This window comes from Canis lupus, chromosome 31, assembly GCF_003254725.2.
Source record: "Canis lupus dingo isolate Sandy chromosome 31, ASM325472v2, whole genome shotgun sequence".
NCBI lineage: Eukaryota > Metazoa > Chordata > Mammalia > Carnivora > Canidae > Canis > Canis lupus.
Genome location: NC_064273.1, coordinates 14,042,972 through 14,115,060, shown reverse-complemented (window position 1 = coordinate 14,115,060; position 72,089 = coordinate 14,042,972). Strand labels below are relative to the sequence as shown.

Below are 72,089 nucleotides of genomic sequence, written 5' to 3'. Positions count from 1 at the left end.
ATGACTATATATTGGAGTTATATTAAAGAAAAGAATATGGGCAGCCCAGGTGGCTCAGTGGTTTAGAGCCACCTTCAGATCAGGGCCTGATCCTGGAGACCTGGGATCAAGTCCCACATCCCTGCATGGAGCCTGCTTCTCCTTCTGCCTGTATCTCTGCCTTTCTCTCTCTCTCTCTCTCTCTCTGTGTCTCTCATGAATAAATAAATAAAATCTTAAAAAAAAAAGAATAGAAAATAGTTATATTGTAAATTCAGGGAATGGAGTTAATGTCTGTCTTATGGCATGTGTTTACTAAAAACTGGAAGTTTTAGCAGCATTTTCTGTTCTAATTTCTATTAGATTAGATAAGATCTTTGGTCATTGATGCCTCAATTCAGGCGATATTGTAAAGTTCTCTTAAGGCAAAGGTTCATGAGAGAATCCAAGGAATTTTTATGGGTCAAGTAACATTAAGGTGGACCCAGAGTGGAATAGCAGCAGGAGGTCTCTTTTGTCCTCTAAGAGATATGAGCTATGATTTGCTACTTCTCACCATCTAAGGAATTTAAAGTTATATACAATATGACCTCATCCATTACTATAATGTCTGGCAAGTAATGCTGTTAAATCACAGCTGACCAATAACATAATTTCTACTAAATAAATATATTGCAGCTGCAAAAAGTTTAGTGACTTTTTGCCCATGATCAGTTACTGAGTCAGCATAGGGCCAGGAATAGAAATAGAAAATTCAATAACTTATATATCTTCAATATTTTTGCAGCACACAGAAAAATAGTCTCTAAGATGAATGACATACAACATGCTGAGTCTTTGTTCCTCCCGCTAGATTGCATTAGCTTACCTTCATTGGTTTTTGCCCCAAGTTAATTTTACTTATTAGGTCTGTGAAAAACATGGCCATGTCCTTGGGGCCTCTGGACATGCACACCGAAACAAATCAATTATTTGAAATGCCACAGAATAAATGCTATCAGAATAAGCTCCTTGGGAGAAGAAAGGTGTCATATAATTCAAAGCAATTTATAAATATCTACTTTCAGACACAGTGTGAGACCTGATCCAAACTTCTTTGAAGGAGATTTAAACAGAACTTCTGATATTATGATTACATTTTCTCTTGTTTCATGCCTAGGGTAATGTTAAGGCAGCAGAGTTCGAGTATTTTCTCTAATATTGGTAGAGAAGTATAAAAATAATGTATTTACTTATGAAGGGACATATATAGAAAATTACTTTGATTCAGATAGCTTCAACTGGTAGAGATTTATTCCCACTGGGATAGTGGAATCTCTGTTGAGGTTTTAGTGTATTCTTTGAGTATTGAAAATATTTGTAAAATAAAATTCTAAAGTAAATGCCTTTTAGATATTATGTCGATAAGATCAAAGTTCTAATATGTTGCTACAAATTTGATGAGGATTGTCAAAAAGTGAATTATGAGTCCATATAATAACAGTTACAAAGAAGACTTCTATGAATGTGAATATTAGGTAAGTGGAATAAAAATATTAAAAGTAGGTTTACATAAGTATTAAGGAAACTGTAATTATGTAGTTTCAGAATTAAAGCACCCATCTACACACACCTAAGAAAGAAAGAATTTAAACTCTAATTATCCTGAAAAGTATCAAGATTATTATACACTAGGCATTATGATTAGAAACTGACATTCATAAAGTATCTGACTTAAAAAATTTTAAATTTATTTTAAACTTATTTTTAAGTTTTTATTTAAATTCCATTTAGTTTACAGCATTATATTAGTTTCAGGTGTACAATACAGTGATTCCACATTTCCAGACAACACCTGGTACTCATCACAGCAAATGCCTTCCTTAATCCCCATCATGTATTTAACCCATCCCTCCATCCACCTCCCTTCTGGTAACCATCAGTTTGTTCTATATAGCTAAGAGTCTGTTTCTTGATTTGCCCCTTTCTCTTTTTCCCCCCTCTTTGCTCATTTTTTTCTTAAATTACATATTTGAGTGAATTATGTAGTATGTGTCTTTCTCTGACTGACATATTTCACTTAGCATAACACTCTCTGGCCCCATCACTGATCATCAGGGAAACATAAATCAAAACTACGATGAAATATCACCTCACACCTGTCAGAATGGCTAAAATCAACAACACAAGAAACAACAGGTGTTGGCAAGGATGTGGAGAAAGGGGAACCCTCTTGCACTGTTGGTGGGAGTGCAAACTGGTGCAGCCACACTGGAAAACAGTATGGAGGTTCCTCAAAAAGTAGAACTATCCTACAATTCAGCAATTACACTACGAGGTATTGACCCAAAGAGTACAAAAATACTAATTTAAAGGGTTACATGCACTCCTATGTTTATAGCAGCATTAACTACAATAGCCAAATTGTGGAAACAGCCCTAGTGTCCACTGACTCATGAATGGAAACAGAAAATAAGACTGATCTGTGGAGAGCCCATACTAAGACAGGTGGTTCTGGGAGTGGCCTATAGGAGCATATACTCTGGATTGGATTTTGGAGTGGGATCATTTACTGTTAAAAAGGTAATTATCATCCTGTTCTTGGTCTTAAGAGGTTGGAGATATCTTCTTTTCTAAAAGTATAAAAGCATAAAAATAAAGTCTCATCTGAGTCAGTCAGGATTCTCCAGAGAAACAATAGGATGTATGTATGCATATAGAAAGAGATTTATTTTGAGGAATTGGCTCATATAATTATGGGAGCTGGCAAGGCTGCTTCTTGGAAGGTAGCTCTACTGGTGAAAAATTACCTCAGTTTTTGGTTATCTGGGAAGAGCTTTATCTCTCCTTTATTTTGGAAGGACAGTTTTGCTGTGTATGGTATTCTCGGTTGGTATTTTTTTCAGTTCTTTAAACAAATCATCCCATTCTTTTCTTGTCTGCAAAATTTCTCCTGAGAAATCTGCCAGTAGTCTCATGGGGATTCTCTTGAATGTAATGAGTCACTTTTCTCTTGTTGTTTGCAGAATTTTCTCTTTATTTTCGATTTTTGATTATTTGGTTATACGTTTTGGTGTAGACCTTTTCAAGTTCAACCTATTTGAAAATTTTTGGGCTTTGTGAATCTAGTTGTCCATTTCCCTCTGCAGATTTGGGGAGTTTTTAGCCATTATTTTTTGGAAAGTCTTTCTGTCCTCTTCTACTTCTTTCTTTTAAGACTCCCATAATGTATATATTGTCTTTTGATGGTATCCTATAAATTTTATAGGCTGTTGTCATTCTTTATCATTCTTTCTTTTTGCTCCTCTGACAAGATAATTTCAAATGACTTATTTTTGAGTTTACTAACTCTTTCTTCTACTTCAGTGAGTTTGATGTTGAATCCCTGTAATGAATTTCTTGGTTCAATCACTGTATTCTTTAGTTCTAGGATTTCTCTTTGTTTTTATGGTTTCTACTAATTTGTTGAACTTCTCATTTTGTTTACGTATTGTTTTCCTGATTTCATCTAGTTATCTGTGTTCTCTTGTAGTATATGGAGCTTCTTTTTGATGTCAAGTACTTTATATATATCTCCATATATTTGGGGTTAATTACTGAAGTTTTATGAGTTTCCTTTGGTGGTGTCATGTTTCCCTGATTCTTCATGATTCTTGTATCTTTGGATTGGTATCTATACATTTAAAGATGTGGACACTTTTTCTGATCTTTACAGACTGGCTTTAGCAGAGAAAGGCATTCACCAGTCACTCAGCTGTGGATTCTAGATGAGCCAGTTGTGCTGTCTGTAGTCACCTGGAATCTCTTACTTGGGGGCCATAGGCAGATAAATGGGGCCTGCTGCTGGATTCCAGAGTTGTGCAGGATCTGTTGCCAGTGTTGATGATCAAATGAGATCAACCATCAGTGTTCCATGGTCAGGCAGACCTGTTGCTGGGGCCCCTGCAGTCAGGAGGGGCTGGATAGAGAGGTTTTGCAGTTAGGCAAGGCCACTGGCAGGGATTCACAGTGTAGTGAGGCTATTGATGGGGTTTTGTCAATTGGGTAGGACCAGTAACAGGGCTCAACAGTCATACTGGTGGGGTTCCAACATGGGGCAATGCTACTGAATGAGGCTCCTTGATAGGGCTGATACGTAGGGCTCCTGGGTCAAGTGAAGCTTTTGTAGTGGGGCCAGGCTCTTTATGGGAATGCATGGCTGGCAGAGCCAGTAAGAAGGGCTTTGTGGTCCTGAGGTCCCTAACAGGGCTCTGATTAGGAAGAGCTAGTTGAGGGTGTTTCTTAGTTGCAAGGCTGTTGACAGGGCTCCCCAGTGGGAGAGAGACTTCTGACAGCCTCCATTATTGGGCAGGGTGGCTGGTGGAGCTCTTGATCTTGTGGCATCTGCAGGGGCAGGGGAGGCTCCGTGGTTAGGAAAAGCTGGCAAAGAACTGGTAGGGCAGCAATTACACAGGGCTTATAAAGCCACTGGTGGAGGTAAGGGGCTAGTGCCAAGATATGCACTTGCTGGCATCTAAAAGTCTTGTTCCTATTATTTGTTCCTAGATGTTCCCATGTGTTTGAGCCATAATTCACTTATTGTTCTGCATGAGCCAAGACAGAAGTGGGCCCACTAAGACAGTGTCAAAGGCTGAAGAAATTAGATGTTGATCTTGGTCTCTTTTCCCTTATAGGAAACAATGTAGGCCTGTGGGATCCTTCTTGTCACTGTGCCAACATATAATTATAAGTGTAGCAGACCAATAAAGAGTAGCCTTAACAGTTCCCTATGTCAGAGACAAGATCTTCATAAGAGGGGACTATAAGCCTGAGACTTAAGACTGACAAACATGGCCAAATTTCCCTAAATTCTCTAAGCTTGCAAAGAATCTCATGCCAGAGAAAAAAGACTATTGTTGTTTGGAGAAAAGGTGAAAACCTTAGCCAACACTAGCAACTTAAAACACAATGCTCTGTAGTCCACAACTTCTGCTCTTGTCATTCCCTGTGTTCTCTACTTAATATTATGATAAGAGCTCAACACAGCCTGAACTAGAAAATAAAATTCTTGGGGCATCTGGGTGGTTCAATTGGTTAAGTATCCAACTCTTGATTTTGGCTCGGGTCATGATGCCAGAGTTGTGAGATTGGGCCCTGCATCAAGCTCCATGCTCAGTGCAGAGTCTGCTTGAGACTCTCTCATGCCTTCTCTTTCTCTTTGTTCCTCCCCCCACTCACACATACTCTCACTCTCTCGCTGAGAAAAATAAATAAAATCTTAAAAAAAAGAAAATAAAATTCTTGCTATGGGAGGGAATAGTTCACAAACAAAAGAAATCACAAGATTTGGCTAACATATGCTGTCAGGAACCAGAGGAAAGTGTATAGGATCTTCAGGATGTTAGAATTCAAGGAATAAATTATAAGCCTGGGTAGGGAAAAACCAATTAAAAAAATTTTTTTATTGGACTTCAATTTGCCAACATTTAGCATAACACCCAGTGCTCATCCTGCCAAATGCCCCCCTCAGTGCCCATCACCCAGTCACTCCAACCCCCCACCCACCTCCCCTTCCACTACCCCTTGTTCATTTCCCAGAGTTAGGTGTCTCTCATATTTTGTCACCCTCACTGATATTTTCACTCATTTTCTCTCCTTTCCCTTATTCCCTTTCACTAATTTTTATATTCCCCAAATGAATGAGACCATATAATGTTTGTCCTTTTCCAATTGACTTATTTCACTCAGCATAACACCCTCCAGTTCCATCCACATTGAAGCAAATGGTGGGTATTTGTCGTTTCTAATGGCTGAGGAATATTCCATTGTATACATATACAGCATCTTCTTTATTCATTTATCTTTTGATGGACACCGAGGCTCCTTCCACAGTTTGGCTATTGTGGACATTGCTGCTATAAACATCGGGGTGCAGGTGTCCTAGGGTTTCACTGCATCTGTATCGGGAAAAACCTATTGACATAGGGGCAAAGTTTTAATGTTTTGGTAAGTCTAACCTGTTTAGATATGCCTCTGGGATGGCTCCTCATAACAACAATAACAACAACCGAAATACAATTATCTGATGAACAAAAGCCTGAAGTTAGACTCTGCATTGGAAAAATTAGAGTGTCACTGAGTTTTCCGATATAAGTTCACACACCAATACTCATTGCTTGAAAAGAGGCCAGATTCCACTAAGAAAGATCTTCGCAATATCAACATATAAATTTATGAGAGAAATACAGATTTTCCCCCAGGTAGCTGTAGTTACTTACCAAGGTAACTGTTCTGGAGGAAAAGAAACTCCTAGACTATGAGCATTGTTTGGATAAAGATCTGAGGTTACACAGTTACCCAGTGACCCAAAATGCCACTATGGTCTTCTGGATAAAGTAGGGGTTTATGGGGTTCAGGATGTATATGGAACTCTGGCCTAAGTCCATTTCTTGATGAACCTCATGGTACATGTATCTACTCGGAAGCCACTTCCCTAATCACTGAATGCATATTTTGTGACTGGTGGAACTCTAAAATTCACTTCCCGACCTGTGAAATAAGAAGCCATCATTGTAGGAAGGCTCATGGGATATCCCTGAATCTATTTCCTCATTTTCAGCAAAAATCAGAAGCAACAGTACAACCCCAGAGGAACTGCCCAGCCTAGTGCCACTATGAAATATTTAAAGGACTATGGAGAGAGGAGTTAGTAACATCATATCCCTGTTTAATTTCTTTCTGTGGTCCCTGTAAACACAAATTGATCATGACAGATTATGATGCAATAAATAAAGTTAAATAAATGATACTCTATTCTCAGTTCTTTTGCTGAATATGGTATATTTATTTAAAAATATAAACACAATCAAATAGTGTATGCAGAAGAGAAGGAAAAATCTGCTAGGGGAAACTCTAATGAGGTATTTTGCCTATTACATTTTTGATTGATATAATTCATGAAGAAAGACTAGCTGTTTTAGTGCTTAGTCTGAGAAGGAACTCAAGAAACCAATTCTTAGGAGGAAAACTGATTTCATAATCTCAAGTGGAAGTCACAAACAGGCTTTCCTGATAAAATCTTCAAAGCTTGAAGAGATAAGACAAAAAGCATGTATTCTGTTAAATATTTCTTAATAAATATGCAAAAAATGACAGTTATGAACATAGTGTTTGTATATTTAAAAATGCATCTATTTTCTTGCTCTGAGTATTTTGTCCTGACAAGAGTTTTGCCGATATTTTGTTCTAGAAGGTTCAAAAGTAAAACTTACCAATATGTCAGGAATATATTGGTGTTATATATCAGGAGTTCTCTGCATGATGAACATTCTAGACTGTCCTAATGGTGTCAAACAATGAGAAGCCAAACATGATCACATCTATGTGGCAAAGATAGCACAGTGAAGGAATAGTGGGAGAATGAATCACTATTGTCTTTGTTTTATGCTCCATGCTTTTGACTGGTTTAGCAGATGATAATAAAAACAGCAGTGACTTGTTTGTTTCCAAATAGCCAGACCCTTCATACTGGCTCACCACCAATTATGCAAGTGCTAAGTATTCAAAGAAAGACTGCAGGTAACCTTTACTTCTCTTTGGTCCCTTTACCAAACCTGTACTTCACTTATTACTTGTTAATATTTTGAATTTCAGAAATATACAGGTAAACACAGTTTGCTAATTTTTACTTAACCAAATACATTTTAAAATAGGTAAAACAGGGGCACCTGGGTGGGGCTCAGTGGTTGAGCATCTGCCTTCGGCTCAGGTTGTGATCCCTGGGTCCTGGGATTGAGTCCCAGAGCCTGCTTCTCCCTCTGCCTGTGTCTCTGCCTCTTTCTGTGTCTCTCATGAATAAATAAATAAATCTTAGAAAAATAAAATAAAATAGATAAAACAGTTAAATTCTCACAACACAAACCTAGTTTTCATATTCATTAAAGCATTTTAGAATTACTCAAACATGAAAATTGAAAATGTGTGTCCTTATTTGGAAGAGTCAAAAGCTGAGTCATTTCACTTTTTTCTGTTGCTTCTAGTTGCTAGAATAGTGGCAACTCACATAAATATATTTAACATATCCATGTAGATTCCCAGCATTGAATTGATGGGACTGTATTTTTGAACTCTATATATTAGTACTATTTCCAAACACCGGATTACTTTCTGCATATTATATAGAAGGAAACACTGAAAAGAACTAATCCACCATAAATTGCCACAGAGTAGAATGGCACCATACACAGTGGTAGGTGGAAAAAACATAGATCCTAGTGAGGATACAAAAATGAGACCCAGCCCCACTCCCAGGCATGCTGTCATGTTTGGAAATTTCCCACTGAGTGTGCACATGACCACAGTGGAAGGGCTTTGATGTCTACTGTGTACTATGCAGCTCTGATGAGAAGAGCCTCCCCACTGCCCCATATCATGAAAGGAGCCACTATGGCACCCTTCACACTAGAATATAGTAACTAAGCAAGTGGCTTTGGGTCCTGGGCTCTCGTCAAATAATATTGATTGTACCAGTATTCCAGCTCCAATTATGGCTGCAAAGGTTGCACTGATTGTCACCCAAGAGCCTTTCATCATGAATTCATGGGCAGAGTTCTGTTCACTTCCAGGGTGGACAAAACTGTAAAACCAATACTTCTGGAGAAGTACATATATGTAGAATGATTTCTATCCTTAACATACTGAGGCCAAATTACAGCCTTTTCAATAGTTCCAATTTAATTGTATATTCCTAAGCCATAGTAGCACAATGCTCCAAGACCAAACAGACTATTCAGCAATAAGCCATCTTCTCAACTGATCAAGTGTAAATATTTTTCTACCAATGGTTCCAATACTGCCTCCTTGAGTTCTTGGCCAGCTTTTCCATACCAGATACCAGTTCCCTGCTAGGTGTTAAGCATATTATCTGCTGGATGTTAAGAGCCATTGATTCTTTGTGGTGGAATTCTTCACAGCAGAGGAGACCTTGGTGAAAGCTGGATGGAACTCTCTGGAAGGTAGTGTCCAGAAATACACAAGTCTTAGAGTCAGCATAGTGAGGTTTACCAAGCAGATTAAAATGGTCAGCCCCTAGTCACCTCAACCGTGCAGTTACCCTTGTGGACTGGTGAAATGCCAGTGTTCATACATTCCTATTCCTTTGCCCACTCTTTACTTCAAATTTTCTTAAGCTGCTGAAATTCAGAGTCCATTTGCTATTTCAGCCCAGCTTACTCTGAATAATATAATATTCCTATTTGGTGCATTTCTCTTTTACTATTGGCAACATGTCTTATATAAGTAGTTACAAGTTATGAGTACTATCATAAGGGATGGATAAAAACAATTTGTAATATACAAAATTAATTACTCTGGTTTTCAATGTATTTTCAAAAGAAAGGACACTCATAAATATTTTCACAATATTATTTTTGCTAGTAGTTTGATCTGCATTGATAGTTTTCTTAGTATTATTAAATTTCTTATTGAACAATGACTTGTAAAGGGGAAAAATAGGTTGTAATAAACTTGGCTTTGTCAAATATCACAATTAAAAAAATTTTTCAAAAATATTGAATTGATTTTGAAGAAGGCTGTGTGAATACTACAAACAGACTTCTGTGGACTGAATTGTCTTCTAAAATTCATATCCTGAAGCCCTCATGATGGCATTAGTGCCCTTATAAAGGAGGAAGTGACACCAGAGCTATCGCTGTAATATGGGGACACAGCAAGAACAATCTAGGAAAAGGGCCATCTCCATGAATTGAATCTGCTGGCAGCTTAATCTGAGATTCTCAGACTAAATATGTGAGAAGTAAATGTCTGTTTTTAAGCCTCCTGGTCTATGGTATTTTGTTATAGCAGTTTAAGTAGACTAAGACACCGGTCTAACATTTTCTTTTTCTGATGTTTTATTTATCGAAAATCTTGGCCAGGATATTGTAAATATTTATTATTACAATTTACCCTGAGGTAAAGTGTTAAAAAACAAAGCTAGAGAAGGAGCACATCATGTAATTGTGTGACGTATTATAGATCTTAAATAGAGCAAAATCTTTTCAGGTTTTAGTAAAATATAGGATTCATGTAATTTGTGTGTATGTGCTTGTTCAGAGTCAGGACATTACAACAGCTGTGTTGTAATGGTAAGAAAGGAACAAAGGAGCCCTATTTAGAAATTATGCTTTGAAATCATTAGTAACATATCTTGTATTCTATTATTGTTGGGTATAAACCAAAGTTTTAAAATATCCTTACTATTCATAGAGGTATATACCCTGGTAAAGCAGTGATTTTCCAGTGTATCATCAGTCATACAAAAAACTTATTTTTATAGGGAAAAAAAAGTCTACTCTTCCTGGGAGTGATAGTTATGACCTTATGGTTCTCTTGTCAATTAATATCCTAGCACTAATGGAGAGGCAGTGTAGAGATTCTGCAGAGACCTGTGGAATTGTACCACACTGAGATAGAAAGTTTTTGAAATAAGAAGGTGTAGAAAGGTCTGAAGGCACCAGTCCATGTTAACAAGCTATTCTGTGCAATTATTTGCTGAATAATGTCCATAATTGTAAAGAATATATAGAAGTGTGTGATAAAGTAGCTAACTTTGGGGTATATATACCAGAAATGTTTAGTCTGTCTGCTGTCCTGTCATTTATGTTTTCTCAAAGAGGGGATAGAGAATGGGAAGACCTATCTCATTGAACATAATATCTTCTCAAAATAGTTTTTAAATGGATGTGTTGTGAATCCAGTTTTCAGCATGAGTGTTTGCAGTTCATGACACATCTAGATGGAGTATTTAGCTCTCTGATTTTCAACTGGTCATTTGAAATTTGAATAATTAGTTTGGAAACTAAATGAAGGAAATTCCAGCCATGTAACATCCATTATTTGTTGATTAAATTTTACTTTAGCATGGTGGAGCATAACTTTTGCATATGTATTTTTGTTTATCCTAAGCTTCTACTTCAAATTGCAGGGCTAATTGCTAATTGAATCTGAGAATGTGAGTTTTATTGGCCCTATGATATAAATACCTGTCTGCAATACCCCCCGCTCATCAGAAAAATTCTAATTTGTTTTTCCTCAAAGTTGGACATGAGACAGTTTTTTCTTTGTATAGCTTTCATCTTATTTCTCAGAATTCCTTTAAGTTACCTGATATATGTAGACTCCTCGCTGACCTTGGGATCAGGACCTGAGCTGAAGGCAGAAGCTTACCGAATGAGCCACCTAGGTGCCCCTAGCTGTATGTTTCTAAAGTGGTAGAAAGTTCATGTAGCTATTGCAGTTCAGGGTGAGGATCTCAGCTCTGTCGTCTGAGAAATATGCGAGTCAATGCATGTTGAAGTTAGAGGGCTCTGGGGCTTTCCTGGCTGAAGTCATAATAAATGCATATGTAAAATTTAATGCTAATTTAAAAATTTATAATAAAATTTGGAACAGAGATCAGAGTTCATTAGTCAGTATACTCTCTTGGAAGACAAATCACATGCAAACCAAAAGATAATTAGAAAGTTGGTGGTAATTTGCTTCAATGTGGATGGAACTGGAGGGTATTATGCTGAGTGAAGTAAGTCAGTCAGAGAAGGACAAACATTATATGGTCTCATTCATTTGGGGAATATAAAGAGTAGTGAAAGGGAATAAAGGGGAAAGGAGAGAAAATGAGTGGGAAATATCAGTGAGGGTGACAGAACATGAGAGACTCCTAACTCTGGAAACAAACAAGGGATGGTGGAAAGGGAACTGGGCGGGGGTTGGAGTGACCGGGTGATGGGCACTGAGGGGGGCACTTGACGGGATGAGCATGCTATATGTTGGCATATAGAACTCCAATAAAAAATATATACAAAAAAAGAAAGTTGGTGGTAGGAATAGAATCAGAGGAAGATGAGTTGGTCAGGTGATTTTGATGGCTAGTGTTAAGAAGGTATGGAGTGGCACTAGTATCAAACAAACCCTTTTATGGTCCAGGACATTCTTTTCCTTGAAGAGTGCTGTAGATAGATTGATAATTCTTTTTTTTGTTGGCATTCCACTTTCTATAATTATAATAATAGCCACCTCCCTTCTGATTAATAATAATTATTTCTTTAGCTATGGCAAAACCTATTATTCAATTCCTGTGAAGTCTTAGTCTAAGGATCATCTGGTTCTTTAGTATGGTTTGGCATATCTCTTCTCTGATCTTTATAGACATAAGTAATCTTATATTTCTCTTTTTAAATTCTTAAAAAAGTACCCCAGTATTGCATATATTATACAATACATAGCTTCTGTTTGATCTCTTATATGAGTTATTCTGCATTCTCTCATCAGTATGTTCTTTCCAAAACATGAATTTAAAATTTTGTGTCCTTTCAAGTTTTAGATTATCTTATTCTCTATTGATATAATTCCCATTTTCACTAATAGTGACTTCCCATTGTTGGTAGTGAGAATAATATCACATACCATCTCACATTGCTCTCTCTCTCTCTCTCTCTAAAGATTTTATTTATTTATTTGACACAGAGAGCACAAGCAGAAGGAATGGCAGAGGGAGAGGGAGAAGCAGGCATCCTACTGAGCTGGAAGCCCATTGCGGGGCTGGGAACCTGGGATCATGTCCTGAGCTGAAGGCAGATGCTCAACCAACTGAGCCATCCAGGTGCTCCTCATATTGCTCTTTAATCAAACCTCCCTTTCTTATGAAATCTGAATTTGGTCTTGGAGAATCCTTGTTAGTATAGTTGATCAGAATTGGCATTAGAGCTGAAATCAATTTACCATCTCTCTGGTCTATTGAATAAAGTCTTCGTTTTTAACCTGACATCAATACAATTTCCATTCTGCTCCTAATTTGACTCTACCATGAAGTATGATGTTAGCTGTAGTTTTTTTTTTATATACTATAACTTTTATTTATTTTTTTATGGAACAATTAACATGCAGTATTACATTCATTTCAAGTGTACAACATAGTAGTTTGACAACTCTATACATTATGCTATACTCATTGCAAGTGTAGCTACCACCTGTCAACTTATAATATTTTTACAATACCATTGACAGTGCTGTGCCTTTTATTCCCATGAATTATACATTCCATTACTGGAAGCCTGCATCTCCCAATCTCCTTCACTCTTTTGCCTATCCCTCACCCTTGCTGTGGTTTTTCATAGATGCCTTTTATCAATTTGAGGAAGTTCCCTTCCATTACTAGTATGAATAGTTTTTGTCAAAATAGATGTTGAAATTTATCAAATGCTTTTTCCGCATCAATAAAAATGATCATATGGTTTTTTTTAAGATTGTTAATGTGGTAAATTATATGGGGTTGATTTTTAAAAAAATATAAAACCAACCTTGCATTGCAGGGGTAAACACAACTTGATCATGATGTATTATCATCTTCATGTACGATTGGATTTGATTTGCTAAAATTTTGTTTAGGATATTTGTATCCATGTTTATGGAGGTTATATTCTTTTGCATTTAAAAAATCTTACAATGTCTTTGTTTAGTTTTGGTATCTGAGTAATCTTGATTTTACAGAATAAGCTTAGGTGTATTATATCTTCAGTTTTCTAGAAGAGTTTATGAGAATTGGTGTTGATTCCTTTTTAACTGTAGGATAGAATTTACCAGTGAAGACATCTAGAAGTAGATTTTTCTTTGGGAGAAGAGTGTTTACTAAGAATTCACCTTATTTAATATATAGAACTATTTAGGTTTATCTGTTTCTTCTTGGGAGAGTTTTGGCAGTTTGTGTCTTTTAAGGAACTTGTCCATTTCATCTAAGTTGTTGAGTTTATGGCATTAAGTTTTTAAAATAATATTCACTCATTTTTTAAAAAATGTGTAGAATATGCTATAATGTCACCTCTCATTCCTTATTTTGCCATATTAAATAGAATTTTTAAATGAATAAAATATTTGTAAGAATCAGTTTTTCCTCCACTGGAAGAGATGCTAAGATTGAAAGAAGCTTCAGAATTGTGGGGAGAAAGGAAGAGTCAGATCTTGGGGAATGTCTTTAAGCAAGTCTCAAGCTCAGACCTGCATTTCCTCTACATTTTTGTTAAGTTTTGTTAGAACAAAATTATAAAGGGCTTGTGGCTTGCTTCCTTGGTATGCCTGATGTGAATTCAGGTCTTCAGAGAAATTTCTTGAATAGCAGAATGTTAGTAGATGAGCAAACAGTCACAGATTTTTGCTTATCCAGTGTGGTATGTGATGCCACAGTTTCCAAGTGCCCAACTGAGAAGGGTTAAATAGGGATTGTGAGGACCTAAAAGACTTAACCTGACATACATAATTGGTGTGATGAAGATAGAGTATGCCTGCCATCACCCTCATACCTGAAGGGTAGAAAACATACCAGAAAGTGAATGTCAACCACCAAAATTTGTGAAGAATATGTATCTTGGTGGAGGTCAGTGGAGGAGACTTGTGGACCAGGTAGTCTTTCTCCTCAGTTTTAGAATGATAAGTAATCTGTCGGGAGCTTAAATCGCCCTTAGGTCAGGAGAATCTGAGGATTCTAATATGGATTGAATATTTACTCAAAAGAGTCTGTGGGAGACACAATGGAAATGTGACTGATTATATCTTGAATTTGAGAAGGGTAGTTCAAGAGTTGGTAAAATTCAGTTTTAGGGGGAAAGAGGTTAGGTTTTTACACATCTGCAATTTAGTGATGTAACACATTCAATAGACCCAGAATACCAGACAACCAATGGTCATATTTTTTTTTCCAATGGTCATATTTTTGTTCTCATTTTATCCCACTTCACAATAGCATTTGATATAGCTCACAAGTTCCTTTCTTAAAATCATTCTTTATTTATGGGATCATCAGCGTTTTCTATAAAGGGCCAGATAATATAGCCTAAAATACAGTCTCTGTTACAGCTGTTCAACATTGTTATTGTACCATGAAAACCATTTTTACCTTAGGGGTTTAGGGGTTGTGCAAAAACAAGCCGGGTGAGAGTTTGGAGGCAGGAAGTGGAAGAAGGTCAGGTTTGACTCATAGACTATACTTTTGTTTACCCCTGTTCTTTAGTTTACATCATACATCCACAATTTTCCTTCTACTTTTTCTGTTCATTTCTTTTTAGTACCTTTGCTGGCTATTCCTTCTCTACTCCATTTCTCATTGTGATCAACCGTTTTCCCTCCAGTTAAAAATCTCTAAGTGGTCATATTCATTCCTATAGCCTTTTATTTTATTTTGTTTTATTTTATTTTATTTCATTGCACTTTTTTTGGGGGAAATTTTTGTAGAGAAAGTAAATGAGTCACTAAGTTTGTAACCATTATTTTGTGTGAGGAACTGCTTTTTATTATTCATTTCTTTCTTTTCATTGTGTTTCTGTGCTTTGCCTCCCCTTTTATTGTGGTAAAAACCAGAACATAGAATTTACCATCATGACCACTTTATAAAAGATTTATCTATTTATTTTAGAGAAAGCACACATGCCTGAGTGATTGGAGGGGCAGAGGGAGAGGAAGAGAGAGAAGCCCTCCCTCCCAGCAGACAGATTCCTCACTGGGCACCGAGCCCAAAGACACAGGGCTCCATCCCAGGACCCTGAAATCATGACCTGAGTCCAAACCAAGAGTCAACTGCTTAAACAACTGGGCCACCCAGGTGTTCTGCCCCCATTGCAACCATTTTTTTTTTAAGTGTCTAGCTCAGTAGTGTTAAGTATATCCATATAGTTGTCTAACAGATCTCCAGGACTTTTATCTTGCCATTTGAAACTTGATGTCCATTAAATTATAACTTCCCTATCCCTCTCTCCCTAGCTCCTGGTAATGACCATTTTACTTTTCTTTTTTCTTTTTTCTATGAGTTTGACTATTTTAAGTACCTTATATAAGTGGAATCATATAGTTTTTGTGTTTTGTGACTGGCTTATTTCACTTAGCATAATATCTTCAAGGCTTACCTATGTTGTAGCATGTGACAGGATTTTATTCCTTTTAAAGACTGAATAATATCCTAGGACATGTATATACTACATTTTGTTTGCCTATTCATCCACTGGTGGATATTTTGATTGCTTTTTCCTCTTGGTTATTTTGAATAGTGCTGCTGTGAACATCATTATGCAAATACTCCTTTGATACCTTGATATAGTTTTTTTTTGAATATATATCCAGAAGTGGGATTGCTGGTCATATGGTAATTTTGTTTTGACTTTTTGCCAAATCTCCATACTATTTTCTTTTTCTTTTTTTCTCTTAAAGTCTTACTTATTTATTCATGAGAGACACAGACTGAGAGAGAGAGGCAAAGACATAGGTAGAGGGAGAAGCAGGCTCCTCGCAGGGAGCCTGATGCGGGACTCAGTCTGGGATCCCGGGATCATGACCTGAGCCAAAGGCAGGCGCCCAACCACTGAGCCACCCAGGCGTCCCTCTATACTCTTTTCTATAGCAATTACACTATTTTACAATCCCATCAATAGCGCAAAGGGATCCAACTTCTCTATGTCTTCACCAACACTTTTTATTATCTATCTATCTATCTATCTATCTATCTATCTATCTATCTATCTATCATCCTAATAGTGGGAGGTATTATCTCATTGTGGTTTTGATTTGCATTTCTCTAATTATTAGTGAAATTGAACATCTTTTCTTGTGCTTGTTGGCCATTTGTATATCATCTTTGGAGAAACGTCCTTTTCCCATTTTTAAACTGGGTTACTTTATTTTTTTGTTGTTGAGTTATAGGACTTCTTTATATATTCTGGATATTAACTCCTTATCAGATATATGATTTCCAAATAATTTCTCCCATTCCATTGATTGCTTTTTCACTCTGTTTGTAGCGTCCTTTGGTGTATAAATTTTTAAGTTGCATATAGCATCGCTTGTCTATTTTTGCTTTTTCTGCCTGTATTTTTGGTGTCATATTCAAGAAACCAGTGCCATATCCAAAGTTATGACATTTTCCTTTTTTTTTAATTTTAGGAGTTTTATAGTTTTAGGTCTTACATTTAGGTCATTAGGTCTTTAATCCATTTTGAGTTAATTTCTGTATGTGTGTAAAGTAAAGGTTCAGCTTCTGATGTGGTTATTCAGTTTTCCCAATACCATTTGTTGACTGTCTTTTCCCTAATAAAGTGTTTATTTCTGGGCTTTCTATTTGATTCCAATGGTTTATTTGTCTTTATGCCAGTACCATACTATTTGATTACAGTGTTTTAAAGGCATTCATTTTCACAAGTTTTATATATTCTGACAATGCATTTATTCTTTAAAAAGTCTTTGTTTATAAATTTTCACTATAATCTCTTTCAGTTTTTACTATATTCATTCAAGTCTATAATTTTAAGATCTCTTTGTATTGCTGAATGTGTTGCTTCTACCTGCTGCATGTTGTTCTCAAGTATACATGTACCATAATTTAATTAGTGATAAATAAAACAAGTAGTTTAGATTAACAACTAGTTAGATAAACTAAACAACTACTTTACCTCTAATTTCCTATTGATGCAAACAATTTCTAGGTGAAAATCTTTGTATATGTCCTCTTACAGACTTGCCCAATGATTTTTATTGTATATTTAGCTAAGAATAGGATCATTGTATCATAGCTCAAAAACATAATTTAAAAAAATCCAGATTGCTTTGACAAGAGTTGTCATTTTATATTCCCACCCATTGTATATAAAAATTCTTATCTCCTCATATCCTTGAGGATACTTGGTATTACCAAGGTATTAATGAGTTTTCTAATTATTGCCATTTTGATAGATATGAAGTGGCATGTTAATGTTCTTTTAATTTTCATTTTTATGATTATTAGTGATTTTGAGCATCTTGTAATATGCTTGGACATCTCCTCTTATGAATTTCCTATTTATACCTCTTGTCTCTAATTTCTATTGGGTTTTCTATCATTTTGTTTGTTTTTCAGGAGCTCTTGGTATATTTAATAGCTGAAATTTGTCAGTTACAGATATTGCAAATATTTTCCCCAGTCTATGTGTATTTAACTTCATATATAATGGCCTTTTTTGAATAGAAAATTTAAATTTCAATATGGTCAATCATGCTTTCTTTATCATTTGTGCTTCTTGAAATCTTTCTTTAGCAATAGGTCACAAAGGTATTCTACATTTTCACCTATTGGATCTATAAATTTACCATTTACATGTAGGTTAATAATGCTGATTTTTTCTTTGTTCATAGTATAAGGCATGAATTCAGTTTTATTTTCTCCTTAGAGTATGACAGCTCTCCCAAAATTATCTACATAAAATGTATTCTGTTCTTGCTTTGTAGTTTACTTTTACCATGCATCAATTTCCTGTACATACATGGTTTTATCTCTGGCTTCCATATTCTATTTCAGTGGTCTGTTTATCTGTTATACAATATCATATTATTTAATTGCTTTGGATTTCAGTTTTATCAATATATTTTAAAATCTGTCTTTACTCATTGTTTTAGTTTTTCAAAGATGATTAAACACTTTGCCAAACCTTATTTTTTTATTTCAATATAATTTTCCCAAATTCCTCGAAAATTCTTCTGAGATTCCATATGGAATTTTATTGAATTTAATTTGTGGAGTATTGAATTCCTTAAAATTTTTATTAATATTATTTATAAACATATTATTTATTGATGTCATATTTCCATTTTTTATTTAAAATTCTTCTGTAATGATCTTATGTGTTCTATTATAGGTTACTTCTTAGATTGTTTACAAATTTGTTGTAAGAATAGATTGCTTTTTTTCCCTCTATATTTTCTATGTCTACTGGAGACATAAGGGAATGTTCTATATAGATGATCTTATCCTGCGAAAAGAATGACAATTTTACAGATTCCTTGCCAACTTTAGAGCATCTATACATTTTTCTTTCTTATAGGATTATCTGAGTATTGGCTCTGCCATTTACCAGTATTATCAGTTTGGGTATAACCAGGAGTCAGAAACCACAAAATAATTTGACAATTATAATAAAGAATTATTAATAGGGGATTGAAATAACAGGAGATTGACTACTGAGGAGTAAAATACTGAGGAGTAAAAAGGGAAGAGGAATGGCAGGTACAGGAAGTAGCTACCATCCATAAGGATAAGAAAGAATACCCAAGGAAGGAAAAAAATCTAAAGACCCCTCCTACCCCAGGACTGAGATCCAAACTTCATTGGAGAGAGTGCAGCCATAGTTTACTGAATGACAGGAATGTTTGCTGAGGCTGCAGAGCCATCCAGGAGTGTTCTGGAAGGATTCCAGGAGAAGCCATCACAGGGAATTACCATGTTGGCAGTGCTGGCTGGGAAGTCATTCTGTAGGGTTCTGGGGGAAGCTGCCCTGGGGATATGCTACACCTGAGAACTCTCTATGAAGCTGCTCCTTGGGTGTGCTTAGCAAAACCTTTTATGGGGAAATTGTTGGTTCACAACCCTCTTAGTGACTTCCCTGGTATAACCTGAAACTGGCCCGCCTACAGCAGGGCAGGAAGAAACAGAAGAAAGAGGCAGGTAACTCCAGGTTGGTAGGTGGCAGTTTTAATAAAAAAAGGGAACTTACATATGAGACTTTTCTTGAGTGGCAGTAAGATGAATGGCTCCCCAAGCCTGCCTGCCAAATCTTAAAAGCTTATAAAGAGGCCTTTACTGGGTTCAGTCATGTATATCATGCAGATGTTCTCAATACTACATAATTATGTGTCCTTGGAGCAGCCTCTCAGAGTAGGAAAGGCAAGTAGAACTCATATTCCAACAACAAGGGAGGGGGATGAGGAGCCTCCGATTACCCAGGTCCAACTCAAGGGTCAACTGGAGGTCACTTCTTTCCATTGACCTTCTCTGACAGAAGCCCTGGGTTAGCAGCATTTGGCTGTGCAGCCACCCAAGAGGATGCTGGAGAAGCTGTTTGTAGCAGCTGTCATACGAGTCACTCTTCACTATAAAGCCCCCAAAGAAGAAGCTGTCAATAGGGAACTGCATGTGTTGTTGCCTGGTGGGTGCTGTTGGAACCACATGTTGTAGAAGCCACACGTGCTGCGGGAGTCTGGTACCACAGAGGCTGTGCTGCATATGCTATAGGAGCCTGTTTAGAGGTATACATCTAAACCAGGAGAAACCTCTCCCCCTCCAGTGTGCCATTAGCACCTTTTACGGAAGAAGCTTAATACAATGCAGCCTGCAAAGAAGAAATATGTACAGGGTACTATGGGTGGAATTGTGCTTTCCTAAATTCATCTGTTGAAGTTCTAAGCCCTAGTACCTTAGAAGTGATTGTATTTGAAGATAGGGTCTTTAAATAAGTATTTAATGTTAAATGAGGTCATTAGGGTGGGCCCAAATCCAGCATTTCTGGTGTTCTTATAAGAAGAGGAGATTAAAAAAAAAAAAAAAAAAGAAGAGATTAGGATACAGACATGTACAAAAGGAAGATGTGAAGGCAAAACGAGAAGATGACCATCTACAAGCCAAGGAGAGAAGCCTCAGAAGGAAGCCAACTCTGCTGACACTTTATCTCAGACTTCTGTCCTCCAGAATTATGAGAAAATGAGTTTCTATTGTTTAAGCAACCCAGTTTGTGGTATTTGTTATGGCAGCCCTAGCAAACTAATACACAGGTTCTATTTCTATTACTGAACAACAGTCAGTGAAAAGTGGATTTGAAGCTGAGACATTACGAATTGTTAACTGACACATTAAGTTTATAAGCCGAGAAAGTTAAAAACATTCTCTGAACCTCTTATCTTATAAAAATGAAATCCTTGCCAAAATCGAAAACTTTTTCAAAAGCTTAAGGGGAAAGGGAGTTTCATTTTCTTTCTCTTAATCATCTAGAGGACTTTCTTATTCATAGGATTTCAGGTGGACCCAAAACAGTTGGAATCAGAAAAACTTGTTCATTTTTGGCACTAATAGGCTCTGTGACCTCAGCTATGTGCTTAACTCTGTGAACCTCACTTTCTTTATATGGAAAATGAGGGTTATAATACCACATAGTGATGTTGTAAGGATGAAATGAGAGAATAGATACAAAACACTTAGCTCTGTGCCCTGCACACAATTAGTGCTGCTTAAATTGCATAATGTTGTTATCTTTGTCACTCCAGTATCTAACAGAATGACTCTCAATAATCTGTGAAACACGTATTTGTTGCTGAACAAACTGAGCTGAACTGAATAGATTTTCAATGGGAGAACTTCAGACATAACAACGGGCACTATAGATGCATGTGGGGTGTGTGAGTATTTTTAGATAGATAAGTATCTACCCAGTACCTTTAAAATCATAAAAATGTCTGTGATTACTTGAAGTGAATTAGAGCATGTTACCATTCTAGTGTTACAGAGGTAATAGATCTCACTGCATACCCAGGAAAGAAAACAATAACAAAAAACCCCAAAGAAAAAACCTCCTGAAATAAACAAATGGTTTAAATATATAATGCCTGAAAGTGAAAAGTTAGAGAAAATAGTTATTTTAAATCTCTGATAAAGGAAATAGGCAAAAAAAAAAAAAAAAAAAAAAAAAGGAAATCCATCAAATCTCAACTTGTTTTCAAAAAGTCCCTAATTAAATTAATGATGGTGAAATAAATCCAACAGGTACAAAACAAATCTGATTTTAAGCTATCAACCTCTTAGCTTTTGTTTTGAGACATTTTGAATAAGGGCTCCCCCACTGTTTGATATTTTAGAATCTTTCTCTTAAGATAACATGGCAGGAATCAATAAGTTTATATTAAATCTTACATCGAAAGCAAGGTCATGCAAGGTCTTATGTCTTCAATAAACTGATTGTTTCAAGCTAAATTTGTGTATTAGTGCTGAGGTGTGAACAAACATAGGACTTTTCAACACCAGTGCAGGAAAAGAAACACACAATTACATGTTGAGATTTCTAATGCTAAGTGAACAGAACTGATATTTTTAAAATTAAAAATGTGGCTGCTAATTTTTGCTCTCAAGGTACAGACAGTCACACACATAATTACAAGATTTACTGCTTAATATCCTCTTAACCGCTGAAAGTGATTCTGTTTATGTTGGGAAAAAGAAGCCAAGTAGAAAGGTCATTATGTTGTGTCTGCAGTTCTCACTCCTAATATGTGAGTCTCATTTATAAGCAGAGGGAAAAAATCAATAACCCTTTTAAGTTGCCTTGGATTCCAAGTGGAAAATGCTTTAACCCACTGTGCTGTGGTGACTTAGAGCCACTGTGAGATATTATGCAATGTTGTTTCACCAAGGCTTCCAGCTCACTTCAATAGCTCTTAATTGCATTGTTGAGTCTGTCTTGGCTGGTGAAGTAAATGAATGCTGTCACTACTTCCTGAAAGTTTAACTCTTTTATCCATCAGTTGTTCTTCATCATCTTCTTGAAAGTTACTTTTGCTCTTATAGAAATTACCTGGAAGATTAAAGTCATTTCAGAAACAGAGTTCCCGCAGCCCAGGTATGAAAACCTTTAAGCTCTTAATTTACTTATGTCCAACAAATATTGGCTAAGCACCAGCTGTGTGTAAGGTATTATATATGAAGTGGAAGAGCTGACAAGAAATGAGTAAGACAATAAAAGAGTTCCTGTTTTTAACAAGCTTTAATTAACCATGGAGAGTGAGTTAAGAATATAGATGTCTACAATTTAAAGTTCTATGTAAATGCCAAACGAGAAGAGGAAAAGGCATTGTCCATAGTTCAAAGGTTCAGAGAAGCTATGTCCTACACACTTCAAGTTACAGGGAAAGAAAGGCTTTAGGATCCTGGAAGAGTAGATGAAAATTTGAAATGAATAAAAGAGAGATTACCACGTATGGGCAAGGCAATTGATAAGTAAAAGTGAAGGCAGAATAAAGACCAGACCTTTCCAAAGTTGTAGCCCCAGTAATAGAAGCAGATGAATTTGGAAAGTAGATGGAGTCCAGGTTGTGAGGGGCTTTAAATATGGTGCTTTCTTGAGACAATTAATAACATGATCCAGGCAAAAGGTCAGAAGGAAGATTTCTCTGGTACTAGAGGAAGATTCCTCTGGTCAATAAGTATTGAGAGAACAAGGCAACTAAAGATACAAAATATGTTAGATTAGACATCAGATGCTTTTGAAGTATCTCATATGTTGATTAATTAAAGATATAACTAGTCTTCTGAGACAGGTTCTGAATTTATGCCCCCAAAATGTGGGTTCTAATGTCCTTTCCATGAAATGTGTGAGTTTAGTAAGAGTGAGAAAATACTTGCATACATATGTCCCAACTACATGCGAGACACTGTGCTGGATATTCTCCATGTTTCATCTCTAATATCTACAGCAATTCTTTAGATAGAAATCAATAACTTCATTGTACCGATTAGGAACTAATGCATAGAGAGTGCAGGTAACTTGCCAAATGTCAGAGAATGGTTAAATAGCAGGGTTGAGATTTGAACCAAACATTTCTGAACAAAGCCTGCTCGTTCAACTCTAGGCTTGAATCAGTTCCTTCTGCCTTGCCTTAATTTTATGTCTTTTTGCATATTCCTCAATATCTTAGTTTCCTTATTAACACATTGGGGTAATAACTTCAAATTTGCTGCTTTTAAATTAAAATGACTGTATCATAGTTAGTGTTCCATAAACTTACTTTTTGAAGGAGGATGAAATTGAGACTGTAGTGAAGAGTCTATAAAACTTGTTTAAATGAAGATAATTTCCTTATCTTCAAATATTACTATTCATCAGTGATTTAAAAAACCCAAAATATTACTGTTTTTAGTTCCTAGAGCCACTCCATAACCCCCCTTTAGTTCATATAATTTTATTATCCCAGATTCTTTTTAATTTTTCTACCTCATCCCATATATTGCATATCAAGCAATATCTCCCACAAAATTCCTAAATACGAGCATGTGAATGTTCTGAGCACATGTAGTATAAATATAAGCACACTTTAAGTACTTCATTAATCTAACATATTATATATACGATACTTTAATCTCTGTTGATGAAAGATTAGGTGATTCTGATATGACTTGCCTTCCCATTTTGTTTTCCATATGCTTTGATAAATAGGAAAAGGAGATAAGGGTGGGTATTTCCAGGTGATTCTGGCAGAAAATTTGATGCACAGTATGGAACAATGTGTTAAATGTATACACACCAATAAATATGTGTTTTTTAAAAAAAGATTATTTATTTGTTTATTTGAGAGAGAGAGAGAGCGCGCGCACAAACAGGGAGAACAGCACAGGGAGAGGGAGAAGCAGGCTCCCTGCAGAAATTTCTGATGACAAAGAGATAAGAAACAGCAGCATGGAGGTTAAGAATGTAAAGCTATTTTGGCGTGGAGTCTTTTGGGTTTTTCACAGAAAGTATCATGTCATCTGCAAAGAGTGAGAGTTTGATTTTTTTTCTTTGCCAATTTGAATGCCTTTTAATTCGTTTTGTTGTCTAATTGCTGAGGCTAGGACTTCTAGTACTATGTTGAACAACAGTGGTGAGAATGGGCATCTCTGTCATGTTCCTGACCTTAGGGAAAAAGCTCTCAGTTTTTCCTCATTGAGAATGACATTTACTATGGGCTTTTCATAGATGATTTTTATGATATTGAGGTATGTTCCTTCTATCCCTACATGGTGGAAAGTTGTTTTTATTTTTAAGATTTTATTTTTTATTTGAGACAAGAGAGCACAAGCAAGGGCAGAGGTGGAGGGAGAGGAAGAAGCAGGCTCCTAGCTAAGCAGGGAGCCCGACATGGGGCTTCATCCCAGGACCCTGGGATCTTGACCTGAGCCAAAGGCAGATGGCCAACCAAATGAGCCACCCCAGTGCCCCTATTGTGGTGAGTTTTAATCAAGAAAGGATGCTGTTATTTTGTCAAATGCTTTTTCTGCATCAATTAAGAGGATCATATGGTTCTTGTCCTTTCTTTTATTAATGTGATGTATCATTGATTGATTTGCAAATGTTGAACCACACTTGCAGCCCAGGATTAAATCCCCCTTGGTCATGGTGAATAATCCTCTTAATGTACTGTTGGATCCTATTGACTAGTATCTTCGTAAGGATTTTGGCATGTTCATCCCATGTTCATCAGGGATATTGGTCTGTAATTCTCCTGTTGATGGGGTCTTTGTCTGGTTTGGGGATCAAGGTAATTCTGGCTTCATAGAATGAGTTTGGAAGTTTTCCTTTCATTTCTATTTTTTGAAATAGCTTCAGACAAATAAGTATTAGTTCCTTTTTAAATGTTTGGTAGAATTCTCCTGGGAAGCCATCTGGCCCTGGACTCTTGTTTGTCAGGAGATTTATGATTACTGGTTCAATTTCCTTGCTGGTTATGGTTTTTTTCAGGTTTTCTATTTCTTCCTGTTTCAATTTTGGTAGTTTATAAGTTTCCAGGAATGCATCCATTTCTTCCAGATTGCCTAATTTGTTGGCATATAGTTGCTCATAATATGTTCTCAAAATTGTTTGTATTTCCTTGGCATTGGTTATGATTTCTCCTTTTACATTCATGATTTTATTAATTTGGGTCCTTTATCTTTTCTTTTTGATAACGCTGATGAGGGGTTTATTGATCTTAATTCTTTCAAAGAACCAGTTTATAGTTTCATTGATCTTTTTTCCTGTTCTTCTGGTTTCTATTTCATTGAGTTTTACTCTAATCTTTATTATTTCTCTTCTACTGCTTGGTTTAGGACCCCAAAATCGCTAGAATTCTTACAGGAATTCATTAACATGGCAGGATATAAAATCAATGCACAGAAATCAGTTGCATTTCTATACACTAACAATGGGACTGAAGATAGAGAAATTAAGGAATTGATCCCATTTATAATTGCACCAAAAACCATAAGATACCTAGGAATAAATCTAACCAAAGAGGTAAAAAGGATCTGTACTCTAAAAACTATAGAACATTTATGAAAGAAATTGAGGAAGATATAAAGAGGTGGAAAAACATTTCATGTCCATGGGTTGGAAGCATAAATATTGTTAAAATGTCTATGCTACCCAGAGCAATCTACACATTTGATGCAATCCCTATCAAAATACCACTGACATTTTTAATGGAGCTGGAACAAATAATTTAAAAATTTGTATGGAACCAGAAAAGACCCTGAATAGCCAGAGGAATGTTGAAAAAGAAAACCAAAGCTGGTGGTATCACAATGCCTGACTTCAAGCTGTGTTACAAAGCTCTAATCATCAAGACAGTATGGTACTAGCACAAAAACAGACATGTAGATCAATGAAACAGAATAGAGAACCCAGAAATGGACCCTCAACTCTATGGTCAACTCATCTTCGACAAAGCAGGAAAAAATATCCAATGGGAAAAAGTCCCTTCAATAAATGGTCCTGGGAAAACTGGACAGCCACATGTAGAAGAATGAAACTGGACCATTTTCTTATACCATACACAAAGATAAACTCAAACTTAATGAAAGACTTACATGTGAGAAAGGAATCCATCAAAATCCTAGATGAGAACATAGGCAGCAACCTCTTCGACCTTGGCCACAGCAACTTCTTGCTAGATACATCTCCACAGACAAGAGAAACAAAAGAAAAAATGTATTACTGGGATTTCATCAAGATAAAAAGCTTCTGCACAGCAAAGGAAATAGTTAACCAAACTAAAAGGCAATTTATGGGATGGGAGAAGATATTTGCAAATAAAGGGATAAAGGGATAAAAGGCTAGTATCCAAGATATATAAAGAATTTATCAAACTGAACACTTAAAACCCAAATAATCCAGTCAAGAAATGGGCAGAAGGCTTTAACAGACATTTGTAGTAAATTAATTTGTAGTTCCTGAATACTTAACTGTATGATAAAATTTCCTATCAGGCTCCTCAAACTAACTGACCCATTTCCACACTTTCCCTTTATATATTACGTATTTCACTATGCTTTTCTAAGAAACTCAATGGGACATTGTGGCGCTAATCTTGTTTTCCATTAGGGTTAGGAATTTTTTTTAGAGTCTTGAAAACCCTGGGAACTATTTTTCTAAACTTTAATTTAATCCATATATATTTGCTTGGTGTTTGTGTTTCATACTTCTTTTTGTTAAGTGAATTTTAAACATACACTTATACATTTATGTATATTTACACACACTCACACACACATCCATCTTTTTCCTTAAAAGGAGAAAATAAGAAAGACTATGTTTGGAGAGGGCGCTATAAACCCAACATGTGATAGTGATGTCAAAAATTTTTCCTTTACAACTTCTACTGAAATGGCAAGACTTTCCTGAAACAACATTTAGTGTTTGTTTTTAAAACAAACCCATGGGTTTACTTTGTAAAAACTCACGAATGTTTTTTTATTCATCCCATATCCTTTTCAGGGTTGCTCTATGCCAAAGGAAATATGATTAAAGCAGCTCAGGAAGAGTTTTGGTCGGCAGTAAGACACAATGACTATATCTTGTAGGGAATTCAAAAGGGGGAATGGGAAAATCTGCATGTACATCCTGGGGGAGGGCACGTTCTAACTCTTAAACTCTTGTTGGATGATAACTCAGACTTTTAAAAATATGTTTGCCCTTGGATTGATAACAGTAACTTAAATTTAGCTCCAGAGCTTCTGTTAAAAAAAAGTTACTAAGTCCTAAAATTTTTATAAAACCCAGTGGCAATACTAAAGCTGATATTGACAGAGCACTTAAATAGATCTATTCCTTGTGTGTTCACTTTCGTGGTTTAGATAGTTTAAGATGTAGTTTATCTGGGAATTTTTCTCTCCTGGCCTTAAATATTGATTGAGTTTGAAATAAAATATGTTTATGATGAAACCTATAAGAAAAGAGTTCTATTGAAAACTGCCTCTCCTTCCCCAGACTGAACGACACATCAGGGTTTAGAACTTGCTTTGAGGTCAGTAGAAATGCCACATTCTGCAGAGAAAGACTCGGACATAAAGTGAACATGGTTAGAAAAGGTAAGCATTGGTGCCAAGGATGAGTATTTAGCTTCCAAAGTTTTAAGGTGTACGAAACATATAGAATAAATATCTTCTCCAAAATATATTCAAACCCATGTAAATCACGTTGATTCCCATATTTCACCTTTCCTTTGGAAACCTAACAACTAATAGTTCTGAATTTCCCTACATGTTCAATATTAATGTAGAGAGTAGCACATCCGGGTTGCATTCTGCAGATATCTGTTTCAATAGCTCAGTTGATGTGAACCAGTCAATTGTAAGTGTAACTAAGTGAAATACAATAAAAAAGACAGTTAATGGAAAAGTGGAACAGATTGGTTTGAAAGGTCTCTGTTGCAGTTTTAATATATTGTTGTCTCTTAAAACTAGATTTATAAGAAAGAGCAGATGTTATTTGCATATTTTTGTGGCTTTGCAAGAAAATAAATATTAATGATGTTGGCTACCTCAAGTAAAGAACATTAAGAATACTCTCTCTGTATATGTGTATTTGTTTCAGGCAAACTATAAAGTTCATACATTCTCTGGAATGTCTGGATAGACTAACTAATGCCTGGTAAGTTTTCAAAGAATGTTGGGTGACATGCTTTTATCTTGGCTTTGTATGTGTCTTCCTCATGTGCACCATAATTCAACTTTGGTCTCAGTGACTGGCCGCAAATATTTCATCACCCTTGGGTTCAGCTTCAGTATTTGTGAAACCAATTAGTGAATGCTTAATATCATGTCATTTTTTCATCTTCAGTTAATATGTTATCAATAGTCATTTGCGCACAGAGGTTATCATCACATTCAGTTAATTTCAGGAACACAAACAGATATATCATTTGAATTTATTTTTGACATCTGAATATGCATTTTAGATGAATAGAACATTATAGATATCAGTTGGAGTGGAAAGTGCCCTTAAATGTTCTATGTTGAAAATCTATTAATCATTGAATTGTATAGATGTCATTTCAAAGTTAAAATATATCATTAATTGATATAAAATTTTATTCATGAAGTGATTGAGAACTTCAAGTAAGTAAAGTAAGGAAATAGCATTTATAGCATGAAACTACTTTAATCGTATTTTTGATTTGAAACTACTTAAAATTAGGACATTAATTAGGATACGACTTTTTTGAGAAAAAGTTATTAATTTTCACATCTTGTGAAAATTAATTATAAACATAATGTCCAACCAAAACATAGTTGGTTCACACTAATTAAATTTCAAAACAATAGATTCTAAACAAATAGTTTAAGAAGATAATTTCTTCTAAATCTGAATTTATGGAGGCTAAACATTCAATCAAAAGTTTGAATTCAATAGCAGAATGAAATAATGACTAATTCTGTGCTCCTACTTTACTCATTGCTTAGGTATTTCTGAGTCTTTCACAGTTTACATTGTATTGAGTGTGATTGAAAATATATTTCCAGAATGGAAACGCTTTATAGAGTGTTATGAATTTGTCACTGATGATGTAGCAAGTATGATATATGTGTGTGTTCATACTCACTAATTATATGTTCACTGAGTAATTGTTGCCTACCATAATATAACAAGATAACTGACCTTAAGCCAAAGACAGGTTACATGAAATACTAGAGGCACAGATGGTCCCCAACTTACTATGGTTCGACTTATGATGTTTTGACTTTATAGTGATGCAAAAGCAATATGCATTCAATTGAAATTATCCTTTGAATTTTAAATTTTGATATTTTCTCAAGCTAGCAATATGCAGTATGATTCATATTCTCTCATGATGTTGGGCAGTGGCAGCAACCCACAGTTCCCAGACAGCCACATGATCATGAGGGTAAACAACCAGTCTATACCCATACAACTATTCTGTTTTTCACCTTTGGTACAGTATTCAATAGAATACGAGATATTAGTTTATCACAAAATAGACTTTATGTTAGATGATTTTGCCTGACCGTAGGCAAAATAAGTGTTCTGAGCACATTGAGTACTTTAGGCTAAACTATGATGTTCGGAGGATAGGTTTATTAAATGCATTTTCAACTTAATATTTTCAACTTATGACAGGTTTATCAGGACATAACCCTATCATAAGTTGAGAAAGATCTTTTTCAGTGACTTTTCCCATGTTCTTTACATATTACAAATATGTGCCAACCAGTTGGGTAACCTAGAAGAAATGGATAAATTCATAGAAATACACAGTTTTCTCAGACTGAATCATGAAGAAAGAGAAAATCTGAACAGACCAATTAATAGTGAGAAGATGGAATCAGTAATCAAAAACCTCCCAACAAACAAAAGTTCAGGACCAGACAGCTACATTGGTGAATTCTACCAAGAATCCAAAAATGACCTTATTATATATAGAAAACCCTAAACACTGCCCCAAAAATGTTACAACCAATAGATAATTTAGTAAAGTTGCACACTGGGTGTTATGCTATATGTTGGCAAATTGAACTCCAATAAAAAAAATAAAAAAAAATTAGTAAAGTTGCAGATACAAAATCAATATACAGAAATATGTTGCATTTCTATATGCTAATAATGAACTATCAGAAAAAAAAATTAAAAAACAACCCAATTTTCAATTGCATCAAAAAACTCCAGATTAAATTTAACTAGGGATATGAAAGTGTGCTAAAAATTGTAGACATTGATGAAAGAAATTAAATGGAAAGATATTTCATGTTCATGAATTGGAAGAATCGCTATTGTTAAAATTTACCTTCTCCTCAAAGCAACTTACAGATTCAGGGCAATACCTATCAAAATTCCAATGTATTTTTTTATAAAAATTGAACAAACAATCCTAAAATTTGTATGGAACCACAAAAGGCCCCAAGTAGCAAACACAATCTTGAGAAAGAAGAACAAAACTGGAGGCATGAAACTCCTTGATTTCATACTGTATTACAAAAGTTATCAAAACAGCATAGCATTAATCAAAACATGGCATTATCATATAACAGACATATAGATCAATGGAACAGAATAGAGATCCCAGAAATAAACCCACACTATGTATCAATTAATTTATAACAAATAGGCAAAGATATGCAATGGGGAAAGGACAGTCTCTTCAATAAATGATGTTGGGAAAACTGGAAAACTGGATAGGCACGTGCAAAAGAATGAAGCTGGACCACTATCTTATACGTGAAAATTAACTCAAAATGGATTAAAGATTTGAATATAAAACCCAAGAGCATAAAACTCCCAGAAGAAAACATAGGTGATAATTCCTTGATATTTGTCTTATTGATGAGTTTTTGGATCTGATTTAAAAAGCAAAGGTAACGGGCAGCCCGGGTGGCTCAGCGGTTTTGTGCTGCATTCGGCCCAGGGCCTGATCCTGGAGACCTGGGGTCGAGTCCCTGCATGGAGCCTGCTTCTCCCTCTGCCTGTGTCTCTGCCTCTCTCTCTCCCTGTCTCTCATGAATAAATGAATAAAATCTTAAAAAAGAAAAACATAGGTAGCAAAAGCAAAGATAAATAAGTGGGACCATATCAAACTTAAAAGGTTCTGCACAGTTAAGGAAAACCACCAAGAGAATAAAAAATTAACCTACAAATGGGAAAAAATATTTGCAAAACATATATCTGATAAGGGATTAATATTCAAAATATATAAAATACTCTTATAAGTCAACTGCAAAAAAAAATCTGATTAAAAAATGGGCAGAGGATCTTAATAGACATTTTTCCAAAGAAGACATACAAATAGCGGGTGCATGAAAAGATGCTTAATATTTCTAAACATCAGGGAAGTGCAAATCTAAACTATAATGAAATGAGCTATCACCTCATACCTATTATCAAAAAGAAAAAAGATGACAAATGCTGTTGAGGATGTAGAGTAAAGGGAACCCTGTGCATGTTGGTGGGAATGTAAATTGGTGCAGCCACTGGAAAACAGTATGGAAGTTCCTCAAAAAATTAAAAATAAAATTAGCTTATGATCCAGGAATTCCACTTCTGGGCATTTATCTGAAGAAAATGAAAACACTAACTTGAATATGTGCATCCCCATGTTTATTGCAGCATTATTTATAATAGCCAAGATATAGAAGCAATGTAAATTTCTATTGATAAATGAATGGATAAAGAAAAGGTGGTATATTTTTGTAAGATAGAATATTATTCAGCCATAAAACAGAATGAAATCTTGCCATTTGCAACAACATGAATGGATGTTGAGGGCATCATGCTGAGTGAAATAGGTCAAAGACAAAAACATCACATGGTATCACTTATGTGTGAAAAAAAAAGTAAGCTCATATATAGGGAAAGCAGGTTGGTTGTTGCCAGAGGTGGAAGATAGGGAGTGGGTAAAATGGGTGAAGGGAGTCAGAAGGCACAAACTTTTTGTTTAAAATAAATGTCACAGTGATATAATGTGTAGCATTGTGACTATAGTTAAACTATTGCATATTTGAAAGTTGCTAAGAGACCAGATCTTAAAAGTTCCCATTACTAGAAAAAGAAAATTCTGTAATTATATATATGGTGATATATATTGGGGAAACTTATGTGGTGGTCATTGCATAAAATATAGAAATATCAAATAATTATGTTGTAAACCTGGAAAGAATACATTGTTGAATGTGAATTATAACTCAGTGAATTTTTTAAAAAGTCCTACTTGAACAAAGAAAACCTTGCACTATACATTGTAGTTAACATTATCAGTAGAGCAACACATAACCAATAGCTGCCCACAGAATACATTGGTTGGAACTTGATTGTGAAGTAACAGAATAGTCAATGTTTCTTACATGTTACCTGCAGTAAGGATCCACTTATTAGTCCTTTCTAGGATTGTTGCTAAAATTGGTATATGTGCGTAAGGAAAGTGGAGCTACAGAGAGAAATTCTAAGATGATTTTGTTGTCTTGAAATCCAGTTACACCGTTTCAGGCTTCGTTTCTGGATCCAAGATTTAAGAGCAGAATTTTCTCGAGGGATCTTATGAGGCTGCATGTTCATTTAAAAAGCTTTAGAAATAAAAATGTAAGTGAGGGCTATAATTTTTTTGAAATTTTCTTTTTCAACAGCTTTATTGAGATATAATTCACTTATCATATCATTCACCCACTTAAAGTGTACACTTCAGTGACTTTCAGTATAGTAGCTGACTTGTGCAACAATTGCCACAGTTGATTTTAAAACATTTTCATTACGCCAGCAGGAAACTCTGCACCCCTTAGTTGTTATTCTCCAACCTTCTCCCTGGACCCAGGCAACCCCTAACCTACTTTCAGTCTGTATGGATTTGTCACTGTGGACATTTCACATGAATAGAATCCTATAAAAAATGGCCTTTTATAACTAACTTCATTTTAGCATAATGTTTTCAAGGTTTTTTTTATGTTGCAGCATGAATCAATATTTCATTTTTTAAAAATAAGAAATAATAACATTCCATTGTATGGGTATAGCACATTTTGTTTATCCATTATCAGTTGGAGGATATTTGGGTGTTTCCACTCTTGGGCCATTATACATAATGATTTTATGAAAATTTGTTTTCAAGTTTTTGTGTGGACATATTTTCATTTTTCTTGAGTTTATACCTAGAAGCAGAGTTGTTGGTCCTATGGTAATTCTCCATTAATATTTTGAGAAGCTGCCAGAATGTTTTCTGAAGTGGCTGCCATTTTGTTTTCACCAGCAATATAAGAGAGTTCTGATTTCTTCACATCTTACTAGTATCCATTGTCTGTCTTTTTTATTTTAGCCATCCTTGTAGGAGTAAAGTGGTAGCTCATTGTGGCTTATATTTGCATTTCAGTAGTGATAAATGATGTGGAGGATCTTTTGATTTGTTTATTGGGTATTTGTTTTCATTCTTGGGAGAATTATCTATCCAAATCATTTGCCCATTATTCTAATTAGATCATTTGTCTCTGTATTGTTGAATTGTGCTTTTTGTATATGTTGGGTACAAGTTCCTTAGCAGATATATGGTTTGCAAATATTTCCTCACATTTTATGGAGTGTGTTTTTCTTTATTGATGATGTTCTTTGACATCAATAATATTGTATTATAATCATCAAACTTGCTATGAGACTTGATCTTAATTATTCCAACCACTAAAAAGAGATTATAATTATGTGACGTGATAGAGGTACTAATTATCACTGCAACGGCAATCATACTACAATATATAAATGCAACAAATTAACACGTTGTGCATCTTAAATTTATATAATGTTTTATGTCAAATATATTTCAATAAATAATAAATAAAAATTAAGGAAATTAGAAATATATTTTGAGGCACATAAATTTTTTATTTTGATGTTGTTTATACATCTGAAGTCGTATCTCAGAAACTGTTGCTTAATACAAGGTAACAATGATTTATTTCTATGTTGTTTTCTAAGAATTTTATAGTTTTAGCTCTTATATTACTGTATATTATGATGCATATTGAATTTATTTTTGCATATGGGGTGATATATATTTTAGGGGGTAGAGATAAAGGAAGTTTCCAAAAGAATTTTTATATATGAAAGTAGATTTATAGGATCCTGGGGGTCCGGCTAAGATTGCCTTTTGCCCTTAGCAAAGTATTAACGTCGAGGCAACTGAGTCCCTAGACGAAGATCACTCTGCCTGTTTCAAGGATTTTTCAGTGGGCTATAGGCAGTAAGGAAATTTAGTATTTTTTATTCTGCCTTTGTTTCCTATGTCATATATATACACACACACACACATTTTATATATTTTATATCTTTATGTCAGTACCACAGTCTCTTACTTATTGTAATTTTGTAGTAAGTTCAAACCAGGAAAAATGAGTGCTCCAACCTGTTTGTTTTTTTAAGATTGTTTTGCCTATTTTAGGCTTGTTGCATTGCCATATGAGTTTGAAGATTAGCTTCTTAGTTTCTGTAAGAAAGCAACTGAGATTTTGACAGGTATTGTGTTGAATCTGTATATTAATTTGAGGAGTATGGTCATCGTAACACTATCAAGTCTTCCAATTTATGAACATGGTGTCTTCCCATATAATTAGATCTTTTACTTCAAAAGTATTTTGTAGTTTTCAGCATACAAGCCTTGCACTTCTTTTGTTATTTCTGACTTTGTTCTTTTTGATGCTATTGTAAATGGAATTGTTTCCTTAATTTCATATCTGGAGTATTCATTGCTACTGTATAGGAAGGCAACTGTAGTTTGCATATTGATCTTGAAACTTACCTGAACTCATTTATTAGTTCTAAGAGCATTTGTGTGTGCCTGGGTGTGTGTGCATGTTCGTAAATTCCTTAGGATTTTTCTTTTTTTTTTTTTTCCATACAAGATCATATTATCTGTGAATAGAGATAGTTTAACTTCTTTCTTTTTAATTTGAAGGTCTTTTTATTACTTTTAATTACATAATTGCTTATATTTTTCTTTTATGGTTTTTGGTCATTTTTTTTTTTTTGTATTGGTATTGCTGCTTGAGGCAGCTGTGATGTTATATAATTACCCAAGATTTTATTTGTTTGATTTTTTTTTTTTTTTTTTAAAGAAATGCCCTGGAGAAAGTGCTTTTTACACTGAGGGGACTCTAGTCCAGTCAAATGAAGAGAAGCCTTGTGAAGGGACTTTTCAAGGAGTTAGCTGATAGGTTCAAATACTGGAAGTTCTCTGATGATGCCAGATTGGGGGAGACTCCAAAAACCCTTCTGCGCTTACTTTATTGAGTGTTAATCTGCTGTTTTTCACAACTACCATGTTTGAAAGGCTTGCTGATTTCCAAGATTATCGTGGAACTGGGGAAAGGAGACTGGAAGTAGGGTAAGTGAAAGTGCCACAAAACTCCCTACTGTTCTTACAAAGATTTATCTTTTTTCTTCATAAATGCTCCTTGGATTATTGTAAGCACTTGGTAAATTTCTAAATTTCTGAAAAAGTTGATTTTGACAATTCATCCAGTGTTTTTATTGCTTATATAAAGGAATCAAATTTTTAAGTTCTTTACTCTGCCATTCTGGAATTGCTTGTCTTTAAGGGCTGTTATTTTAAAACTACTTCTGAAAATAATCAGAAGGCACCCCCAATATTGCAGAAGCTTTTAATCTGTGGGATCGCTTCAGTGACGTTGCATTACCACCATCAACCAAATGCTTGAGTTCAGAAATGAACAATTTTTCCAAGTTATTATTTCATATGGAAAGAAAATAATGCTGAATAAACTGGGGTGACTTCATCAGCAGCAGTAACATATATAGTAACAGAGTGAGCCAAAAACCGCCTTGTTTTTTCAGTGACTTCAGTTGAAAGTGAGCATATGTTTAGCTTCATAATGTACATTACTGTGCCTTCAGGAGCAATCTAACTGTTCAATGTGTTGAAAAGTAATTGTTCTTGCATAGTCATGTCAAAATTTCGAACTCTGACTAGTAAAATTTTAATAATAAAATTATAATAATATCTAATTTTAATAAAATTTGATTAAAAATTTTTTTTTACTTTAGAAATTTGTGCTGTTAGGGGACACCCGGGTGGCTCAGTGGTTAAGCACTTGCCTTCGGCCCACGGCGTGATCCTAGAGTCCCAGGAAAGAGTCCCATATTGGGCTTCCTGCATGGAGCCTGCTTCTCCTTCTGTCCGTGTCTCTGCCTCTCTCCCTCTCTCTGTGTCTCTCATGAATAAATAATAAAAATCTTTAAAAAAAAGATAGAAATTTATGCTGTTATTTTTTGGCTTTGGCCTTCTCTTTGGTCAAATACTGACTTTAATACTTGCTCATTAAGAATTTTTCCAAGTTATTTTTCATCATACCTTAGCTTTCTAAAAGTAATTACAAAAAATCATAACCCAGTAATTGGTGTTCTGTAGATTTTCGAGATTTGTATATCTGTTTTTTATAAAGCCTAAGACAATAGAAAGTGTTCTCATGTGACAACATGCGTCTTATGAGAAGAGCTATGTGGAAGGGTAGAAAGCAAAGGTTGTCTGCAGTGTTTCCTGACATGTGTTTTCCAAACTCATAAGCCCTTAGGATAATTAAGAGGAATAGTTAGGATGTAAAAGAGAGGTTGGGTTTCAAGATAGAGCAATAGCAGTATTTGGCATTAACTTTTACTTTTAAAATAATGTTAAAATTTCAGAAGAATCATTAGAACAGTACAAAGAAATTTGGTACAACCTTGTGATGGTCAACTTTATGTGTCAAGTTGACTGGGCTAAGAAATGCTTAGATAGCTGGTAAACATTATTTCTGGGTGTGTCTGTGAGGGTATTTTTAAAAGAGATTAGCATTTGAATCAATGGACTGAGTAAAGTGATCTGCCTCTCTAATGTGGTGGATATCATCCAAGCTGCTAAAGTGCCTGAAAAGAATAAAGAGGAAGAAGGGTAAACTCACTTTTTCTCTCTTTGTTGAGCTTGGACATCCATTTACTCCCACTTTGGACACCAGAGCTCCTACTTCTTGGGACTTTGGACCAGGACAGATAGCTACACCATCAAATCGCCTGGTTCTTGGGCCTTCCATTTTTTCTTTTCTTCAAGATTTTATTTAAATTCCAGTTAGTTAACATACAGTGTTATAATAGTTTCAGGTATAGAATTTAGTCTCAGGCTTTTAGACTTGAGCTGAATTATATCACTGGTTTCCTTGGTGCTCTAGCTTGCAGATGGCATATTGTGGTATATCTCAGCCTCCATAATCATGTGAGCCAATTTCTGTGATAAATCTCTTATGTTTCTATTTATATCCTATTGGTTCTTTTTCTCTGAAGAATCCTAATACAAACCTTCACCTGTATTCCACAATTTTTAGCACTTTACCTTTCATTCTCTGTCTCTTTCTGTCTTGAGCTATTCGTGAATAAGTCATAGATACAATGACCCAGATTCCAAAAATTTCCATTGTTTCCTAAAAGCCAGGGCATGGTCCTTCATAACTCCAGTATACCTAATACAATAAGGAAATTAACATGAATAAAATACCATCATCTAATCCCCATGCATGCAGATTTTTACCTGTTTTTTCTGAAAGTGCCCTTTATAGAGTAAAATATTTTTTTTTCATTTGTTTGTTTCTTTTCTGGTCCATAAACCAATCCAGGTTACACATTGCATTTAGAGGCCATGTGTTTTTAGACTCTTTGAATCTTTATCTTTCATGGCCTTGACTTCTTTTTTAAGATGTCTGTATTCTATGATATTTTCTTATAATTTGTTTCCAGCTATGCATTTTGGGAATACCATGAAAGTAATGTAGTATTTACTCTGTCTCATGAGATGTCATATGGTTTGTCCTACAGTTGGTAGGGGTAACTTTTATAACTTGTTTAAAATTGTGTCTGCCAGATTTTTCCTTTCTAAGATTAATAAATAAGTATCTTGTGTGGGAAATATCAGAAAGGGAGACAGAAGATAAAGACTCCTAACTCTGGGAAACGAACTAGGGGAAGGGGAGGAGGGCGTGGGGTGGGGGTGAATAGGTGACGGGCACTGAGGGGGGCACTTGACGGGATGAGCACTGGGTGTTATTCTGTATGTTGGTAAATTGAACACCAATAAAAATTTATTATTAAAAAAATAAGTATCTTATACTTATAAATAAATAAAAAATATTTTGTGGGAAGATACTTTGAGACTATGTAAATATCCTGTTTTGCATCAAACATTGATCTACTAATTTTAGCATCCATTAATGATTCTTTCCTGAATCGATTATTATGATGATGATTATGGAATGGTGATTTTCGAATTTCACTATGCCTTCTATATTTGTTAGTTGGCATTCTACTATAAGATAGAGATTTCCATTTTTAATGGGCTACAATAAATTATCATTACTTATTTTGATATTAATTTTTTTCCAAGGTTAGTCAATGGTACAACCTTAAGATCAACTTGTCTAATCTTTTGAAATGTCCCTATGAATCTTTGAATAAGCTCCCTTAGTTTCTGTCATGACAGAATGTTTTTGGTTAATCTTATATTTTCCTAGCTGAAGCCCTGGCAACTTTTTGCTGTTGTTTTTAAATTGGAGAATGAATGGATTTAGAAACACCAGTCTGGGAACCAAGTGTGTGTTCATTACCTCCAGGATTACGCATAAATTCACATATATACGTATTTTTGTCTATTTCTATGTAAAAACTACATGTTCACATGGATACCTCAGATTTGCTCTAGCTTTTGTCCCCTTTTGTATTTGTACCTTCTTTATCTAGCAGTAGGGCCCTAACACCTATTATTCTGAGTAGATTTACTTATTTATTTAGTTCTCTTGTCTTTAACTGTTTTTGTAATTCTCTGGACTGTTTCCTTAGTGTCAGCCTTGTGAAACATGATGATTATGCTAATTAAAATATTCCTTTTCAACTCAAAAGTCATGACTGATGCCAGAGAGGAGCTGAGTTTCCGTAGGAAAGAAGGGAAGAAGCTACCTAGAGCATTTTGAAGAGGCATTTTTCTCACAGACTCATAAAATTACGGCATTAATGAAGTGAAAAAAAGAAAACTATGTGATGATTCTAGTAAAAGAACTAGGAATAAGAGATGTCTATGAAGGGAAATGATTGGTGAATAGAGAGTATCCCCTCTTGTAATGCCTTGGTGCTAAATCGAGGTATCAGAACCATAGAGTGGTCTTATGGGAGAAAGGCTAAGTATCTGAAGGGAAAGGGACTTAGAATAAGAAATAATACTGAAAAAAAAAAAAAAAAGAAATAACACTGAGTTGCAGAAAAGAAGGTACTATTTCTTGAGCACTCAAGTTTAGGATTGAGATTTATATCTACTGCACATGAAATGACATTAGACAACCACACAAATATAATATAATGAATTAAATATTAATATGTAACTTACAATGCTCTTAAAAATCATATGACTAGATTTTCTAAGTGAACGATAGAATTAAAGAAATTATTACATACTTGTCATAGCTTGGTGAAACTGGAAGAAATTTTTTTTTACCATAACTTCCTTAAAAAATTTTTATATATAATTTCAAAGCATTCACTTTTTAGGATAGCTTTTCAAGTTTTGTGAAAAATTTAAGAAATTCCATTATGATAAATGTAAATGATAGATTTTCTTTTTTGCGATGGCCTACACATTTAGAAGCCTTTCTTTGCCCTTTGTAAATCATAATCCTAGAATGAGTTCCCAGGTGGGAACCACCATCCTTTGACATCACCTTGATAAATGCTCTATATTATGCACATCTCCTCTGCCTCTGTCAACATCAGGAACAGGCACTGGACTGTAGAATCTATTTTTGTCAAACAAGCTTCTCATTTGCTTTGCTTGTCACAGCAGGCTATCTTGGACTTCTTTTTGCTGAGTCTGCCTTTTCCTTCTTGTTCTGCATAATGTACACATAATATGTCCCAGACATTTTAGCGGTAACAGAATTTGAATCACAAAACAATATGAAAAAGTATGTTCATATCCTATTACTTTGACCTAACCTTGCAGATTTGTTCCCTGCTGTTCTAAGTATCCACCTTGCTTCCTACAACCTGCTTTTTTTGCTCATGTAATTCTCTCCCTTACACTGAAAATTTTTATTGTCAATGCCCCGACTGTTCTTTAAGGCCCTCTTTAAATCCTGTTTTCTGAAAGGACATTCCAGATCCTTTCCATGTAAATTATTATTTTTTCCCTTTGTGATTCTTTCATCACAATTTGTACCACTCATGTAGCACTCACCTCATTCTTTGTCTGGATTATAATTACTTGGGTAAATACAGTAATGAAGAGGGAAATTCCAAAGCTTCAGAGAAAAACCAGGTATGACTTCATCACATAAGACATTGAAAAGGAAGACTGATTTTTGCACACTTTCACAAATGGCTTTGATGAGGAGGAATTGTCTAGAAAGGACCTAAAGAAACAAACACGATAGCACAAATTCAAGAGTGTAGAACAAGGGTCAGTAAACTTTTCTATTAATTATTGTTGGGAGAGAATTCTCCGTGGGTGTCTCACGCATTTCTTGCAAGCAAGCAGTGGCAGTCAGTTTTTTAAGAGTGTCTTTTTCAGGAGGTAGTATAGTAGCAAAATAGCCTTGCAATATAGAGAAAGCATCTTTTCTGTAGAACAGAGGACAGTTTTCTTTGTTGTCAAGTATAATAAAGATAATGCATCTCTCCAAAGGGCAAAGGTGGAGCAGGCTTTCTTGTAGCCCATTATAAAGAATTGGAAATTTCTAAAATCGATTTCTCAGCTGTGACTGAATCAAGTATGGGTGATTCATCCTGAGGTAAAATTCACTTCCTGCTGTGAACCTGTAACCAGTGAAACCATGATACACATATTGTATTATGTTCTTAACAGAACACAAACATGTGATAGGCATAGGATAGACATTCCCATTCCAAAAGGGAGAAATTAGAAAGAAGAATCTAGTCACAGGCCCCAAGCAAGTCCAAACCTTGCAGGGAAAATTCCTTTAGTTTTGAGGCTTGAAACAATCCTTTTGGTTCAATGTTTTGTCCTCTAAGCCCACAGAGGTAGTGGTCTTGTCTGGACCCACTGGGGTGACAGTGTTGTCCCCTTAGCTCTGGGCAACAGTTCTGCCCTGCTGAAACCAAGGAAGAGACCACGTTGTCCTGTGAGCCTGTATCTTCTGCACCTGTGGTGGTAGGGGCACCCTACTGATATCTGGATCACCTTCTGAGTCATTCTTCCCTTTTCTTTAAGGATAACGTATATTTATAGCCAGATAACTCTGTTGTCTTATCCTTTCTGTTCTGATAGTTTTCCTTTGTTTCATTCTCTCTCTGTTCTTTAATCCAAGCTGGTGGTGTTTCTACTGGTATAACTCATGTCTATTCCTCTCTTCTGCTGAGAAGTCCTATTGGATACAGCCATGTATGAGTCATTCACACATATGACTCACACGTGTAAGTCACACTATTTATCAAATGATTGTTCAGCCACACCCTTGATGTTCTCTTCAGAATGTAGTTTTTCACTTTTTGAAGTATGGATAGGCTGAGAATTTTTCAAAGCTTCAAGTTCTGCTTCCTTTTTGTTTAATAATTGCTTCAGTTCATCTCTTTTTTGTATTTTATTACAAATAGTAAGGAGAAATCAGACTATACCCTCAACATTTTGCTTAGAAACTGCCCCAGCTAAACATTGGTTTTTATTGTTCATGAACTCTATCTTCCACAAAAACTAGACAAGTTATTTGTAAGAAATACCCTTCCGTCATTGTCCAATAACATGTTCCTCATTTCCATTTGAATGATTTGACCAGAAGCATCTTTTATATTTTTACCAACAATCTCTTTTTAAAGCAATTGTGGGGAAGCCTGGGTGGCTCAGCAGTTGAGTGTCTCTCTTCAGCTCAGGGCTTGATCCTGGGGTCTGGGATTGAGTCCCGCATCGGGCTCCTTGCTGAGAGCCTGCTTCTCCCTCTGCCTGTATCTCTGCCTCTCTGTGTCTGTCATGAATAAATAAAATCTTAAAAAAAATAAAGCAATTGTGGCTTTTTAAAATGTGCATCTCAAAACTGTTCCAGTCTTGACCCATTACTCTGTTTTAAAGCCACTTCTACATTTGTAAATTTTTTTTACAGTAGAACCCACTTCTCAGTACCAAAATCTGTATTACTCTGATAGGGTTGTCATAACTAAATACCACTGACGAGTGGTGTAAACAACAGAAATTTATTTTTTTACTGTTAGGAAGTCCAAAATCAAGGTGTCAGCAGGTTTAGTATCTCCTGAGGCCTGTCTTCTCAGTTTGCAAATGGCCATCTTTTTCCTGTGTCCTCACATGGTTTTTCTTCTCTGTGCATCATCACTGGTATCTCTTTGTGTGCCCAAATTTTCTCTCTTATAAGGGCACTGGTCAGATTGGATTAAGACCCATCCTATCACCCTCATTTTAATTTAATCACATCTTTCAAATTCATCTCCACGTACAATCATATTCTGAAATACTGGACATTAGAGCTTCACAATATGAATTTTATGAGGTTAGGATTCAGCTCATAACACAGGAATATTGACATTCAATGAATACACTCATTTCAAAGAACATAGTTGTTGAAGCAATCTAGTATTACTCTGTAAAAGCATCGACCCTCATAGTATATCACTTTTGTTGTTGAAAAGGGAGAAAAAGCCTGTGGCCTCATCAGTTGTAGCTTTCATTTTTACCACTCTTTTTGAATAACAACTGTATTAAAAACTATCTTGAAAATAAAAGACAATGATGTAGATAGTACTTGCAGTCCTTAACAGAATTTTTTTCTATTTTATCCTATAAAATACGAATTTTATTTCCCCAGTATAAGACTTAAGCCTCAAAGCTAGGTTGCTTGTTGCTGTTGTTTTATAATTAACAGAGAATAAAGCTTATTTTTAAAAATGTCTTTAAATTTTTCTTTCCTAACCTTACATGCTAGGCTTATTTATTTATTTATTTATTAATTTATTAAAGATTTTATTTATTTATTCATGAGAGACACAGGGAGAGAGAGGCAGAGACACAGGCAGAGGGAGAAGAAGCAGGCTCCATGCAGGGAGCCCGATGTGGGACTCCATCCTGGAACTCCGGGATCACACCCTGAGGTGAAGGCGGATGCTCAACTGCTGAGCCACCCAGGTGTCCCTCATTGAAGAGTTCTATATTTCACTTGCAACTTCTTTTATTTCTTAGAGAAAGATATATGAAGATTTTTTTTGCCATGGTTTTCTCTCATCTATATATGAAATTAACTTTTATTTCAATAACTTGTTTCTTCATATAATCATCTTCTTGCTTATAATGATCAATCTCAGCCTTCCACAAGTTCCTTCCTATTTTGGAAGAAATCAGTCTTAATCTCCATATATCCCTTTATCTATCCATTCATCTAATGTCTATTTATAATGTACATATTCATCATTCTCATATTTCTTATGGTATAATCTAATAAATATATAAAAATATTTTCTGTCATTCATAGATAAGCTTTCTAAAGAGCTGATCTAATGTTCTGAATTTTTCCTCATTTAATTTTAACCAATACCTGAGAATAAAAGCTATAAAGTCCAAAACCCAAAAGATAGTACCTAAGAATAAAATCTGTGAAATGTGTTCTTGGGATGACTGGCAAAGATAAGTTATCATATAAGTAACTGACTCCATGGAAAATATACATAAATATGTGACTGAAGAGATCATGGATTTTCAGTCAAGATTACTTCAGAAAATTTGGAAACTCATTGTAACAGAAAATCAAATTTAACAAGTTAGTTAACCACTGTCAGAAAGGAGAACATATAAACAGAAGGGCAATCATTAGCTTTAATTCTAAAAAAGTAGAGCCTGAAGCAGCAAAAAGATTTGCCAGAATGACTTTAACACTATCTAGGAGAAAGAGTAGCTAATTAGTGGGTGGATTTCTTTCAGGATTCAGGCTATTCCCAAGCTTTACATTTTTTCTGTAGCTCCCCAATTAACTCCAGGGTAAAGTATAAGTTTCTTAGCATGTAAAAGCCTTGGCTTAATTTTGTTTCTGGCTAAATGAACATCTCTTGCCACAACCATTACACATACATCCCAGACATAATAGATTGAAATTTGAAAATTTCTGCATAGTCCACAATACTTTTGCATATAATGTTGTTTCTGCTGAATATACTTCTCATTCTTCTTTCCTATATAACACCTACTAATCCTTAACACTCTGCACAGATAATCCTTACCAAGAACCTCCCTTGATCCATTAGTCTATGTAAGTGCCTTTACTTCAGTTCTCATGCACTTTGTGTTTACCTCTGACATAGAACTTATTACTTGATTTTATGTTTTTTTCAGTAGACCAGGAGCTCTTTGAAGACATGGGAAGAATTCAAAACCTTATTTTAAAAAAAAGGAATGAAGAATGTCGCTGCAGTGAAGACGACTACATCAGGTTATAATAACTTGTTAATAATCATTAATCTAATGAACATACTTGTTCCTGTTTCTTTTCTCATCAAACAAATTTCTGATTATAATTTCCCTTCCCCTCCCCTAGTAATTTGCCTTCCAGCAGAAAATATTCTGCTGAAGGCTTAAGCCTCTCCTACTCTAGGCACTTCTATTTTTCATTGTATCTTGGATATTGAATTGTGATGTGCTGTATGTTTCTGTTTTCCCTCAGGTGTATTTTCCATTTTTTTTGCACCTGATTCTTTTCCCCAAGTGACTGATTTCAATAATATGCATCAATGGGTTCTTTTGTCCATTGACTTCTTGTTGTATTTGGTCAATGGGAAAGCCCTGAAAGTAGGTAAGAGGGCAGGACAATTAAGGGGTCAGAATACTATTCCTTTCTGTGCCTATGACTTTCTGTGACACTTAACTGACACCACTTTCAAGGTGGTCTGTTTATAACACTATTTCTGGATTCTGATAATAACTTTACCTACCCTCCTTTTTCTTATCCAGATGTGTTAACAGTCCATTTTTACTAGGCCTGGAATAATGGCAGTATCCCCCTATGATTTCACTTTATTCAGCCTTATTCAAAATATCCTAGATAGAATATGCCTTCCTGGGACCATATTGAGGGTTAAATGGAATTCTAGAATAGAATCATTCATATATGCAAAAAAAAAAAAAACAAAAACACAGGGGTAATAACTCTTTGCCAAATGGGATGGGGCCTGGGTGATCCATAGCATAGCATGGCATTATGATTAATTAAATCGAATCATTAGATGAAGCACAGATGGAGATCAAGTGGCTGTGGCACTTAGTGGTTAAGGTAATGGTAGTGATTATATGATTGTTGGATTTCTTGGATTCAGTTTATAGCTTTAGAGATACATGTATAGGAAAAGTGAAAATATCAGCTATTAACAGACAATTATGAATACTGTGGAGAGCTGGAAGGTTTTTTAGCCGTTTTGAAGGAATCTCATGAATTCATAGGGGAATATAAGACTGAAGACCAATAGGGGTTGATTGTAACAGTCAATTAGATACTCGATCTTGCTAATTATTTCACACTAAGGTAAGGACCATAGTGGGGAAGGATAGGACTTTTATGTAGGAATGGGGATATTTACATAGTAGGACAAAGTGTACTTATTCTGTTTTGCCTCAAGACTGTGTCAAATCACTGACTTACATGACTATATGATGTAGTGTGAGGCTGTGCTTCTCACATTTTTTAAAAACTTTTTAAAAACATTTTATTTATTTATTCATGAGAGACACACACACACACACACAGAGAGAGAGAGAGAGAGAGAGAGAGAGAGAGGCAGAAACACAGACAGAGGGAGGAGTAGGCTCCATGCAGGGAGCCAGACGTGGGACTCGATCCCAGGTCTCCAGGATCACAACCCAGGCTGAAGGTGGTGCTAAACCGCTGAGCCACCCAGGCTGCCCTCACATTTTAATGTACATGTGAATCACCTGGGAATCCTTAAAATGCAGATTTAGATTCAGTCTGAGGTGTGAGCTGGGTGTGGCCTGAAAATCATCTCAATTCCTTACATCAAACATGTTGTGCTGATTGAAAATGGTGAACAAGAAGTAACAGCACCATAAATGAGTAAGCTATATGTGTGTCAGAGAATGGGAGATAAATGCTGAAAAAATTCAGTAGTATGCCACATCAATGGAATTTTTAGGGGTTCATCGTAAGACAGCCCTTCTAAACAATAAAACAAATTATTCCACCTAACCTAGTGAAAGAGACACAGCTTGGTAGATCTTGGATTTTTGGAAGCGGTATATTCTCCATCATCTTCTTCCTTAACCCATTTACTTATCCAGATTAGTAAAGGTATTAGTATTGATTCATGCCTTGAATTAAAAAGAGCTCTGAAACAAGGCTGATTTTGGCTCAAGCCATTTTATAATTTGAGTTTAATTATGTAACATAACCAATGATTTTTTTTTTCAAGTATTTGTGACAGACACAATGTTGTATGACACTTTTCCAAATCCAAGTACAAGAAATCCCAGCTCAGGCAGCTACAGTTTAGGAGTGATGCAATATTCTCCATATTCTTCTATCAACTGTTTCTGGCTTGTCACTGGACTGTGGTAGAAAGTAGATGCTTGACCTTGTAAAACACTGTAATTATGTGAATCTGATTATCCAAGATGAGCTGTATGTTATTCAGAATCAGCCCAGATATAAAAGTTGGATATGAATAGCAGCATTACTTTATAAAATGGAGGTGGTATGTAATAGACCACTAGCACAATGGATGAATCAGTTGAACATGGTACCTACTTCACTTCTTTGCCACCATGCAGAAGGAAAAAGAGTGAACCTGGTTTATTGGTAGATCTGATTGTAGTATCAGCATCAGTTAGAAGGTGACAGCAGTTCTCAAAGTGACCCCAAAAAGAGTGGCTATAGTAGAGGTCATGATCCAATGACTGTTTTCTAAGACTAAAGTATTCATTTCTTCTGCTTCTGGGAGTCATTGGCAGCCAACTGTTCTCAATTGAGTTCTCATCCAAGACATCGTATTAGCTGAAGAGATTCTACCTACCTAAAGTCATGCCCCCTTCCTAGAGACAGCTCAATTCAGTAATTGGTCATACAGAGGCATTAAGGTCTGTTCCCATGCCACAATATAGAACATCTCTGAAGAACCATCCCAGCTCTAATCTATAGAATCAGCTAAAGTCTTTGTTGAGAGTGTCACTGTTCAAATTCTCCCTCTGCCCAATTCTGCTTCTTTACTTCATAACTGTTGATATTGAGCAAGTCCAAATAAACTTTCTACATATAAATCATGATCTCAGAGATAGTTCTCAAGAGTACTCACAGATTGAGTCTGTGACAAAAGGTGTTGAGAGTGGTCTGAGCTGAGTCACTGACAGAGTGTAAAGGAACATGGAATAGTTTGTGAGGTAAACAATTATGTTTACTAATTCAGGTCTTTGAATCAGCTGTAGAAGCAGAATGTTGCAGCTATTTTAATGTTAAATTACCCTTCTACCTATTTCTTTCTTTTTAATGAAGAATATGAGTTTTAGTTAATATTTTAGGTTTCAAGTTGGGCATATGGCCAAATTAATATCGCCACAATGATATGGTACCTGGTGATATTTGTATGTCTCCTATGTGGAGAATGAAACTTCAAACCCATGAAGAATAAGAGTGATCTAAAGGGAGAAAAGATGTACCTCACCAGGTAACTTTTTTTCCCACTAAATCTCTCTCTGTCCTTCTCTACCCACATTTATATCCTGAGAGGATAGTCTATATGGATTGTATCAATGAGCTCTCTTGCCCTCTATTTTTTTAAAATTTTTATTTATTTATAGTCACAGAGAGAGAGAGAGAAAGAGAGGCAGAGACACAGGCAAAGGGAGAAGCGGGCTCCATGCACCGGGAGCCCAACATGGGATTCGATCCCAGGTCTCCAGGATCACGCCCTGGGCCAAAGGCAGGCGCCAAACCGCTGCGCCACCCAGGGATCCCTCTTGCCCTCTATTTTATGATTGCTTTCATCCAATGGGAGTCTTAAAAAAAATATGAGGGAAGACAGGAAGGGAGAGAATTTTATTTATTCCCCTGGATTAGTCCTGTGGGACTAAGTCCTTTGGATTGTTTCTCTCTACTGAAACCTCTTCCTTTCAAGGCAGCCCTTTGAGCCTAGGTGTGTTAAGAGCTCTGCCCTAAGGTACTACATTCTTGTCATTTCCTATATTGTTCTCAGTTGTAGTTTTCTGGTAACCTTCCTTGAATTAACCCTAATTTAAATGTATTTTCTATTGGGATCCAGACCAACAGACTTGGAGAAACCTTCCCCACCCCACAAAAAGCATCTATAAGAAGTCACCTGGCTTTTATAGACAAAGCCTGTCTTCTAGTCTTACTCTACCTAGGACCAAGTGTTTTCTTACATTTTAAAAACTGACTTAGTGCTCAATTCAGAATGCAAATAACTTTTTTTAAAGAGATACCAATGATTAGGCCTGCCATTAACATTTTCAGACTCTGAAAAAACAAAGCTTAAAAAAACTCATTTTCAGACTCTGGGAAATAGTGCAAATGGAGGCCCACATACCATGAGTCTAATTATTCAAAAGATATATATATATATACACACACATATATAGATATACACACATATATAGATATACATATATATATCTAAAATTATTAAATACAGGGTATTCTTTTATCTTGACAAATACACCTTCATAACAACATACTAAATGTGTGCATCTGTGGCATTTCATGACTGAAATTTGGCAAAATACCAAAGATGAATGAATTTAAATATTGTACTTGTCTGCATGTTTTGTTGATGGGCAGTGATGTTTGGATGAGAATAAAATTAGTATATTCATAAATTATAAATGTCATACTAGTTTAATAAAATTATTTTTTCACACATTTTTAGGAAATTCACTAGTTATGTTTTTGTAGTCAATATCTTCAACTAACTTATGTTCTATTATCATCAATGCCAAAATAATTTTTTCTGATTAATGTCATTTGAATTTGGAGAAGTTTATTTTGTTGAATCAGTGGCTAATAGACTGGGCAACAAATTCTTAAAACTAAGGTGGAGAAATAAACCCTAAATTTTTTATTTTATATCATGATAAGATGATGCAGGCAGTCTGAGTCTGAGGACTTAGAGTGGGTCCCACAGCCCAGAGGATTCTTGGCTTTATGAAGCATGGAAATCAAACATGAGTCAAGAAGAAGCAAGAGCAGGGTTTACTGAAGGGATAGAGCAGATACAGATAATGTGCCTGGGAGACTCAGAAAGAAAAAGGGGCATGAATCTCATCTTGGCTTGAGGGTCTGGAGTTTTTATTGAGGATGGTGGTCTGGTGTATGTGTCTTTTCAGGCATCCAGGAACTGGATGAACAAAGACGAATGCTCAGATGTCCTCCATAAGTCTCTTATGCCCTGGAGCCAGGGATCTTGGTTGGCATCAAGATGTTTGGAGTCAGTTTTCTTGGGAGAGCGTTCACAAGTTCATGACCACCTCACCCAGTTACTCCTTGGATGTCATCTATTGTGCTGAAGACTCCAAGGAAATCATTAATTCCTTGACTTTTACAAGGAGAACATACATTAAGGCATATGTAAGGAAGGGTATGCAAGTCCTAAAAAGAATAGAAGCAGGAAAGGACCAAAGAAAAAAAGGGCATTTTTTTCATGGGGTCCTTACATACATTCATTTTTGTATTTTTAAGAAAATATGAATAACTTTCAAAAGTTAATATCAAATAATTTTGAATTATGCAGATTATTGCATTTTTTATGAAAGACCAAATTTTCCTTTAGCTTGAGGTTCTTTGATTGTTTTGCTTATCTTTTCAAGTATGTTTTTAATTTTGGATGTTTTTAACACTACTTAGTCAGCATTTTTATCATGTCTCCCAGAATGTTTGTAAAATTGATACTTTCTTCCAGATATTACATTTTTAGGCAGATGCAGAAAATAGCACATATAGATTTCAAATCATTTCAAAGTATTTCATTTCTTTGAGTCTACTTGAGGTCTCCTGATAATAGATTCAAACTATGTGCTGCACATGTTTTAGGAATGTTTCAGGATTATCAGCCAAAATTCTAGATTGTAAAGCCTCAAAAAATCAATCATTCTAGTGACATTTTCATAGTGTTGTCCTCCATAATCTTTTTATCCAAGGCTTAAAAATGCCAGCTGTTTTTTTTCAGTTCTTCACTTAAAAGTGTACTTTTTAAAATAATAAGTGCAAAAACATTAAAATGCTCATTAATTTCAACCTCATTGTTTTCTTCCTGATAATTCCATGGTATGCACAATAAATGTTGTTTTCGGCTTAGTTCTCATTTTCCTGTGCACTCTGGTTGAACTGATAAATACTACTTACTTTTTAATTTTGTGTAAAATTGCTTCTCTCACTTTATTTTTTTTTTTTATTTATTTATTTATTTATTTTTTTTCTCACTTTATTATTCACTAAGTTAATCATCTGATTTTGATTTCTCTAAGTGATAATATTTAAAGAAATACATTGTACATATTTGGCCATTTTAACATAAATTTTGAAATGATTTCTACCTAAACCAGAAGATTTGTTATTTTCTGTAATCATTGTGCTTTGAAAAGCATCACTAGGATTGAATAAATATTGGCCACATACCTATTCTTTAAGAACATCATATTATACTTTAGGTCTTATATTTATTTAGCACCATTGATCATTTGCTATTATTTAGCCACTTTTATATTCTTATAATTGAGTGTGTGCTTTTTCTCTGTGTAAGTGAAGTTTTGTATTCTAATCGAAAACTAAAGTGTTTCCAGTAACAACTTCAGCCAAAATTAATATCAAAAATTGCTTGTAAAACATGTAACAACAACCTGAAATAGAACGTTCAACTTCTGTATTTCCTTTCTTTATTGGAAACAATTTTGGTGTCTAATAAAATATTAAATTTTCTATTTTATTCATTCAAAAATCTGTTCATCAGACTTTAATTTGAGTCAGATCATGTTAACTAGAACCAGTCTCATACCATGAGAGTGATGAGATAGGAGTTTTTCAGAATCATAATCTAATAAGCATAATAGCTTGAAGTTTTATTTTTTCTCAATTTCTTGTTTTTATGAATTTAATTTCTGTTACCTTTTAAATAGCAGGCCAGAGTTCCATATCTGATACGAAAATTCTTTCTCAGTCTCATTGTTTGATCAGTAATGAGATCTTTATTAAACAAAAATTGCAACAATTTTATTTAACCTGTTCAACCTTTTGTTTAACCTATTAACAAATAGAAAATCTTCAGAAGAGGACTGCTAAATTTTTAAAAACAGGAAATAGCAAAAAGGAGCTGACTCCTGCAGAGCATCATTTACATAAGCTTATAAACAGAACATTACAGAATTTTTATTTTATTTATTTATTTATTTATTTATTTATTTATTTATTTATTTTTTCAAAATTTTTATTTTAAAACGTTATCATTACTGGGGTGCCTGAGTAGCTTAGTCATTTACCCGTCTGGTCTGCCTTTGGCTCAGGTCATGACCCCAGGATCCCAGGAATCAAGCCCCACCTTTGCCTCCTTGCTCGTGGGGCATCTGCTTCTCTATCTCCCTTTCCCTTTTGACTCCACTTGTTCTTTTTTTCTCTTTCTCTCTCTCAAATAAATAAATAAAATCTTTTTTTTTAAAGCTATCATTACTGATCCAAACGATAGGAATGGGCAACATCATTATCCTTAATCAAATTTCTTAATCCCAGCAGTATTATAAGATATAATAGTGATTCTTTGACCATAAATATGTTGTTCTTCAAATTTTTCTGTCAACTTACAAGAATCAATGCTTGTTTAAAAGAAGGAAAAGTTAAGAGAATCCAACTTAATTATGTATTTTTAACAAAAGTTCTATTTTATGTTAAATTTTGCTTCCTGTCCATGTCATACCCAGAAAAGAAAATATGTTCCTTTAAAATGTGTTTTGAAAATGGCTGCACATAGAGGAGAGATTCACTTGTTCATATGACCTCAATCCAGTTAAGAAAGTAGATACAAAATGTATGTATATAAATAGCAGCAGTACAAATTAGTTCTTGCAATGACCCATTTGTTTAATCTGATTATTTAAAATTACCAAGTAAAATCCTATAGTTAAATTTTTGCTGCCTTTATTTATTTGCTCGTTAAAACTTGAGTGGATTATGTTGAATGCCTTCCAACAAATAAACATAACGTTTCACACTGCTGCTCTTGGCTCCCCATATACATGATGAGTTGACAGTTTATAGCCAATAGTTTTATTAAAACCTTCATAGTTCTTTTTCAACAAAGGGAAGCTCTGGTGATTTATTCATTCAATCACAATTCTCAAGTCACCTTTATATCATTTATTTTTATTTTCATAGCTGAACTTACAATGTGCAGTAAGAAGTGTGGGGATGGGGGGTAGAAAAATCTCCTCCAGTGATATTTTTTGTTGTTGAAGAAGAAACGATCTATATCCATTATTAATGGATGGACTTTGTATGCTATGTTAAAGCTTATCTCCAAATATTCTTTAAAGTCTTAAAAGGTAAACTTTTTGATAATTCATTGCCTTATTATTTGTCATTACTATATTCATTTTATATGATCAAATTTATTAGTGTTATGATTTATACTTTCCATATGTTTATAGCACTTTGGAGATTTTTCTGTAATCAATATGACTAGTACATTTTTATGTGGCTTCAAGTATAATTTTTAAGTTGTAAATGTTTTAAAGCCTTCTGAGATTTATATAATATATCCTTGTTTTATGAAATAACATTCAATATGCATCAATAATGCAATCCTTTTCTAACCCTGCCTTCATTATTTAAAAATAAAAGAAGGAAAATAAATAAGCATTCAACTCATAAATTTGGGAAATTAATAACTAGGATGAAATGGGTAATAAAGATAACAGAATCAGAAAACATCAGAGTAGAATTCTAAGTCTGAGTAAACTGTTAATTGTAAGTAAGCAACTTCAAGAGTTGGTTCTAAGAAAAAGTCAGTTAAATATACAGTTGCAATCAGATAAAAAATTAATGAAAGCAGCTCATCAGCACCCCCCACAAATTTTGAAAATCAGAGGCCATATATGAAAACTGAAGAGTAGATTAAAAATATACATTTGACAATTTCCTTGAACTGGATGGTTTATAGATAAATACGTATAATTAAAATGAAGACAAGGAGATATAGATAATTAAATATAACAATAACCTTGAGAGAAGTTTTAAAAATGTGTCAACTACCTCCACAAAAGTTCTGGGTCCAGACAGTGTTGTAGAAAATTATATTCAAACTTTAATTGCAGCGCTCTTTAAATTGCTTTACACACACACACACACACACACACACCCCATAAAGACGATTCCAAACTTGTTTTTACAAAGCTAGTATAACCTGAGGCACCTGGGTGACTCGGACGATTAAGTATCTGGCTTAGAGTATGATCTCAGGGTCTCAGGATCACTCTGAATAGAGCTTCACATTGGGTCCTTGCTCAGCAGGGGGTCTGCTTGTCCCTTTCCCACTGCCTCCTCCCCAAAGCTCATGCTTTGACTCTTTCGTTTTCTCAAATAAATAAATAAAATATTTTTAAAAACCCACAAAGCTAGTATAACCTAATATCAAAACTTGCCAAACAGTGTCCAAAAGAAGAAAATTCAATCATCGCACTTACAGAGAATAGAATAATCCTAAATTCTTTGGACATCAATATAAATTTTGCTTCCTCTGAAAGTATTCCTTGAGATAATTGGTTGTATCTATTTATAGAAATGTTTTTAAAAAGCATTATCCCAAGTATGTAAAAATAAATGAAATAAATATATATAAATTATCTGTATATGTAAAAACTTTAAAAAATTTTTTATTCATTTATTCATAGAGACAGAGAGAGAGAGAGGCAGAGACACAGGCAGAGAAAGAAGCAGGCATCATACAGAGAGCCTGACGTGGGACTCGATCCAGGGAATCCAGGATCATGCCCTGGGCTGCAGGCGGCGCTAAACCACTGCGCCACCGGGGTTGCCCTGTATATGTAAAAACTTAAAATGTATACAGAGCATATAAAATATGTAATGTATGCATTCGTATATAAGAAAAATAAAAATATTAACATTGTGCTTTATTTGTAAAGTGGGTGATTTACAAATAGGTGATTTCATTTTTTATTCATGGTTGAAGTTCTTTGTAATTCTTATTTCTGTTGTTATAAAAGTACATAAATAAATAATTCATAATCCAATTATGTGTCTCTCTTATGGAGACTATAGTCCAGAGTGTTACATGATTTCTAGGAACTCAGTGATAAAAATTCTTTTTTTTTTTTTTTTTTTTTTTTAGTGATAAAATTTCTTACCGGTGAATTAGGTTTTGTTGTTCTAGTTTTGTATTTTGCCTCTCTGAGGAAGACTCACTACTAACTGGCCTTCCAAAAACTCTTTGTGCTACTTCTGTGCCTCAGGATTCCTTCAAGCAAGGGAAGGTCTACCAGGGACAAATAGAATTACCAGTCACCCAAGGAGGTAGATGCCAATACAGCCGGTCTTGATGCCCTCTGGCTGTTCATTGACAGTTAAAACCAACAACCGTATTTTCAACTTCCTATGACTGTTTGGGGAAGGATTCACTGACAACTTTTTGATTTCACCTTCCCTTGCTTCTTACTATTTCTATTTAATATGGTATTTTTTTTTCAGTTTTCAGATATTATCATTTTTTAAAAAAAGATTTTATTTATTCATGAGAGACACAGAGAGAGAGAGAGAGAGAAAGAGAGAGAGAGGCTGAGACACAGGGAGAGGGAGAAGCAGGCTCCATCCAGCGAGCCTGACGTGGGACTTGATCCCGGGTCTTCAGGATCACACCCTGGGCTGAAGGCGGTGCTAAACCACTGAGCCACCTGGGCTGCCCAGATATTACCATTTTTTATTTAAGTTGCTAACACATATGTGTAGTAAAAACCAAAAGAAATAAAAAGTTGCCAAATAACATATTGTGTACAAGTATAAAAGAAAGTTGTTCTCCTTAGCCTGTCCATCATACTTCTTCTCAGAGGTTTTCTAGTTTTCATTCCAGAGATGTTTTCTAGTTTTCATTCCAGAGATGTTCTCTGCACATACAAGTATAGTTGTGTATAGATCTTTCTGAGAAAATTAATGTTAGCATGTTATGCACACTATTTGACGTGCTTTTCTCATTTTTAAAAGTTGAAGTATAGCTGATACACAATTTTACATCAGTTTCAAGTGTACAACATCGTGATTGGACAAGTCAGTACTGTGCTGTGCTCACCATAAGTGTAGCTACCATCAGCCACCATACAACCAAGCAATTACAATACCATTGACTATATTCCCTATGCTGTACTTTTTATCCTTGTTACTTATTCATTCCATTACTGGAAGCCTGTACCTCCCATTCCCCTTCACACATTTTGCTCACTTGACAGCTTTTAAAAAGTTTAACAATATATATCAGAGGTTTTCCCATATTAGGTCATTTAGAATTGCCTGACTTTTAGTAATGGCTGCCTATTATTTTATTAATTGGCTACACAGAAATATATTTAATCCTTTATGATAGACATTTAGGAAAATGGGCAAAGAATATGAAAAAGAATTAGATGTCATGAAATAAAGGAAAATAGGTCAACCACTCATGATGAGAGAAAATATACCACGTTAATGTGAATTTGTGAATGTCTAGTGGGTTAGCAAGTACTCTTATGTATTGTTGGTGGAAATATTAATAGGTGGAACTTTTATAGATGTTTTGATCATAATTAAAATGATCTTAATTTTTCACCCAAAACTTCTATTTTTAACACATAGTGGAGAGAAAAACTTATAACAGAAGGTTAGGTTTATAAATGGTTACTCAGTGTAGCATAATTGTAAGACAAAAGAGTGAAGTAATTTTCAATAGTTTTTAGACTCTATGTATAGATCAAATGCTAGAACAAAGGAAAGAAAAGCTAAAGAAGACAACACAACTTTCATTTTGCTTAGTGAAAACTTTTATGATGAGAGTTTAGCAGAGCAAAAAGTTAACAATGTAAAATAAACAATTTGGATTAGATTGCAGGAGAAATTGATTTATGCTTTCCTATCTTCTTAAAATCCATTAGCTGCCAAATATATATCAATTTAGGGGGTATGTGCACCTGACCTTATTTCCCACTCATGGGACTGGAAAATTTTCCCATTGGTTAAGTTGTAATTCTATTGGATACAAGATTTAGGGGGACAAAAAGTCATGAAAAGAGAATAAGAAAGAAATGCTACTTTTTAAAAGAAACTCACTTTTGTCATTGGTCTAGCCTTCTCAACTGCCCGACAGCTAGTGACTCCTACCAAAAGGGCCTGTTCCAAACCTGAGGGCTCCTAATTCTCAGACTCTGAGATCTACTGGAAAAGTCACTCTCCTGGGATTCCTAAGGAATCTTGATCTTTCTTTGCTCCTCATGGCCTGTGTGATCCAGGGCAGCTCTCTAAACTTTTTAGATTCATAGTTTTGTTCATATATAAAATGAAAGTGTGTGATCAGTTGATCAGTTAATTTTCAACAAAGCAGAAAAGACTACCCAATGGGAAAAAGACAGCATCTTCAACAAATTGTGTTGGGAAAAATGGATAGCAACATGCAAAAGAATGAAACTGGACTATTTTCTTGCACGAAACACAAAAATTAATTCACAATGGATTAAAAACCTAGGTGTGAGACATAAAAATCCTAGAGAAGAACACAGGCAGTCTGTGTTAGCAACTTCTTTCCAGATAGGTCTCTTAAGGCAAGGAAAACAAAAGCAAAAATAGGCTATTGGGACTTCATCAAATTAAAAAGTTTCTGCAGAGTGAAAGATGCAATCAGCAAAACTAAAAGGCAACTTATGGAATGGGAGAAGATATTTGCAAATGACATAGCTAATAAATAGTCACTATCTAAAATATATAAAGGATTTGTACAATTCAGCATTCAAAAAATCAAATAGTCTTATTAAAAATGGGCAGAAGACATGAATAGACATTTTTCCAAAGAAGACATACGGATAGCCAACATGAAAAGATGCTCAGAACCAGTCATCGTCAGGGAAATACAAATCAAAACTATAATGAGATATCACCTCACACCTGTCAGAATGGTAAAAATCAAAAACACAAGAAACAACAGGTGCTGGTGAGAATGTGGAGAAAGGGGAACCCTCTTACACTGCTGATGGGAATGCAAGCTGGTGCAGCCACTCTGGAAAACAGTATGGAGATTCTTCAAAAAGGTAATAATATAACTACTGTATGATCTAGCAATTGCACTACTACGTATTGATCTAAAAATACAAAAACACTAATTCTAAGAAATACATATGCCTCGGCATTTATAGCAGCGTTATCTACAACAGTCAAATTACGGAAGCAGCCCAAGTGTCCACCGACTGATAGATGGAAAATGGAATACTATTCAGCCATAAAAAAGAACGAAGCTTTGTCATTTGCAATGACAGGGATGGTGATAGAGTATTAAGCTAAGCAAAATGATTTCACTCATATGTGGAACTTAAGAAACAAATGAGCAAAGGGGGAAAAAAGAGAGAGAGGGAGGCAAACCAAGAAATAGACTCAACCAAAGAGAACAAACTGATGGTTACCAGAAGGGAGGTGGGATGGGAGGATGGGTTAAATGATGGGGATAAAGGAGGGCACTTGTATTGAGCACTGGGTGTGTATGGAAGTATTGAATCATTATGTTGTACAGCTGAAATTAATTTTACACTGTATGTTAACTAACTAGAATTTGAATAAAAACTGAAAAAAAATAAAATAAAGTCTAGATGGCCAATAAATTTTTCTTTTAGATTTGACATTGATTCTGGCTTCTCACTTAGTTTCAAGGGGTTACAAATCCTAAGAGGAGGTAATTATATCCACTGTATAAGCAGATGTTGGTTGTACTGAAGCAATTTGAGATAATGTTTTCTGCATGGCCATGGATTCTAGGAGAGAACCCTAAAATATGGTTACCTCAACACACATTTTCACTTCAGTTTAAGGTCATTAACTAAATGTAAATCAACCAATATACAAAATAAATAACATTTATGCACGTTTCATAGTTTGGTTTAAAAAACTGTCAACAGAGGGAAAGCCATAGAGTTGAGGCGGATTACACAGCAAATACTCACCTACTTGAGGATCCAGAACTAGCTGAGGAACTTTTTTTGATAGTGCAGTCTGGTTCTGTTTTATGTATGTCCCTTTATTTCATTCCCATGTTGATTGTTTGCTGGCCAAGAGTAAGATTCAAGACATCCAATAGATGTCTAAGATCAAACCAGGTCTCATTTAATTTTGCTATGTCCCTAGGCAGTCTAATTGTATTTTCACAGATTCAAGCTTTTGGTACTGAATTGTCAGACAATGGTTTATATCATAATAGATCACTTATGAAACGTTCTATGTCATAGGCAGGACACAGTGTACAGAACACTGTATTAGAGAGAGGTTTTCCTTACTGCTCATGATCACAAAAGAGTTCAAAATGTGTATTAAATTGGTGGCACATATCTAAAAAGAAGACAAAGAATAAATTATTTTCCCTTTTTATTTTCCATTGTTTTAAAATGACTTGAACTTGAGTAAGTGCAAAATAACATAAATTAACCTAAAGGCTTAGAGGTTTTGTAAAACACACATCTATTTTTTCACAAACATCCTGTGGATCGACAACACAGTCCTTTAATTTGTTCCAGTCTTAAGAATATACTGTTTTTACTCTGGGAAGGAGGTTTGCTGGCACTTTTGGTTATCTGCAATCTGGGATGCTAATAAATTTGGCTGCAGGGCTAGACACGATCTGTGCCATTTCAGCATGTTATGCTGACTGTATATTTGGCCCTTTGGGTACACATGACACCTGAGTGAGCAGCAGCAGTCAGAGCACGCGATATGCCACACACAAGTCTGCAGTCATTTCTGGGCATTCTTTGCTCACATGACACTGAGCATATTTAAATATGAAGAATAATGACTACTTTATAGTTCAAAACTGCTTCAGTTAACCCATTCTCCTGGAACTATGACAATATCCACCTCCATTGTTTTGGTTTATATAATTATTTTCTTATCTCCAGGAATTTTCTGCTTCTTCTTGGTTTCAAATACTTTCTAAAATCTTACTCTTAAATCTCTAGGCTCAGGAATCTCCACCCTCTAAATCAGATACCACATGACACTCATTTGTTATAAGTTGTTATGGTGAAATGTTAAATTACAATTTGCATCTTTTTTATTCATCCAGTGGTATGTAATTAAACATTTTGCTTTTGTGTGCCTGTATGTGCATATGTGTCTATATTTACCTAAAAAGGTTGTAAGCTTTCAGAGGAAAGCAACTACAATCTCTACCTACGTGTAAAATATTGTAACATCACTACCTGTAATTGAGGAGAAAGAGGGCAGGAATTTGTAGTGCCCCTAAAAAAGATTGAGTTTTTCATGGTGTGGGTTTCCAGTTTATGCCTCAGACTTTCCAAAACCCCACCGATCATCATTTATCCACAAATGTTTATTGAATCCTCACTTTGGACCAAGCTCTGTCCTGGACTCTAAGATATCACCATGAACAGAATAGAAGCATATATTTTAGTGTAATATCGCTAATACATACATCACTTTTTCTGTCCCTATCTAAACATTCTCCTAATAGTCCTAATATCTCTAGCCAAGTGTATTAAATACAATAAGGTTATGAGTAATTATAGAATTCTGTGCTTTAGTACTCTACTACATATTACAAATGTGTAAAACATGATCTTCATAATTAAAACTTACAATCAAGGGAAAAAACATGAAAAATACATGAATAAAAACTTAAAATAACCACAATTTAAAATTTAATCTAGGTAAGATAACAAAATGATGGTGATGATAATTTAATAATGAGTTAAACCCTTATTGAGCCTTTGCTAAGTGCCAGGCACATTCTCAATTATTTACACATAATATCACTGATCACTTACAAAAGTGTTTAAGAGGTTGTAGTGTCTTTTTTTCTGTTTCACCGTAGATGGAAGGTGCAACTACATTTCTCTAAATGTCCTTTGGGTATGGCCCAGGTTACAATGGGCAGCAAGAGAAATTTGCATAGAGATTAAGAAGGTGGAAGCAAATCAGCAGACTCTACTTTCTGAAAGTCAGTGTGGGGTACCAGAACTACTGTAGCTTCCTTATGTTGTGAATGTGCTAGCTTATCTTGTTGATATGTAGCAGCACCAGGCTGACAACTGCCATCCACTCCCCTCCCCCTCCCCCACCCAAGGTACTATTGGATCTTCCACTTCAGTTTTTCCAAATTCTGGAAACAAGTACATTAGCAACTCTGTGGCAAACAGCACCAGGTTGTTCTTCAGGTCACTTATGCCAGGTTAGAGGCTGTGAAAACTAGGTGTGAGTTCTCCTTTATCTTTTTGCATTCCAGTTTATCTGAATGGGCTCTAGTTTATCCTTACTCTATCCCATTCTGTCCAGTGCAGCCTTCCTTCCTAACTGCAGGCCGTGATAACCAGCAGTGACTTCAGGTACATCTGATCCAGGAGTCAAGCTTTTCCATGGGCTTCCTCACCAGCTCTCATAATTGTGTAACATCTAATCCTTGTAATAAATTTCTTATTCCATATGGTTTTACTTCTCTGATCAAACCCTAACTGACACAACTCCAAATTTCAGTTTTTTAAAAAAGATTTTATTTATTTATTGATGAGAGACACAGAGAAAGAGGCAGAGACATAGGCAGAGGAAGAAGCAGGCCCCCCAGGATCAGGACTCGAGCCAAAGGCAGACGCTCAACCACTGAGCCACCTAGGTGCCCTCCCAAATTCATTTTAAGCCTGAATTCAAGCACTATTTCTAATAATAGTTCTGTTACCTAGTAACATTAATTTAATTCTATGTAAAATTTGTAGACTTTTAATCTTAAATAGCTAGAACTATATTGTCACCCTTATATATGGAAGATATTAATTATACTTTGAAATAATTTCATGTTTTCTATTGCTCCAGACATCAGAGGAATAAATAGCTATAACTTCTCATAAGTAACCTAGACCTACTCAGTAATAACTAATACAAAAATGAATATATTATTGGTCTAGGAGGCCTGACTTCTGAAACTAGAAAGGACTTGAGTGTGTTAGACTGTAGGAGAACAAAACAAGAAACAAAAGAATGGGAAAGAAAAAAGAAGAAAAAATGAAACAGCAAGGTTAGAAAAAAAATCACCCCCAAATCTAGATAGATCTAACTAGATTCAAGTTCCATATTGGTCTTCCTCCCGTCCTTTTTCTGAGAGCAGTCATCATATCCTGTATCCTGATCAACCCATGACCTTTTGTGTTATTTTCCACCAACTTACCCTACTTTAGGTGAAAAACACACATACACACACTCACATACACATACACAAACACACACTTAACATTCAGGGGAATTTTAAAGTTTAGGGAAAACAAAAGGTCATGAATAGAGTGATAACTCTCCTTTGTCACTACTTTCGGCACCTTTATATATTACTTTTAATATATTTATCCCTAAAGTTGTATTTCAGTTTATGGAGTACATTAGGGATAAGCTCTTCAAAATAAAATTGCACAGTTATCAAGCTTTGTATTCTCCACTGACTCAGCACAAAAAAGATGCCAGTTTATGCAGGTTAAGATAAAGAACTTTGCAAAAATCACTAAGTCACAATGATTTGAGGCAGAGTAGATTTAGGTTAAGTAGGTCAATAAAACACAAAAGCAGGGAAAACTTCATTCTTATCACCTTTATAGAATCAATGTGTTAAAAATAGAAAAGCAACACTCACTTTAGATTTAAGGAGAAGGAATAATAAGGGGATGGATGAGGAGAGTTACAGTTAGAGGAATAGGGAAAACACAGCCAAGAGCAGTCAGACTACTAAATCATCTTCATTTATTCATATATGTAAAATGCTTCATTCATCCTAAGTACCATCATGGGTTGAGGCTACTAATCAAAATAAAATTCATGCAAATATATGTACATGATTTGCAGATGAGCCATGGCCTCCAGGTTTCTGGAAAGTTGCCAGTATTGTCCTTGGTAAAGCAAAGTTTAGGCCCTTCCAAAGCTCTGAAAGTGTCTTTTCTTTGTTAGAAATGCAGAGCTCATGAAGAGTGGTAAAAGGAGACAATGAAGTAGGAATGAGGGATGTTAAACCAGCCAAAGTCTTTCAGAGAAGTATGCACCCAGATCTTCTTTTTACCACAGAAGAGTTCTGAGCTCTGGAATATTTATTATTTCCAGATATGAAAAAGATCACATTCAAAACAAAATCAGTATGAAAGAATTTGTTATTAAATTAGATTTTTAAATTATATATGCTTAGAGAATGTGATTTTTAGAATTTTTAAGTATAAAAACAATTTTATAATTTTAAATTTATCTCATCAATTTTGTGGATAATATTAGTTACAACTGGGTTGTCTTTATGCTCAAATGAAGGGCATATACTACAGAGCAATAATTGCATATCATTGGTTCCATATTGTTCTGGATTATTTGGAAATCTTAAAGTGGTGATGATGTCTTAGAGAATACCGTAGTGGATTTGTCAGGGAGAATATAAGGTAACTAAGTAGGAGTTAAGAGGAAGGAATTAATAAAGCTTATAAAAACTCAGTAAAAAATTCATGAGTATGGGTACATTTTTCAATCAATCATCCATCCATCCATCATCATTAAATACTGTATAGAATGAAGGTGCTAGGAACATAATGATAAATGAGACACAATTACTAACTTTAAAGTACTAAAAGTCCAGTAGAAGGATTGACGATCAAACTGTAGGGTCATGTAGTGAAAGACATAACAGAAGAACACGGTTCTGTGGCTCTTCAAAGGAAAGAGCAAATCATTTTACGTGATTTCCAAAGACAGCTATTTCAGTTCCTTCCTTCCTTGCATATACTCCCATCTTTCCAGAGGTAGACTATCTTTTCCCATCTTGCACTTGTCAGAGTTGTCCAGAGAAAGAGAAGGACTGGGATATATATATATGCACACACACAAATACAGATATAAATATCTATATATATTATTTATTTATTTATTTATTTATTTATTTATTTATTTATATTTTAAATATATAAAGATATCTATCTATATATAAATATAGATCTATCATCTATCTATCTATCCCAGGGAAGGACTGGGATATATATATATATATATATATATATATATATGTACACACACATATACACGCACACACACAAATACAGATATAAATATCTATCTATATTATTTATTTATTTATATATCTTTTAAATATATAAAGATATCTGTATATATAATATATAAAGATATCTATATATATAAATATACATCTATCTATCTATCTATCTATCTATCTATCACTAAAAGATTTGTTTATCTTAAGATCTATCTTAAGGCCAGTTGAAGAATGACACTTAGAGGCAACTTGAAGAATGAGAAAGAGTAGGGAAGAGAATGACAGAGTAGGGAAATAAACCCTCTGGACGCAGGCATGGCAAGCATAAAGGCCCTTAGGTAGAAGAACCTTTCAAGTTCAAAGAAATGAGAGAATATCAGTGTTGCTTGAGTAGAGTAACTGAGGAGTGTCAAGATGACATGAGAGAAGGAGAAGCTTGTTCATGCATTTCCTTTTAGGACATGAGAACATGGGAAAGAGTTTGGCTTTTATTCTAATGGCTGTTAAAAATATGTAAGTGTATTACTATTCTATAGCTGCTATAAAAATTATCACAAATTCTTAAAACAATGCGCATTTATTATCTTATAAATATTATCTCTCTGTTCTTGAGATCAGAAATCTGAAATGAGTTTCACTGGACTAAAATCAACTTATCAGGAAGGCTGTGATCTTTGCTGGAGTCTCTTTTGGGAGAATCTGTTTCCTTTTCTGGCTTCCAGAGGCCACCTGTATACCTTGCCAATGGCTGCTCCTTCCACCTTCAAAGCCAGTAGGGTAGCATCTTCAAGTATCTATTTGACTCAGACTCTTCTTTCTGTACCATTCAGATAAGGCAGGGAAATCTCCTCATCTCAAGGTCAGCTGATTAGCAACCTTAATTCCCCTTTTTTTAAAAGATTTATTTATTTATTTATTTATTTATTTATTTATTTAGAGGAGAGCAGATCATGTGAGAACATGAGGTTGGGGGGGGGGAGAAGGAGAGGGAAAAGCAGAGTCCCCACTGAGTAAGGAGTTGAGTAAGGATATTATTGCTCACAGGAGGCCTGACTACTGAAACTAGAAAGGACTTGAGTATGTTAGACTGCAGGAGACAGGGCTGGATCCCAGGACCTGAGTGGAAGGCAGACGCTTAACTGACTGAGCCACCTAGACACCCCTAATTCCTTCTTTAAAATACACTTCTTGAAAGAATTTTGCATGCATTATTTCCACATTGTCCTTGTTATTTATTTATTTATTTATTTATTTTAAAGATTTTATTTATTCATGAGGGACGCACAGAGAGAGACAGAGACACAGACAGAGGGAGAATCAGGCTCCTCACAGGGAGCCCAATATGTGGGACTTGATCCCCAGACCCAGGATCGCATATGCCCTGAGCCAAAGGCAGACACTCAACTGCTGAGCCACCCAGGCATCCCTGTTCTTGTTATTTAATTGCGGACTTACTACAACTAATTAAATAAGATTTGCCTTTAAATGTGATCTTTCTTACATGTTTTGTTTATTCACTTCTAACCTGGTAAGAAGTAGATATATAATTATGCAGTTATACTGTATCATACCATGAAAAGATAAAGAAACTCAGTAAAGGCATTTGGAATGCCTTTGAACATTGTTCTGAACAGTTTTCTAAACAAAGCTGTATTATTATTATTATTATTATTATTATTATTATTATATAATACCATACGTATTATTATTCTACACATATCATCCTTTATAAGGTTTATAATCTATACTGAGATTTTTTATAGGCTATTTTTCTATTTTTTTTTTTTTTTTTAGAGTAAGTGAGCATGAGGGGTAGGGGAGGGGTAGAGGAAGAGAGAGAATCTTAAACCCAGTATGGAGCCTGACACCCAGTGCAATCTCACAACCCTGATATCATGACGTGAGCTAAAATCAAGTCAGACGCTTAACCAACTGAGCCACTGAGGGGCTCCTATTTTTCTTGAATTCTTGGTCAGTTAGAAGAAGTTACAATGAGAAAATGTTTAATTCCAGTTTGTACAGATTTATTCACTAAAATGAAAGTTAGATATAGGTGAAAAAGAAAAAAATGTATGACTACCAGAATGTGGAACATTATAAGCAATGCCATCAAATTTTCAATGAAACAATACGAATTAGATGCCCCTTCCCAGTTTTATTTAGTCTTGCCTAATTAATTTTTGTCACATCAGAACTTGAGGTAGTAATCTGCTTGCAAGAAATCATCAGCTCCTGGACCAAAGGTGTTTTGGAAATTTTGATGGATTCTCTAATACTCTCTGGCAGCTATTTGCTTATACACTATAAACATAAAGCTATTGATTTCAGTACCAGCTGTTAACAATAGCTAATACAATTTTTTACTGAGACAGTGATCCTTATGATGCTTCTTCTAAAAAACATTATTTCTTGGGGCTCCTGGGTGATACAGTCAGTTAAGTGTCTGACTCTTGGTTTCAGCTCAGATTGGATTCTCATGGTCATGAGATTGAGACCTGCCATGTTCAGCACCCAGTCTGCTTAGGAGACTCTCTCTTGTCTCTCTGCCCCTCCTGCTCATGCTTTCTCTTTCTCTTTGAAATAAATAAATAAATATATATATATATATATATATATATATATTTAAACATAGTTTCTTTTCTACAGTTTATATAGCATGTCCTTTAAGTCAGTGCATATTTGGAGAGAGGTAGCAGGATCCACTTGATGATGGTAAAACTGAATAGTCTTAATTAATTTTATAACAGTGACAAAAATATGAGAACTGAGGAGATTAGAATTGCGTATTTGGGCATAGTTCAAAATTCCTTAGAATCAAGAGAATGATTACCATGAGTATGCAAACATATTATGAATACTGATGGCATTGAAAAACCTATAGAGCCTCTGAGCCATCTAGTAAAATGTGTGTTACACGTGCCACCAGCTTAGAAGGGTATTATAAATGTAGAAACAAAATATTTAAAGAATCAGTTTGTTCGAGTAACCTATGCCAGGCTTTCACAAGAACATGAAAATGCTTCAATTCATCCTGAAAGCATATATGATTGTGGAAACATGTTCATATTAATGATATCTTACTTGCACATAATTGACCCAGATGAGGCTGAGCTTCTTTTTGATTTGACAGCTCTTCCTGTACTGTTAGTTTGACAAATAGAGTGGTTCTTTCTCACACAATGGTGTTGATCTAATTAACATATAGAGAATACCCAACCTACCTAATTATTTCTAGTCACTTCTCTCTTAGAAAGTAAGTGGAAAAAAAAAAAAACCCAAAACAAAATGAAAAATGCTTTTCCACAAGAGAGTGAAGGTTTAAAAGACATTCAAAGAGTTTTATAATTCTCAGTTTGGGAAAGGCAATATCAAAAAGATTAATGAGAGGACTTTGGCCATTACATCAAGATATGAGGATAAGTTATAGGTAAATTATTACAGTCTAGATTACTGTTAATCAGAGTGACAATATATTAAAATAACATAGCAGAAGATAACATAATAAAGTAACTCTGGTTCTTTCTGAAGTGAGAAACTTTAATTGTTTATTATCAATTTTTTTAAAGTATGATGAAAAAACATAACAAGATCTCAGGTGAGAGAATTCAGTTAAGGAAACTCTGCTCCCTGGGTAGATTACAGAGAATAATTCATTATCTTAAAAAAAAAAAAAAAAAAGATTAAATCCTTTAAGACCAATTTTGAATTAACAGTATTCTACTTTTTATCATAACAAATCTTTATCTAATGATTTGGATATAAGTCTATATAAACTTAAATAAGCATATTAAATGATGAAGCTTTTACCATTAGCTTTAAAATACTAACTTATCAGTGTAAGAGGATATATATAATTTCTTGGACTTCACACTTTAATTATAAAGATTGCTCATTCATTAATACTAACCTAGTCTTTTTTTTTTTAGGCTTATTTACTTATATATTTGAGAGACAGAGAGAGTACATGTTGGGGGGAGGGAGAGAGGGAGAGAGAGAATATCAAGAAGACTCTTATCTGAGTGCAGAGCCTGACTTGGGGCTTGATCCCATGACCCATGAGATCATGACCTGAGCCAAACCGAGAGGCTGGTGCTTTAACCGACTTGAGCCACCTACATGCCTCTCCCCAACCGAAAGTCTTAGAGTAAATTAGGGATAATGGAAATTACATGAATTTGTTAATTTTTGGAAATTATATTTAAATTGGTCCTTCAGAGCAACAGGATCAAAATTGATATTAAATATGTGTCAAAGAAATACCTTTTACAATTGTAACAAGATAGAGGAAGTGTAGTAAATTAGTTCACATAATCTGCCACACTGTCTCCAGTTCATAAGAAGATGTCTTTAAAGACATCAATATTATAATTCAATCTAGTTTAATACATATGCTTATATTCCCATAATCTTAAATAACTTATGAAAATAATAGCAATCTTTCCCATAAAACTAACATAGGAAATTTAGGAAACTCTAAATGACTAGATTTGTCAAACAATAATTATATTCAGGTGTTACATAAAATATACTCTCTATGATAGAATGCAAAAATGGCCAGAAATTCTTCTACTCTTTTATGCATCTTGCATTTTGTAATGAGACTTTGAAGCTCTATCCATCAAGAGGTGGAATCCATTTTTTCAAATCTTGAATATGGGCTTGGTCTTGTGACTTGCTTTCAGCAAATGGATATGATCAAAGGTGACATAAGATAAAGCTGGAAAAACATTGCAGTGGAATTTCTCTTGACTTTGGGTACTCTGCCACAACTGAATGAGTCCATATTAAAGTGCTGGATGATGAGAGACACGTGCCAAAGTCATCCCCATCACCCTAGCTAATAGTTTCAAACCAACTGCCAGATATGTGAATTAGGCTATGTAAAAGCCTGTAGCACTAGATAGCTAACTCGGAAAGATTAAACCAGACAAAGCATAGAATCAGAAAGATAACAAGTGTTTACTTTTTAAAGCAAATTTTTATTTCCCATAACAAAAGCTAACTAACTGATACAAAAACTGGTAGCTGAAAGGAGGTATTGCCATAATAAAACCTCAACTATATAATATTGGCTTTGAATTCAGGCTGTGGACAGAGACCACTTTTAGTAAAGGCTGGAAAAATGGTGAATGAAGGTAGGTCTTAGTGGGACATTTGGCAAAACTTTCATCTGCAGAAACTTGAGTGATAGAAAATGTACCCAAAGAACTTGTGGATCTACTTAAGGACATTTTTGGACAGAATGCTAAAAGTGTCATTTGACTTCTTTTAGCTGCACTTAGTAAAATATGGAAAGAGAGATGAGCTGAAAAATGAACTGTTTTGTTTATAAGAATTTAGAAGAAATAAAAAGTTATCCAGGATTTACTATGTTAAAAAACAAAATTGTGTTTTTCTTCAGTCTTTCAAGTTGTTAAACATTCTCAAAGTAGGAAATAGCCTCAAGTGTAAAGATAAAAATCAATGGTGTTGGGTAGAAGACCCTTTGTAATAACTTTTAAAAGTCCTAAGTTATGGGCAGCCCGGGTGGCTCAGCGGTTTAGTGCTGCCTTCAGCCCAGGGCCTGATCCTGGAGACCCAGGATCGAATCCCATGTCTGGCTCCCTGCATGGAGCCTGCTTTTCCCTCTGCCTCTCTCTCTCTCTCTCTCTCTCTCTCTCTCATTCTCTCTCTCTCTCTCTCACTCTGTGTTTTTCATGAATAAATAGTAAAATAAAATCTTTAAAAAAAAGTCCTAAGTTATATTTAAGAGACCTCAGGAAAATAGAACAGACTCCTAATATTCCTAGGGGCATTTTTCTCTCAGCAGCCTAACACATAGAAAATAGAGAGAGGTCTGTGTGAAAAGAATTAGATGCAAATTTTAGGAATAGAGAATTTTAGGAATGACATAGAGTTGTGAATCAGGTTCATGGGCAATCCATGAAGTTTTTAAGACCATTATACTAAAAAAAAAAGAACTGCTAGTTGCTCTAAAAGAGATTGCAGTGATTAAAAAAAGAGTAAGATTTCTAGGCTCCTAACCTGCTATGTATAGAAATAAGAATGAAAATCATGACAATTTCTTGTGTAAAGATATGGAAATCCAGAGTTGGAGTCAAGAGACTCAGAGAATAGTGAACAAGAAAAACCACTCTCATGAAGCAGAAGTGGACTCTAATCACAGAACATTCCCAGGTCCAGAATACGGGAAACTATTAATGTGTATCTGGATGGCTTTCAGAATGGATACAAACCAATGACTGCTCTGTGCCTCCCATTCGTCTCATTTTTGATTAGAAGCAAATACTGTGGTTATTTTGTTCCCATCTCATTCTTTAATATTAGGTTGATTGGCAGCAAACAATTTATGTTTTTAGTTTAAAGTTGTCTGGGTGAAGAGCACATGCATCCAGTGAGCCACATCCATATCTAAGCTAGAAGCAAATAGGAGAACCTGGCATTCAAGCCAGATGCCATAAATGGGAGTGCCCTTTGGCATTTGGGAAGGGTGAACATATTTTACACATAGGAAGACTAATTTGTGGTCAGAAGGCAGTCTGTGGCAGATTACAAAAATTGCTGCCAATGTTTCATCTATTTAACATATCTCTGCAATTTAATTTTGTTGGTCTTCCCATGAGGAAGTAAGTTCATTTCTTTTTATTATTTCTTCTATTTATTTTTTATTTTCTTTTTTTAGCTTTAGGGATAGAGAGAGAGCATAAAGAAGGAAAGGGGCAAGGGAGAGAGAGTATCCCAGGCCGACTCCTTGCTGGGTGCAGAGCCTAATGTGGGGCTCAATTCCAGGATCCTGAGGTTGTGACCTGAGCTGAAACCAGGAATCAGATGCTTAATCAACTGAGGCACCCAGGCAACTTGAGAGTTTATTTCTTGAATCCCCCTCTTGAATCTGGGGCTGGTAATGTGACTTGCTTTGGCCAATGAGATATTAACAAATATGACACAAGCAGAAGCTCTTTTAAAGGACTTACATATTGGAACTTGCTCCTATTTGCTGTAGTTGAAACTTTGCAATTATCACCATGTGAACAAGCCCAGGCTACTTTATTGGATGGTGATAGCCAAATCATCTTCATCACCTTAGGTAACATTGTTGAGCCAAGTGGCTGAGGCCATCAGAGGCTATCCCAGACCATCCAGCTTCAGCTGAGAGTCCACACACAAATAAAACTGCTAACTTAATCCATTATTTCATAGGAAATAATAAAATTAGTGTTGTTTGAAATCACTAACTTTTGAGGTGGTTTATAGTTAACTGATAGACTATATTCCTTACTGTGATAGGATCAAAGAGAAGATGCACAGCTCCTTTAAACCAAAGTTAACATGCCAATCAAGTTCATTGAAACAGTTATCCTGATTAAAAGGAATATTACACAAATGAGGATACATATAATTCCTCCATATTTATTTGACAAATGTTAAATATTTCAAAGAAGCTTTTACTAACCCATTTAATGATTATTAGATATTAGCTTAATGGTTATTTATAAGTAATATAATATCACAGTTTGATTTTTTCTGAACATGCAGAGGATGGATTCTTTTTCTTTAAGGGACAGCATATTTAAAGCATAAAAATACAGGTTTTTACTTATCTCCTTTAGTTTAAGAAATCATATAATATTCCCTTTCTGAAGAAGGCAAAGGTATACCAATTTGTTTTCTCAGGAAGTATTTAACCTATAATGAAAGAACCTTATCACACTTTTGATCATGCTAGGGAATTTTTGTATTGCCTCTTCCCTCCAGAATACATCATTTTTCTTACCATTAAACCTTGGATATTGAGACTGGATTAGACTGTATAAGCTAGTACACTGTGGGGTATGGAGTTTATGGTTAGAGAATATTTCTTCGTATTTTTTTCCATATAAAAGAGAGGAAATTATACTTTTTACAGACATCTTAACAGAAGATCATGTAGTTTCATATGAACCAGCAGATCATTTCCATTCCATCTACCTTCTTATGTCAACACACTTTTCAGGCTGCTTCAAATAAATGTTGAAATCAAAGCAAGACCCCTTGCTCTCTAAGTCATCCCAAATCTGTTTCTGTTTCTTTATTCATAAATGTTTCCATTCTTTTGACAACAGAACTGTGTGTTTTTTTAAGATTTTATTTTTAAGTAATTTCTACACCCAACATGGGGCTTGAACTCAACAACCCTGAGATCAAGAGTCACATGCTCTTCCCACTGAGCCAGCCATGTTACCCAACAATAAGACTATTTTAATTAGATATTCCTGTATTTCATAAAAATGAAATTCTTATAATCTATAAACTTTTAAGAATACTTCCAAAATAAAATGAGATTTGGCTAACAAAGCACAATTACAGACCTTTGTATGAAACTAAAGCCCTTCCTTCTGTAAAGATGACAAAGAAGCTTTACTCAGTAACAAGGAACAGCATACAGAAGTGATAGCATTTGACAACTTACGGTAGATGGTTATAGAAAGGCAGAGAAAAGTAGGAACCAAAAATGATTCCATATTCTTGACTTTAGCAACTTAGAGGAAATTTTTGCTGTTA

The 72,089-nt window shown here is 35.0% G+C and overlaps 1 long non-coding RNA gene and 1 pseudogene across 1 annotated transcript; both read right to left on the bottom strand.

Moving 5' to 3' along the window:
• Nucleotides 1–7,953: 7,953 nt before the first annotated feature.
• Nucleotides 7,954–8,988, bottom strand: LOC112661724 (growth hormone-inducible transmembrane protein-like; annotated as a pseudogene).
• Nucleotides 8,989–35,931: 26,943 nt separating this feature from the next.
• Nucleotides 35,932–58,717, bottom strand: LOC118353030 (uncharacterized). The gene is made up of 4 exons (XR_007407573.1): nucleotides 58,480–58,717; nucleotides 40,525–40,699; nucleotides 37,642–37,768; nucleotides 35,932–36,512 (listed from the first exon to the last, which is right to left on the bottom strand). It is a non-coding gene; the product is annotated as an uncharacterized LOC118353030 (long non-coding RNA).
• Between the last annotated feature and the right edge of the window lie 13,372 nt (nucleotides 58,718–72,089).